The following is a 72,089-nucleotide window of genomic DNA, read 5'->3' as shown; positions in this document are numbered from 1 at the left end:
TCACTCTCTCTATGTAACTCTGACTTTCAAATAAATAAATGAATCTTTAAAAAAAAAAAAAAAGCCCCGCCCTTCTCTGTCGCACCAGGTGCTCCACGTACGTTTGCCAGACCGGAGGCGGGTGCAGTGGGTGCTCCCTCTCTTTTTAAGTCTCCTTGCAGTCTTATTTTTCCGTCATGGGCTTTTCTTTCTTTCCTTTTTTGGCAAATTAATTAGGATGCCTGTGGGAAGAGTGGCTGCTTCAGCTGGACTGGCTCTGAGCCTAACCAAACAGATTCCAGCAGGAAATGCGGGCCCCTCCCCACAATTCCAACCCCACCCTCCAAGACCCTAAAACCACCTTCAGTCCAAACAGAACCCACCTGCAGAGCTAAGGCACCTAGGGCGGCCATGGGCGCGCCCACAGCGCCATCTGCAGGGCGCGTCATGAAGTTCGCCTCCCACCAGGGGCCAGCTGCGCTCTAGAACCTCCTGGAGGTTCCAGGGCAAGGGCCAGCAGCCAGGTTCACGGGAAGCAGGACAAGGACCTGGCACGTGGCTGCGGGCAGTCAGAGGGAGAGGCCAGGGCCTGAGCAGGTGGGTCAGGAAACGAGGATGACGGGGAAGCCCGCCCTGGCACAGCTCACCATCGAACAGGTGGGCAGAAGCTACCCCAGCTCAGGGCAGCACGGTCTGGGAGAACGGGCGTTCCACCTGGACTCAGACACTGAGGACACTGCTGCTGCCAGGGGGCCCCACGGGCGTCCCGCCTGGAGGACTCCATCTCCCAGGGGGCCCCGCGGGCGTCATGCGTCAGAGGACTGCATCTCCCAGGAGCCCCGTGGGCGTCCCGCCTTATTAGAGTCCATCTCCCAGGGGGCCCCGCGGGCGTCGTGCGTCACAGGACTCCATCTCCCAGGGGCCCCGCGGGAGTCCCGCCTTATTAGAGTCCATCTCCCAGGGCCCCGCGGGCGTCGTGAGTCACAGGACTCAATCTCCCAGGAGCCCCGCGGGAGTCCCGCCTTATTAGAGTCCATCTCCCAGGAGCCCCGCGGGCATCGTGCGTCACAGCACTCCATCTCCCAGAGGGCCCGCGGGCGTCGTGCGTCAGAGGACTCCATCTCCCAGGGCCCCGCGGGTGTCATGCGTCAGAGGACTGCATCTCCCAGGAGTCCCGTGGGTGTCCCGCCTTATTAGAGTCCATCTCCCAGGGGGCCCCGCGGGCGTCGTGCGTCACAGGACTCCATCTCCCAGGGCCCCGCGGGCGTCGTGCGTCACAGGACTCCATCTCCCAGGGCCCCGCGGGCATCGTGCGTCACAGGACTCCATCTCCCAGAGGGCCCCGTGGGCGTCGTGCGTCAGAGGACTCCATCTCCCAGGGCCCCGCGGGCGTCGTGCATCAGAGGACTCCATCTCCCAGGGGGCCCGCGGGCGTCCCGCCTTATTAGAGTCCATCTCCCAGGGCCCGAGGGCGTCGTGCGTCACAGCACTCCATCTCCCAGGGGCCCCGCGGGCGTTGTGCGTCAGGGGACTCCATCTCTGAGGAGCCCCGCGGGCGTCCCACCTTATTAGAGTCCATCTCCCAGGGCCCGCGGGCGTCGTGCGTCACAGGACTCCATCTCCCAGGGCCCGCGGGCGTCGTGCGTCAGAGGACTCCATCTCCCAGGGGGCCCGCGGGCGTCCCGCCTTATTAGAGTCCATCTCCCAGGGCCCGAGGGCGTCGTGCGTCACAGCACTCCATCTCCCAGGGGCCCCGCGGGCGTTGTGCATCAGAGGACTCCATCTCCCAGAGGGCCCCGTGGGCGTCGTGCGTCAGAGGACTCCATCTCCCAGGGCCCCGCGGGCGTCGTGCATCAGAGGACTCCATCTCCCAGGGGGCCCGCGGGCGTCCCGCCTTATTAGAGTCCATCTCCCAGGGCCCGAGGGCGTCGTGCGTCACAGCACTCCATCTCCCAGGGGCCCCGCGGGCGTTGTGCGTCAGGGGACTCCATCTCTGAGGAGCCCCGCGGGCGTCCCACCTTATTAGAGTCCATCTCCCAGGGCCCGCGGGCGTCGTGCTTCACAGCACTCCATCTCCCAGGGGCCCCGCGGGTGTTGTGTCACAGGACTCCATCTCCCAGAGGGCCCGCGGGCGTCGTGCGTCACAGGACTCCATCTCCCAGAGGGCCCGCGGGCGTAGTGCGTCACAGGACTCCATCTCCCAGGAGCCCCGCGGGAGTCCCGCCTTATTAGAGTCCATCTCCCAGAGTGCCCCGCGGGCGTCGTGTGTCAAAGGACTCTGTCTCCCAGGAGCCCCGCGGGCGTCCCGCCTTATTAGAGTCCATCTCCCAGAGGGCCCCGCGGGCGCCGTGCGTCACAGGACTCCATCTCCCAGAGGGCCCGCGGGCGTCCCATCCATCCCAGCCACAGGCCTCCCACGCTGAGGCTGCAGTCGGTGGGATAAAGTGAGTTCGCGCGCCCCCTCGTGGCCGCCGCGACTCCCTACACAACGCTCAGCACATGCCAGCCCAGCTTTCCCAGGAAAAGTTCAGGGTCCCGCTCATGACTGAGGGCCTCCATGCTGGAAACTCACACTGAAAGGGGCGCCATACCCCAGGGCGTGTCCGACAGTGCGACAGGCGACTCAGAAGTTGAAACTGTCGTACTAAGAGAGAAAAACTGCCAGCCCAGAATATTATATCCTGCAAAGCTCTCATTTGTGAATGAAGGTGAAATAAAGACCTTTCACAGCAAACAGAAATTGAAAGAATTTGTCACCGCTCGTCCAGCTCTGCAAAAGATGCTTAAAGATGTGTTACATACAGAAACACAGAAACACGGTCACCAATATGAAAGAAGGTAAAGGAAGGAAACCTCACACCAAAAGATCACAGGAAACCCAAAAATGGTAGGGCAAAGTTACTACTTATCGATAGTCACATTAAACGTTAAAGGATTGAACAATCCAGTTAAAAGACACCGAGTGGCTGATTGGGTTAAGGAACAAAACCCATCTATTTGCTGCTTACAAGAAACACATCTTTCTAACAAAGATGCACACAGACTGAAAGTGAAAGGCTGGAATAAGATATACCATGCCAACAGAAATGAAAAAAGAGCGGGCGTAGCCATCTTAATATTAGATAACATAAATTTTACCACAAAAACTGTTAAGAGAGACAAAGAAGGGCACTATATAATGATTAAGGGATCCATTCAACAGGAAGATATAACGATTATCAATGTATATGCACCTAATTACAGGGCACCGGTTTATTTAAAAGACTTGTTAAGGGACTTAAAGGGAGACTTAGACCCCAATACAATAGAACTGGGGAATTTCAATACTCCACTCGCAGAGATAGACAGATCATCAGGACAGAAGACCAACAAGGAGACAGTAGATTTAAACGACACTATAGCTCAAATGGACCTAACAGATATCTACAGAACATTTCATCCTACATCTAAAGACTTTACATTCTTCTCAGCAGTACATGGAACCTTCTCTAGGATTGACCACATACTAGGCCATAAAGCAAGTCTCAGCAAATTCAAAAGAATTAGAATCATACCATGCAGCTTCTCAGACCATAAAGGAATGAAGTTGGAAATTAGTAACTCGGGAATCCCTAGAGCACGTGCAAACACATGGAGACTGAACAACATGCTCCTGAATGAACAATGGGTCATAGAAGAAATTAAAAGAGAAATCAAAAATTTTCTGGAAGTAAATGAGGATAACAGCACATCATACCCAAACCTATGGGATACAGCAAAAGCAGTGTTAAGAGGAAAGTTTATATCAATACGTGCCTACATCAAGAAATTGGAAAGGCACCAAATAGATGAGCTTTCAGTTCATCTCAAGGATCTAGAAAATCAGCAGGAAACCAGACCCAAAGCTAGTAGGAGAAGAGAAATAATTAAAATCAGAGAAGAAATCAACAGGATTGAATCCAAAAAAAAAATTACAAAAAATAAGCCAAACGAGGAGCTGGTTTTCTGAAAAAATAAACAAAATTGACACACCATTGGCCCAACTAACTAAAAAAAGAAAAGACTCAGATCAATACAATCAGAGATCAAAAAGGAAACGTAACAACAGACACCACAGAAATAAAAAGAATCATCAGAAATTACTACAAGGACTTGTATGCCAGCAAACAGGGAAATCTATCAGAAATGGATAGATTCCTGGACAAATACAACCTACTTAAATTGAACCAGGAAGACACAGGAAACCTAAACAGACCCATAACAGAGACAGAAATTGAAACAGTAATAAAGGCCCTCCCAACAAAGAAAAGCCAAGGACCAGATGGATTCACTGCTGAGTTCTACCAGACATTTAGAGAAGAATTAACTCCAATTCTCCTCAAACTATTCAGAGCAATCGAAAAAGAGGGAATCCTCCCAAATTCTTTCTATGAAGCCAGCATCACCTTAATTCCTAAGCCAGAAAAAGATGCAGCATTGAAAGAGAATTACAGACCAATATCCCTGATGAACATAGATGCAAAAATCCTCAATAAAATTCTGGCCAATAGAATGCAACATCACATTAGAAAGATCATCCACCCAGACCAAGTGGGATTTATCCCTGGTATGCAGGGATGGTTCAATGTTAGCAAAACAATCAACATGATACACCACATTAACAGACTGCAGAAGAAAAACCATATGATTCTCTCAATAGACGCAGAGAAAGCATTTGATAAAATACAACACCCTTTCATGATGAAAACCCTAAACAAACGGGGTATAGAAGGAACATTCCTCAATACAATCAAAGCAATTTATGAAAAACCCACGGCCAGTATCCTATTGAATGGGGAAAAGTTAGAAGCATTTCCACTGAGATCTGGTACCAGACAGGGATGCCCACTCTCACTACTGCGCTTCAATATAGTTCTGGAAGTTCTAGCCAGAGCTATTAGGCAAGAAAAAGAAATTAAAGGGATACAAATTGGGAAGGAAGAACTCAAACTATCCCTCTTTGCAGATGATATGATTCTTTATTTAGGGGACCCAAAGAACTCTACTAAGAGACTATTGGAACTCATAGAAGAGTTTGGCAAAATAGCAGGATATAAAATCAATGAACAAAAATCAACAGCCTTTGTATACATAGACAATGCCGTGGCTGAGGAAGAACTTCTAAGTTCAATCCCATTCTCAATAGCTACAAAAACAATCAAATACCTTGGAATAAACTTAACCAAGGACATTAAAGATCTCTACGATGAAAATTACAAAACCTTAAAGAAAGAAATAGAAGAGGATACCAAAAAATGAAAAAAATCTTCCATGCTCATGGATTGAAAGAATCAACATCATCAAAATGTCCATTCTCCCAAAAGCAATTTACAGATTCAATGCAATACCAATCAAAATACCAAAGGCATTCTTATCAGATCTGGAAAAAATGATGCTGAAATTCATATGCAGACAGAGGAGACCTCGAATAGCTAAAGCAATCTTGTACAACAAAAACAAAGCCGGAGGCATCACAATACCAGATTTCAGGATATACTACAGGGCAGTAGTTATCAAAACAGCCTGGTACTGGTACAGAAACAGATGGATAGACCAATGGAACAGAATAGAAACACCAGAAATCAACCCAAACATCTACAGCCAACTCATATTTGATCAAGGATCCAAAACCAATCCCTGGAGTAAGGACAGTCTATTCAATAAGTGGTGCTGGGAAAACTGGATTTCCACGTGCAGAATCATGAAGCAAGATCCCTACCTTTCACCTTACACAAAAATTCACTCAACATGGATTAAAGACTTAAATCTACGACCTGACACCATCAAATTATTAGAGAGCATTGGAGAAACCCTGCAAGATATAGGTACAGGTAAAGACTTCTTAGAAAACACCCCAGGAGCACAGGCAGTTAAAGCCAAAATTAACTATTGGGATTGCATCAAACTGAGAAGTTTCTGTACTGCAAAAGAAACAGTCAGGAAAGTGAATAGGAAATCGACAGAATGGGAAAAAATATTTGCAAACTATACTACAGATAAAGGGTTGATAACCAGAATCTACAAAGAAATCAAGAAACTCCACAACATCAAAACAAACAACCCACTTAAGAGATGGGCCAAAGACCTCAACAGACATCTTTCCAAAGAGGAAATCCAAATGGCCAACAGACACATGAAAAAATGTTCAAGATCACCAGCAATCAGAGAAATGCAAATCAAAACCACAATGAGGTTTCACCTCACCCCGGTGAGAATGGCTCACATTCAGTAATTTACCAACAATAGATGCTGGAGAGGATGTGGGGGAAAAGGGACACTAACCCACTGTTGGTGGGAATGCAATCTGGTTAAGCCACTATGGAAGTCAGTCTGGAGATTCCTCAGAAACCTGAATATAACCCTACCATGTAAGCCAGTCATCCCACTCCTTGGAATTTACCCAAAGGAAATTAAATTGGAAAACAAAAAAGCCATCTGCACATTAATGTTTATTGCAGCTCAATTCACAATAGCTAAGACCTGGAACCAACCCAAATGCCCATCAACAGTAGACTGGATAAAGAAACTATGGGACATGTACTCTATAGAATACTATACAGCAGTCAAAAACAATGAAACCCGGTCATTTGCAACAAGATGGAGCAATCTGGAAAACATTATGCTGAGTGAATTAAGCCAGTCCCAAAGAGACAAATATCATTTATTTTCCCTGATCGGTGACAACTAACTGAGCACCAAAGGGGAAACACGTGGAAGTGAAATGGACACTATGAGAAACAGTGACCTGATCAGCTCTTGTGCTGACTGTTGATGTACAATGTAATACTTTATCCATTTTTGTATTTTTTTTTGTTCTAGTACTAGTGGTTGAACTCTGTAATTAACACACAATTATTCTTAGGTGTTTAAATCTTAACTGAAAGGTGATCCCGGTTAAATATAAGAATGAGAAAAAGAGAGGGAGGAGATGTACAATTGGGGACATGCTCAATCAGACTTGCCCCAAATGATGGAGTTAGAAATGTGCCAGGGGATTCCAATACAATCCCATCAAGGTGGCATGTACCAATGCCATCTCACTTGTCCAGGTTATCAATTTCAGTTCACAATTGATCACACTGATAGATCTAAGAGTCAAAGGGATCACACAAACAAGACTAATGTCTGCTAATACTAACTGATAAAACCAAAAAGGGAGAGAAGGATCCAACATGGGAAGGGAGAGACACAGCAGACTCATACAATGGCAGATGTCCTAAATAGCACTCTGGCCTCAGAATCAGCCCTTAAGGCATTCGGATCTGGCTGAAGAGCCTATGAGAGTATTTTAGGTATGGAAAGCCAAGACACTCTGGAAAAAAAGAAGAAGAAGAAGAAGAAGACTTAAATGAAGGATCTCAGTGAGTTTGATCCCAGTGGAAAGAACGGGGCCATCAAGGTAGGAGGTACCTTTCTCTGAAGGGAGGAGAGAACTTCCACTTTGACTATGACCCTGCCGGAATAAGATCAAAGTCGGCGAACCCTAAACGCTTCCATAGCCTTGGCAACTCATGACTAGAGCCTAGGGAGATTACTGACGCCATAAACAAGAGTGTTAAATTGTTAAATCAACATCAAGAGTCACTGTGTACTTACGTCCCATGTGGGATCTGTCCTTAATGGGTTGTCCAATGTGAAGTAATGATATAGCTAGTACTGAAACAGTATTTTTACACTTTGTGTTTATGTGTGGGTGCAAACTGATGAAATCTTTACTTAGTATATACTGAATCGATCTCCTGTATATAAAGATAATTGAAAATGAAAAAGAAAACCTTGGTGTTAAATTGGAAATTACATAGAAAATTAATCAATTTTTTTTAAATATCATGCAGGATCTCTGTCATTAATGTGCTGTACACTGTTATTTAATGCTATAACTAGTACTCCAACAGTATTTTTTCACTTTGTGTTGCTATGTGAGGGCAAACTGCTGAAATCTTTATATATGCTAAACTGATTTTCTGTATATAAAGAGAATTGAAAATGAATCTTGATGTGAATGGAAGGGGAGAGCGAGTGGGAAAGGGGAGGGTTGCGGGTGGGAGGGAAGTTATGGGGGGGGGGAAGCCATTGTAATCCATAACCCTAACCCTAACCCGAACCCTAAACCCTAACTCGAACCCGAACCCTAACCCAACCCGAACCCGAACCCGAACCCTAACCCAAACCCGAACCCAAGATTCACACTCCCAAAATTACAAAACAGCAGTGATGGAAATGAAATAAATAGAAAATACATATAAGGACACATCATGCTAATGTACTAGAAGACTTAAATATTTAAAGACTGCAATACCACCCAAAGCAATCTATAGTCAATGTGATTGATATCACAATCACACAGACCTTGGGCTATGTATATTAGAACACCCATCCTAACATTCTCATGGAATTACAAAGAAACGTGAATGGCCAAAGCTGAACTGAAAAACAAACACAAATGTAGCAGATTCATATTTCTCAATTTAAAATCTTAACAAAAAAGCAATGATAATTTTAAAGACCCTAAACATGAGTTGAAGGTATAAACTGTATAATAAAACATACAGATAAATCTGCATAACTTTGGGTTTTACATTTCTGACACCAAAAGCACAAGCAACCAATAGAAAAACCAGACACACTGGATTTCCTCAAAACTATTGTCCATCAGAAAACATTACCAAGAAAACTGTTAGACAAGGAAAAAAACACTTTCTCCTACTACTATTGACTCAGGAGTCAACATAGAACACCTCATGATGAGATGTGGGGGTAGTTTAGAGAGTCCTGTAGTCAAGTCCAATTCCAGATTAATGGCTCAGTCATAAAAGACTGTTCCCACTTCTGAAGCAAATTGCAAATTGCTATTAATAGGTCCCAAGCTGTGCACTAACTTACCATGCCAGACCTCTGTCCTCAAAGAGTTGTATTATGAGAGTTAGCAATAAAACTTATTCTCAAAGATTTACTTAGAGTGTATTAAGTGGAGGATCTTCTTAAGTCTCATAAGTTATAGCTATGTCCAAGTGCTTGCAAAAGATGTACCATTCTTGGGTTCTTATTTAAAGTTAGTTAAGTTTCTCAAAAAAATAATGCTTTTAAAAAAAAGTGAAAGCAACTTCGAGATAACAACGACTCTGAGCAGCCCTTATCTCTACTGTTGAGGAGCAGTTTAGTTAATCGTCTGTGTATAAAGTTAATTGAAAATAGAAAAATAGTAAAAAAAAAATAAGACGGGAATAGGAGTGGGAGGAGGAAGACAGCTGGGAGGATGGGTGTGGTGGGAAGAATCACTATATTCCTCAAGTTGTATTTATGAAATCCATTAAGTTTGTATTCCTTAAATAAAAGCTTTCTTTGAGGAAAAAAATAGGGTCCCAGATTACCACACGACTTCTGTTTGACTTTGACACAAATGAGGGGTTCCCACAAATACTTTCTCTAGTTTGATCATTTGCTACAGTGGCTCACACAACCCAGGAAAACAGCACACTTGCCATTCTTGATTTATTACAGTGCATACCAGAAAGGCTACAAATGAACAACCAACAATGATGTGCATAGGGTAAGGTAGGTGGAAAGACTACAGAACTTTCATAAATTTTCAAGGTTGCTTCACTTCCAGTGCCTCCACATGTTAATACAGAAACTCTCTGAACCCTGTCCTCTGGATTCTTACTGAGTTTAATTAAGGAGTCAGCATGACTAGATCTCTAGCCATGGGTGATCAAGGCAATTTTCAGTCCCTCTCCCCTCCCAAAATGTCAGGTGGGGGACACTGTAAATTGCAAACCTCAGATCACAGGGTTAGTTCCTTTGGCAACCAGCCACCCTGGGGCTTTCCAGAAGACACCATACATGAATTGTTTTGTTGGCACACAAAACAACCACTGCATAAAATAACAGCAAAGTGCTACAAGACCAGGGAAGAGACCAAATATGTATCTGCTGTTGTATTTCACTACAACTCAAGTGATGGAAGATAAAACGCACATGTTGTGTATTTGAAAAGGGTGTATTATCCAGAGTATACCTAAGTAAATTTTACAACTCAACAACAAAAGACAAACAATTCAAAATACGGTAAAGAACTTGAACACACACTTCAACAGACATGAAAAGACGCTTAAACTCACTAGTCATTACAGACGTATTGAAAACCAGTGAGATAGTCTCTTCACTTCCATTAGAATAACTATAATAAAAAGAACAGTACCAAGTGTTGGTAAGAAGGTGGAGAAATTTAAACTCATAAACACTGCTAGTGACAATATAAATAACATAAGATAGTTTGGTATTTCCTCAAAACATTAAAAATACAATTACCAGGGCTGCTACTGTGGTGCAGCAGGTAAAACCTTGGCCTGAAGCGCCGGCATCCCATATGGGCGCTAGTTCTAGTCCTAGCTGCTCCTCTTCTGATCCAGCTCTCTACTATGGCCTGAGAAAACAGTAGAAGATGGTCCAAGTCCTTGGGCCCCTGCACCCTGTGGGAGACCAGGAAGAAGCTCCTGGATCCTGGCTTCGGATCGGTGCAGCACCGGCTGTTGTGGCCATCTGGGGAGTGAACCAGAGGATGGAAGATCTCTCTCTCTCTCTCTCTCTCTCTCTCTCTCTCTCTCTCTCTCTCTCCCTCTCCCTCTCCCTCTCCTTCTCCCTCTCTCTGTAACTCTGTCTTTCAAATAAATAAAATAAATTAAAAAAAAAATACAATTACCACATGGAACAAAAGCTCCATTTTTAGGTATATATCCCAAATAATTAAAAAGAGATGATCAAACAAAGACTTGTGTGCTTTGTAAAGATGTAAAAGGCCAATCTACACAACAGTTATGAAGAAAAAAAAGCAGAATACAAAGAGAATAAGGTTGCTGGAGCTGTGATGCAGTGCGTTAAGGCCCTGGCCTGAAGCACAGGCATCCCTTATGGGCGCCAGTTCTAGTCCTGGCTGCTCCTCTTCTGGTCCAGCTCTCTGCTATGGCCTGGGAAGGCAGTGGAGGATAGCCCAAGTCTTTGTGCTCCTGCACCCATGTCCTGTGGATATTATGTAAGTATTAGAGACCACTGTGTAGATATTTATTACTAGGGACTACCCTGTGGATATCATATGAGTGGACATGTGTGCAGAGTTAAATAGTGGTTATTTTGAATTACATTTTTCTACCTGAAGCCCCTCCTCTGCAGAGTTCTCAGGAAGCTTTTGTCTCACCAATGCACAGCATAGGTCTGGTATCCCCATGAGGCCTGCCCCAAAGAGGAAAATGTTTTGAGTTATCTATTAGCATGTCAAATAATACTTAATTTGAATCCATTTCTTTTAAATGCACTTCTACAAATATTTAAAGAGCTCTTTCTTTTAACTTTTAGAAGAATTTAAAATCCAGCCTTAGAGGATAACAAGTAGCCCACCTGCTGAGTACCAGTATAGCTTGGGACCTCCCCAGGAAGCACCACAAAGGGGCAGTCCCCTGGCTGTGCCCTCTCAGATACTTCCTCCATTTGCTTCAGCTGCGGAAAAACTCCCTGCTCAGTCCTTGAGGGGGCCAAAACCCAGTTTCCCTCTGGCACTTCTGGACACATACATCACTCCTCTGTTCAAATGAACCATTTATTTTATATAAAGCTTTTTTATAAACTTATTTAATTTACTTATTTGAAAGTCAGGCTAAAAGAGGGGAAGAGGGAGGGGGAAAGAGAGAGAGAGAGGACAGATCTTTCATCTGGAGTAGAGGCCTTTGGCTTTTAATTAAAATTATTTCTTACTGACAGGATTAAAGCTGTGGTAGAAGCCTTCCTAAGGTCAGAAGAAAGCAAAAGGATCTGTCCTGGGAATGAAATGTGGCTGTGATCTGCCTGCCTAGGACTGTGTCAACTGTACTTGCTATCTGAGGCCGTCTAGTGGTGCTGGGGGTTCAGTAGGCCCCTCAGATATGGGTAGGATGTTCTTCACAAGCAGGCTGCCAGCTGTGGCTGGAAAGCTTGTTTCCAGACCAACTCGCATCTCACCCACTAACAGCTTCTTGGGCTGCATGTGTGACCTTGTGGCTTTAACTCACACCTTCAGGGTGGTTACACTCTTTCACTCAGAGCTGACAAAGGAAGGGGCTGAGCCCCTGGGGAGAGTCAGGCTGGCTCCAGAAGACTGCGGTGACTCTTCCTGTCACCTCTGGAGAATTAGGCAGGCTGCCCTCAGCTTGCCTTGGCTGAGGAGGGGAAGTGCGCCACCCACCACTCAGCCTTCCCCGAACTCCGGGGGACAATCAGACAGGGTGGGGAGAAGCAGGATCTCACTTTATTGTAAAAGGGAGTGTATATATAGCTGAGGTACAGAGCGGATGGTACAGAGCAGATGCAGGCAAGGGGTGGGGTGATGTGATGCAAAAGGGTCTTAGCCACTCCTACTATACCACCTTAACGATCTTTAGGCAAAAGCTCCCTGGGGCTGGGGTGTTTGCCACCAGGGATTTGAAACTTAAAGACAGGTTTTCAAATTCGAGGCAGGCTCAGGAAGTTTCCTCTAGGCCTCTCCAGATTCAACCTCCCCCACAGGAGATCCCTGCTATTTTGTGTGATCCTTGTAGTTTTAAATCATACTTTAAGATTAATTTATTTATTTGAAAGTAGGAGTTATACAGAGAGAAGGAGAGACAGAAAGAGAGAGAGGGAGAGAGAGAGAGGTCTTCCATCCACTGGTTCATTCCCCAAATGGCCACAACAGCTGGAGCTGCACCCATCTGAAGACAGAAGCCAAGAGCTTCTTCCTGGTCCCCCACAGTGTGCAGGGGCCCAAGGACTTGGACCATCTTCTACTGCTTTCCCAGGCCATAGCAGAAAGCTGGATCAGAAGTGGAGCAGCTGGGTCTCGAACTGGCAACCATATGGGATGCTGGCACTGCAGGCGGCAGTTTTATCCACTATGACACAGAGCCGGCCCCCTTAAATCATAGTAGCTAGCGGAGGAGGGGGTTGAGACCCTAAGGGAGAGACAGGCCATCTCCAGGAGACCCCAAACACTATTTCCATGGGCCCCTAGCCAATCAACATACAGCCTGTGAAACTCCCACCCAATGGGCACCCCCACAGAATGACCCAAGGGAACAAAACAGTAATGCCTTAAAAACTCAGGAAGGACACTTTCTCAAAGCCAGTGTCCTACTCGGGCACTCCGCCTGGTCTCCTCTCAGACAAGTTCTGTGGCTTGTCAATCAAATAAAAGCTTCTTTTCTGTCAAATAAAAGTTTCTGCCTCTTTGCAAATTGTTTCCTGGCTTTTTATTTCTATTCTAAGCTAAGGGAAAGAACCTGCTGTACCAACCACCCTATCTGCTTATGTGTAAACATTTCAGGTTCTGCAGCTCAGTACATGTGTAGAAAAAAAAATCAGTAACTATGTATGCATACAAAGTATTGTATCAATACCTGTGGTCGCCATGTAACATTAGAATATCCAATCAAATGTGTGTATGTAGCCATATAAGGGAAACAAAGAGGCTAAAATACCCCTCTTTGTTCTGGGCTCAGGCTTTTGGATAAGAAATTCCACCTGAGCCTTATACATAAATAATAAAAGACCACAATTTCTTATCTCTGTACAGAATCTTGCTACACATCCACTGGCCCCAAATGGCCACAACAGGGAGGGCTGGGACAGTCTGAAGCCAGAAGCCAGGAGCTTCATCTCGGTCTCTGACATGGGTGCAGAGTCCCAAGCACTTGGGCCATCCTCCGCTGCTTTCCGGGTCCATTAGCAGGGAGTGAGATCGGAAGCGGAGAAGCCGGGACTCTAACCTGCGCCAAGTGTCCTAGGTGGCAGCTTTACCTTCTATGCCACAGCGCCAGCCCCCAAAGCTCTTTTAACAGATATAAATATATAATTATATAGCGTTTTGAATTTTAAAACATCTACTTTGCCAATACTTTCATGCTGAAAAAAAAAAAGTCATTGAAACACACAGGGAAGGGCGACTGCAGGCAGCCACTGCCAACTCTCACCTCGCCCGATGCAGGGTGTCCATGAGTCTCTCTCTCTGCCAGGATTTCACCCATAAACAGACGCAAATCCACACACCTGTGCGCAGTGGCGGAGCCCGGCCCAAGTTTCCACGGGGTACCCTGGGGTGGGCAGACCCTGGGAACTGTTCCCTGAGGAGGGAGGGTCCTCACACCTCAGCTTGCTGTGGGGGGCGCGGCCCATGGGGACCCTGGGGTGGGCAGACCCTGGGAACTGTTCCCTGAGGAAGGAGGGTCCTCACACCTCAGCACGCTGTGGGGGCGTGGCCCACGCCTCCATGGGGACCCTGGGGTGGGCAGACCCCGGGAACTGTTCCCTGAGGAGGGAGGGTCCTCACACCTCAGGGCGCTGTGGGGGGCGCAGCCCATGGGGACTCTGGGGTGGGCAGACCCCGGGAATTGTTCCCTGAAGAGGGAGGGTCCTCACACCCCAGCGCGCTGTGGGGGGCGCAGCCCACGGGGACCCTGGGATGGGCAGACCCCGGGAACTGTTCCCTGAGGAGGGAGGGTACTCACCCCAGCGCGCTGTGGGGGGCGCGGCCCACGCCTCCATGGGGACCCTGGGGTGGGCAGACCCCGGGAACTGTTCCCTGAGGAGGGAGGGTCCTCACACCTCAGCGCGCTGTGGGGGCGCAGCCCATGGGGACCCTGGGATGGGCAGACCCCGGGAACTGTTCCCTGAGGAGGGAGGGTACTCACCCCAGCGCGCTGTGGGGGGCGCGGCCCACGCCTCCATGGGGACCCTGGGGTGGGCAGACCCCGGGAACTGTTCTCTGAGGAGGGAGGGTCCTCGGGCTGCCTGGCGATCAGCGGCGTCACGGAGGCCTGCTCTTCGTTGGCTCCTCAGGTGGCCCCTGCAGATGACCAGGGACACACAGTAACCCCTCGGCGCAGGCCTCTCTCCCGGTCCTGAGAATACAGGTGCGGTTCTTGCTGTGAGACAGCGACTCCGGGGCAGGACGGAGACAGTGGGCTGGACTTCCGGGGCGGCAGCTGGGTCAGCGCGGGAGCTCAACGCGCTCTGTTCCCCATGGTCAGGCTCCCCCTAGCGGCCTCCAGGGGTAGCGCAGGCGCTCGGAGCTCTCTGCGCCCCACGGTCCGGCGCCCCCTGGCGGTTGCGAGCGCAGCACAGAAGCTGAGCAATCTCCGTGCGCAGTGGCCGACCGCCTCCTGGAGGCAATCCTGGTAACCCTGAATTCTGTGTTCGGATTATTCTAGGCCTCGATTTTAGAAATTCAGATAGAAATACATTCCACTATCCTATGCCTCAATCAGAATAGAGGGAAATAACAAGAAGTAGACAAATGTCAACAGATCTATATATTAGTAATACTCTATTACATAAAATAAAAATTTAAAACTGGAATATGAACATTTTCAAAGACTATATCACTTAGAATTGTTCTGGGTACAGTTGAAATCCTAGAGAATATAAAAAAAGTCAAAATATGCATTCAGAAAATGAATAAGAATCAGTACAAAAACCTCACACATCTAAATCCTAGCATGTACCATGGAGCCACAGTGATGAAGAAGCTGTGACACTGGTGAAGGAACACAAAGACGGGTAAATAGAACTCAACAGAGAGAATAAAACAGACCAGAGTAGGCCCAGTAAACTTACTTTGTCAAAAGGTGAAAGGCAACTCAATGGAGAACGGGTTTGCACAAAAATTCATTCAAAACAGTCCATATGATTATATTTAAAAGGTGACACAGTAAAAATGCTAAAAGGAAATGCACAGACCATGTGTTTCATGGTAACTTTTTACATTTAATCACAAAAGTCAATTCATGAAAGAAAATAATAATTTGGGGCCAGCAATGTGGCGCAGTAGGTTAATCCTCCGCTTGCGGTGCCAGCATCTGACATAGGCGCCAATTCTAGTCCTGGCTGCTCCACTTCCAATCCAGCTCTCTGCTGTGGCCTAGGAAAGCAGTAGAAGATGGCCCAAGTCCCCTGCACCCACGTGGGAGACCTGGAGGAAGCTCCCGGCTTCTGGCTTTGGATAGGCACAGCTCCGGCCATTGTGGATATCTAGGGAGTGAACCAGCAGATGGAAGACCTCTCTCTCTTTCTGCTGCTGGTCCTTCTCTCTCTGGGTAACTCTGACTTTCAAACAAAATAAATAAATCTTAAAAAAAAAGATTCCAGTCCAGACTCAAACTTAGGAAATCCTAAATAGGGAGTGGATGTGCCAAGAGATGACTTAATAGCTCTAAAGACAGTTCACTGACCCTCTACCCCTCCTGGACTTTGGGGGCTAATGTAATCCCATTCAACTCTTGCTTCATAAAAAACAAAAGTGGGGAATGTTAGTAAAATGGCGCAGTCTTATCCATGGCGCAATCTACACCCCGGATGCCATCTTAGGCTCCAGCTCCCACCGGCGTGGCTGGAAGCCAGGTGACCCCATGGCCTAATCACCAGTGTCAGCCCAACCCTCATCCTAGTGGGATTCACTGCTCCTACTTCCCTGCCTGTCCCCCAGCAAAGTTTTAAGAGGAACTGTTCCTGAACACATGGCTCGCTTTCTCTCTGTCTCCTGCTCTCTCTCTCTCTCTCGATTTCTCTATCTGACTCTTGATCTCTCTTACGCTCTCCTCCTCCCTCTTTTCTTTCTTTGCCCCTTCCCTCCAGTCTGTTAGGTTTTCCCCAATAAAACTTTTCCCTTTAAAAAAAAAAGAGAGAGGACTTGAGTACTGCCACAAAGACACACCCACAAGCCATGAGTCCACTTTTTATCCCTTATAACATTTAAAAGGAAAATACATAAAAATAATTATAAATAGGTATTTTGTTATATACAACATATGAAGATGCTAGCTGTGACAAGACAAAGGATTGGAGTGAGGCATATAGAAATAAAATTTTTGTAAGCTATTGCAACTCACCTAATAACTACATATTTAGGATGCTATATGTAATCTCAATATTAGTACATTTGAGATAATTTTGTGTACATATTTATAGTATTAATTATATCAAATAAAAGGTATATCAAATAAAAGTCCAAGTTCTCACCCAATCTTATGTTTTCTTGAAATAGTAGTTTTCCTCCATATATAATGCTCCTTAATCTCCTGTACCAATTTTAGTAGGATGAGTATTCCCCAATACATACATAAAGTATCCAAAATATGTACAGATAAGAGGATGGAATCATGGCCGGCGCCACAGCTCACTAGGCTAATCCTCCGCCTGCGGCGCTGGCACACCGGGTTCTAGTCCCAGTCGGGGTGCCGGATTCTGTCCCAGTTGCCCCTCTTCCAGGCCAGCTCTCTGCTATGGCCTGGGAGTGCAGTGGAGGATGGCCCAAGTGCTTGGGCCCTGCACCCCATGGGAGACCAGGAGAAGCACCTGGCCCCTGGCTTCGGATCAGCACAATGCGCCAGCCGTGGCGGCCATTGGAGGGTGAACCAACGGCAAAAAAAGGAAGACCTTTCTCTCTGTCTCTCTCTCTCACTGTCCACTCTGCCTGTCCAAAAAAAAAAAAAAAAAAAGAGGATGGAATCAAAACTGTTGACTACACAATTTCAACTAGATAGATAAAATGCAACAATGGTAAAAATGAGAGACAAATTAGTATAAAATAAAAGAGACAACAAAGATTAAATTTCAGAACCAATATCATAGTTTGACTCCCCAGTGAGAATGCATGTATTGTCAGAATGTATTTCTTAAAACTGCTCTCTACAGAAAATCTCTTTGGATTAAAATACATAAATTGCTTCAAAATGATGGACAGAAAAGGACATATATATTGATAACAGAGCAAAATCCAGCTGGTTAGGCCATACAACTATCATATAATGTATGCCAGACACAACGATTATCACTGGACAGAAATAAGGACATTATATATTGAAGAAAATTATCATATTAAGAAGACATAATATGGGGTGGCCATGAATACATCAGCTGTGATGCCCTCATGCCACATCAGAGTACTAAGGATCCAGTCACAGACAGGGCCGTTTGTTCCCACCACTACTGATGCAGATCACAGAAGGCAGCACGTCATGGCACACAGGTGTGAGTGCTAGTTACCAATGTGAGAGATCCACATGGAGTTCCAGGCTCCTGGCTTTGGTCCTGCCTGAACCTGGCCACTGGCATTTGAGTTGTGAATAAGATTCCTCTGCTTCCAATCTAGCTCCCTGCTAATTCAACTAGGAAATATGATGTTACAGTTCAAATAGCTGAGGCCCCTACATTTCCAGCTCCCTTCATCACACTACAAAAGTCTTCTTGTCAACTACTATCTAGTTCAATTCAATAAATTATTACTATGTATTGTTGTCTTTTTTTTAAAAAAAAGATTTTTTTTTGAAAGTCAGAGTTACACAGAGAGAGAAGGGGAGGTAGAGAGAGACAGAGAGAGAGAGAGAGAGAGAGAGAGAGAGAGAGAGAGGCCTTCCATCCACTGGCTCACTCTCCAATTAGCGGCAATGGCCAGAACTACACCGATCCGAAGCCAGGAGCCAAGAGCTTCTTCCAGATCTCCCACATGGGTGCAGGGGTCCAAGGGCTTGAGCCATCTTCTACTGCTTTCCCAGGCCATAGCAGAGAGCTGGATCAGAAGTGAGCAGCCAGGACTCGAACCTGCATCCATATGGGATGCTGGCACTGCAGGCAGCAGCTTTATCCACTACGCCACAGCAACGGCCCCTGTTATCTATTTTTATCATCTCCTTTATCCTCCTGCTAACCCTGTGAAGTAGATGTAATGATATTCATTTTAAGACTAGGAAACTGAGACCTGGGTACTAGAAACAAAAAAGTGGTGGCTCTGGAATTTAAAATATCTGAGCCAATATTTCCTTGACAACAAATTAGAGATAAAGATAATTAACTTCCTTGAGTTACAAATATCATCTACAAAAATAGCACTTTGTAAAAATGTAAAGTGTCCTACAAATGTTAGCTATAATTATTGACTAATGACTAGAAAGCTCCTATCCGCCTCAAGAGGATACACATTAGAATCTGGCTCTGGGTCCAGCTCAGAAGATTCTGTTGTTATCAGAACTCCACCAACGTGGCAGCCCAGGGCCACTAAGTTCCATTACAATAATGTAATTAAATCCATAAAGCATATAATTTTCTTACACACAAATGTAGTGACTCCCTTTCACCTGCAACAGCAAATAAAAAAATTTGGGGGGGGGGGGCTGGCACTGTGGCGTAGCAGGTAAAGCTGCCGTCTACAGTGCTGGCATCCCATATGGGCTCCGGTTTGAATACCGGCAGCTCCATCTCCAATCCAGCTCTGTTATGGCCTGGGAGAGCAATACAAGATGGCCCAAATAACTGCGCACCTGCACCTGAGTGGGAGACCTGGAAGAAGCTCCTGGATCCTGGCTTTGGAATGCCCCAGCTCTGGCCACTGCAGCCATTTGAGGAGTGAACCACTGGATGGAAGACCTCTCTTTCTCTTTCTCTCTGCCTCTGCCTCTCTATAACTCTGCCTTTCACATAAATAAATAAATCCTTAAAAAAAAAAACTTTGGCCCATTTTTTTATCAATTTCCTGGCTTCATTTCTACCCTACCCTAGAATGACACTCCCACATATGAGTGTTCTTCATTCCACAACATGCCACAGCATGTCCACTTCTGCCTTTTTTATTTAAGATGTATTTATTTGAAAAGATACAGAGAGAGACACACACAGACAGAGAGAGACAGAGAGAGATCTTCCATTAACCGGTTCACTCCCCAAATACTTGCAACAGCTTGGGTTGGGCTAAGCTGAAGCCAAGGAACCAGAAACCAGGAATTCCATCCAAGTCTCCTACACGGGTGACAAGAGACCTAAGCACCTGGACCATCTTCTGCTGCTTTCCCAAGTGTATTTGCAGGGAACTGGATCAGAAGTATAGCAGCTAGGATTCAAACAGATGCTTTCATATGGAATACCCACATCACAAGAAGGAGTTTAACCCACTGTACCACAATGCCAGCCCCCATTTCTGCCTTATGATGCTGTGTGGGATACCCTCCCTACATTTCATTTTCAAAACTGATCTTGAAAGTCTTGCAACAGAAAATTTTAAAAAGATGGAATCATCTGCCTGCTACTCACTGCATATTTAACTACCCCACTTGCAACATTGCATAGTTTGGATTTGTACAAATAGTTACTGTTAAAGGTAAGGTTCCATGCTGGTGACAGGTGTACCAGATTAGAAGTCAGACAATAGCTCAACTCCTTATTTTGCCTCTTGGCTCACTTAATGCCTCCGAACTAATGCAAGAATAATATGTATACATCACCAGAGTTTCTTGGTTGATAAAGAAATGGCAATCAAAGTATAGAATAGATGTTTATTAGGCCGGCACCGTGGCTCAATAGGCTAATCCTCCGCCTGCGGCGCCGGCACACCAGGTTCTAGTCCCGGTCGGGGCGCCGGATTCTGTCCCGGTTGCCCCTCTTCCAGGCCAGTTCTCTGCTGTGGCCCGGGAGTGCAGTGGAGGATGGCCCAAGTCCTTGGGCCCTGCACCCGCATGGGAGACCAGGAGAAGCACCTGGCTCCCAGCCACGGTGGCCATTGGAGGGTGAACCAACAGCAAGAGGAAGACCTTTCTCTCTGTCTCTCTCTCACACTATTCACTCTGCCTGTCAAAAAAAAAAATATATATATATATATATATATTAATGACATACCGTCTTGCATTAGTCAAGGCCTATTTTGTGGTATATGCTGGCCCATAGTAGAAGAGACAAGTTGCCACAGCTTTCTTCCCTGATCTTAGGCCCATAGATTAAACTATTTCATGGCCACAGAGCATACTGGATGGAAGAAGTCTGATTCTTCTGTGAGTGCAAGGAGCAAAGATTTCATCTACCAGTCCCCATCAACCCACTACACACTATCTTGTATGAAACACAAGCCTTTACGGAGGTAAGCCATGGAGACACTGGTACTGTTAGCCTAGCCTGGTCAATGTGCACCTTCTATCCAGCACCAACAGCAGCCTAAGTGAAAGGGATCCCTATTCTAGTTGCAGGATCTGCAACACAAATTCAAACTCTACCAATCTCTCACCTAGTCCATGATCTGCTCCTGGTATATGCGCTTCCCAAATGCCTGCAAATGCCTGTCTAGTGCACCCTCCTCTTTCTCACCAGAGATTTCCCTGACCTTCCCACCACACACAGTGACTTCTCTCTGCGCTCAGTGCAGACCCTGTTCTTCTGTTTTACCAGCTATTCGGACATCTGCCATTCTATGAGTCTGCTGTGTATCCTGCTTTCCATGTTGGATCTTTCTCTCCCTTTTTGATTCTATCAGTTAGTATTAGCAGACACTTGTCTTGTTTGTGTGTTTACCAGCTGTTCGACTTTACTGCCAGTGTTGGCACATGCTTCCTCAGACTCCGTCTTCTCTTTGATGCCCAGCATTTAGTTACTGGGTCTGGCACCTAACAGAAATAAGTATTAAAGGAATAATTGTCATTATATGACCGTAATGGAGTCGTTTATTTCTTAAGCCTATGATTAAAAACTTTTTTTTTTTAATTTTTTGACATGCAGAGTGACAGAGAGAAAGGTCTTCCTCTTGCTGTTGGTTCACCCTCCAATGGCCGCCGCGGCCGAGAGCCAGGTGCTTCTCCTGGTCTCCCATGCGGGTGCAGGGCCCAAACACTTGGGACATCCTCCACTGCACTCCGGGCCACAGCAGAGAACTGGCCTGGAAGAGGGGCAGCCGGGACAGAATCCGGCGCCCCGACCGGGACTAGAACCCGGTGTGCCAGCGCCGCAGGCGGAGCATTAGCCTAGTGAGCCGCGGCGCCAGCCTTTTTTTTTTTTTTATGATTAAACACTTTTTACAGAGTTGCTGTAATAATCAGTGTGAACATGATGCGAAGGTTATAAACAGATTCGAACAGTAAAGGCTTTATTCTATGCTTTGTAGGTCCTTCTCAATTTATTCAGTCAAATCCATCTTAATGCTTCAATAGAAACACAATGCAGGCCACATTTGCAATCTTAATACTATTAGTAACCACAGCTGAAAAAAAAACTGAATGTGAGTGGAATTAATTTTAATAATATGCTGATATTTATTTTCAATACTATGTTTAATCCAGTCTATCAACAATGTCACCCATGACCTGTTCTACATTCTTGAATTTAAGTCTCCTAAATCCGGCATGCAGGTCGCACTGAAACGCATCCCCACTCCCAGCCCCACGGCCTGTGCAAAGCGATGGCGAAGCATCGGCAGCCCGCACGTCCTTCGTCCCCACCCCAGGAAGCAAAGACGCGTCCGGCGCCACCGTTCCCGCAGCGATGCTCCAGCCGCGGCTGTCAAACCCAGGTAGTGGACGACCCTGTGTGCAAAGAGCCTGGCCGGAGGGGCCGGAGGCCGCCAGTCAGGGAGGGGCCGGAGCCCCGCAGCCCGGGTCTGCCCAGCCCGCCCGCCGCCGCCGCAGCCCCGGAAGCGGGCGGGGATTTCCTGTGCCCGCCCCGCCCGCCCGGCACTGGCTCCGCCGGCCACCGGCTGCGCCGGCCACCGGCTCAGGGCTCCGACACGGGCGGAGGACGCAGCGGGCCAGCGGCGCCCGGCAGGGAGGCAGCGGGCCATCTGCCTGGGGTGAGTGGGGCCGGGCAGAAGGGACGGACGCGGGCATCCCGGGCGGCGGCGGGTGGGATCGGCCCCCGGGGGCGGGGAGTGGGTGGCAGCGGCCTTCCCGGGGGTCGGGCCCCCCTGACATGCCGCGCTTGCCGCTGCCCGGTCTCTGTCCACGCTTGGCTGCCGGGGCCACAGGCTCCTTCGGCTGTCACTCGCGCACCACTCTCCACGCCACCCTTTCTCGTCCCTTGCTCCTGCCCTTGCGCCGGGGAAACCTGCTCCGGTTCTTGTCGGATTCTCTGCAATCTGACCCTCTCTCGTGGCACCGCCAAGGAGGAGGGAAGACGCAACCTTATTCTCAAGCAGGTTGGCGCTGCCCACACCCACCCGCCTTGGTCTCGAATGTCCCTGTACCCTTGGACTTCTCGTTTCGATAACATGGCCCTTTTCCTGTCCAACAGCATCACTGCAAAAACTTCCATTTGCGGGTGCCTTGTCACGCAGATGGATGAGGAAAGGGGGAAAACGAACGCCCCAGATCTCAGACTCCAGTAGGCATGGGGCCACCCTGGAACCAGGAAGCCCAGCTAGGGCTGCCAGCTTCACCACCAAGTGTTGGCTCTGCAGGAGTATCTTGGGAAGTGCAGGCTGAGAACAGGTGTATGCCGCACTTCCACAGGGTTTCTATTAGTGGTCCGGAGGCCTCACAGTCAGCCCAGTGGGCTCTGTGAAAAGATACTGCCTATCAAGGGACTCTGCTGGTTAACTGCGGGAAGAGGGTGAAGAAATGGGTAAGAGACAGATGTGCAGATATTTAACTAGAAGTAAAGCCCTGGGGCCCCGGGCAGGATTTGCAAAGGAGTTAGAGAACAAGACAGGGTGGAGAGGGGTACCTGGTGCCTTTGTGTTAAAAGTGAAGAGAGTACAGGGGCTGAAATTCGCAGAGGAGAGAGAAAATCACAGTTTCCCTTTACTGCTTTATGTAGAACTTTTCATTCACGTGAGACACCTGTGAAGAGCTGGAATCACTCCAGGAAGCGCCTATGAGACCCTAAGCCATCTTTAGGCATTGGAGAAGAAAGGTGAATTTGATCTTCCTGTGCTCTGAATTCAGGTTTCCACCACCTCTTATATCAGACAGGCAAAAAAATGAGCAATCTGTCATCTGTCTTTACCTATCCTGGCCTCCTGTGTTCTTGCAAACGTGGAATGAATGTGAGTGAGCCAAGATAATGACCAAGGTGCTGACTTGTTCTTGGAAGGCTTTCACTAACTCTGACTGCTTGGGTATTGAATAACAATCACAAAAATATGTTGCCAAGCAAAAAGTAGTAATGTACAGTCTCATAATAGACTTTTTCTAACATACAGAAGCGAGGCCCCTATCATAACACAAGCAGGTGTCCAAAGAAAAAGCCTATAGCCTGATCTTGTGCACTGAAGGATTATTGAGAAATTTTTAATTTAACGTAAATCTCTTCTCTTGTGATCAAAACCCTTTTGTTCCATGTGTTCCACATGAAGATATAAAACATTTCTCTATTCCTTGGTAATATCACACATCATCCCTCCCTAAACAGAAGCTGTGTTCACCATTTTTAACATTTTCATTGGCTGTCTTTCCCATCCCTTTCTTGGTTTTCATTTCTTCTGATGAACACACACTGGCTTCTTCACACACGTATCTAGAACTTTATACATTTTTCTAATGAGATATGACTGGTCCCTGCCGCACACACAGGTTCTTCATCTGTGTGTCCAAATCAAAGGGCTTTTGGCTTGCCCCAGCATCACGTGTGCAGCATAGCTTCCCCGTCTTCTACCTACAGTTCTTCCCCACCCCCACCCCCACCCCCGGATAAAACATCAGCGCCTCACTGACCAACAGTTTCTCTTACCTCTTAGGGTGGCTTTGGAGTCTTACACCTGTTTTCCAAGGTACTGGTGTTTCATCATATTTATTGCCAGGTTTCATCTTATACTTGAGAGTGACAGATCATATGTCTCTTTCTTGAAGCTTGTCCTAAGTGAGACACCATTTAGTTCAGCCTCTGAAGAACTGTACTCATGACATAAATACAGCCCCTGGCTGCGGTTGTCATCTCCTTCTGCACTCATGAGTAAGGACATGACTACGTCCATCTTTTTGGGTGCAGTTCTGTGTGCATCCCTTCCTGCATGTTTCCAGTTGCTCATTTTCCTGTACTTTCAGTGGTTGAGATCAAAGCTTTTAAATTTCCAGGATTGCTAATTTTTTAAAATGAAGATCTTCCAGTCATCAGGGATATTCTGTTTCTAGTAGAAGATCCCCCCAAATAACAGTTAATGACTTTGCTATATAGCACCTACCAATTCATTTATTTCTCCAAGAATCTGTGCTCACATTCAGTTGCTGGAATACATCAAACTTTTAATGTTCATCTTCCATAAGCGCCTCCTCTCCAGTTTCATCTTTTATACCTGGGACTGTTCACCATAATTCCCTTAGGAATATCACTCCTTTCCATTTTTATGGGCATGGCTAATATGAATTTGTTGCAGGTCACAACCTCGGTTTGCAGCAAAAATGCTTTCAGAACAGACAGCAGCACTGGGGACACGATGGGAGTCAATGAATGCACAGCTGGATGGAGCACAGTCCCATGTGGAAAGGAGAAGCCAGGAAGAGGGGCCATGGAGAACAGCACTGGGGCCTCTGGAACACCCGTGCTGTGATCTTGAAGAGGAGCCACAGTCCCTTCAAGAGAAGGGTGAGAACCACAGGGTTGAGGGGAGGATAATGCATAGAGAAGTCCCTAACCCTAACCCTGACCCTAACCCTGACCCTGACCCTGACCCTAACCCTGACCCTGACCCTGACCCTAACCCTAACCCTAACCCTGACCCTACCCCTACCCCTACCCCTACCCCTGACCCTAACCCTACCCCTAGCCCTAGCCCTAGCCCTAGCCCGAACCCTAGCCCTAGCCCTAGCCCTAGCCCTAACCCTAGCCCGAACCCTAGCCCTAGCCCTAGCCCTAGCCCTAACCTGAACCCGAACCCGAACCCTAGCCCTAGCCCTAACCCGAACCCGAACCCTAACCTGAACCCTAACCCCGAACCCGAACCCGAACCCTAACCCGAACCCTAACCCGAACCCTAACCCGAACCCGAACCCTTACCCGAACCCGAACCCGAATCCGAACCCGAACCCTATAAGAAATCTTTATAAAGATCTTTCAATTGTTATGAATAAATGCTCAGTAATTCATGAATTACTTGTAATTGTGTTACAGTAATGACACATTAACTCTGACAAACAATTAACATCATCAATCAGTTGTCAATATTCTGAGAGTCACATTGTTATTGACATCCTTTGGAGGCTTTGAAGAAGCCAAGGTGTCATATGTGTTGTTATAATTTAGCAAGTAAAAAATTCTAGAGGATGGAGTTCTGGTGTAGCAGGTAAAGCTGCCACCTGTGGTGCTGGCATCCCATGTGGGTGCCAGTTCGAGTCCTGGCTGCTCCACTTCCAATCCAACTCCCTGCTATGGCCTGGGAAAGCAGTGGAAGGTGGCCCAGGTCCTTGGACCCCTGCACCCACGTGAGAGACCTGGAGGAAGCTTCTGGCTCCTGGCTTTGGATCAGCACAGCTCTGGCCATTGCAGACAGTTGGGGAGTGAACCAGCAGATGGAAGACCTCTCTATCTCTCTGCCTCCCCTTCTCTCTCTGTGTGTAACTCTGACTTTCAAATAAATAAATACATCTCTAGAAAAAAATTCTGTACTAGTCACCCCAAGTTCATTGAATTAGTAAAATTCATTCAAGTATTTAAAACACCTTTGACAATAATTTTGAAAACCTTAGATGATATGTAAAATTTCAAGGAATTGAAAATTCATTGATAATGAAGTATGCACTTAATTTAGTAGGTAATGAAAAGATAAATGAGAGAATATGCCAAAATTTTAGTTGCATCACTAGATTATGCCTTTTTGGATTGTTTCTTTCCTATGTGTTCTATAATCCTAATGGCTAATTTAGAGCAACAAGTTAAAATTTGCAAGGTCTTTAAGAAAACATCTCTCATGTAGACTAGTCTGTATTGATGTAAGGCATGATTTCTAGAAATCATGTATTAGAAATCATGTATTCTAATGTTTACTTTTTAGGAACAATGAATGGTGGCCATCATATATATGTGTAACTGCAGATTTTATTATCATTTTTCTACTTCTCATCACAGTTAATTGTTCCCTAATTTCATTATATCAGATACTATATTGATTTTACCTGTGCAAAATGCTTAGCCATCCCATACTGGTTTGTGTATGTGTATACAAGTGTAAGTGTCTGTGTGTGTATGTGTGTTCATGCAGGTGCCCATATAAGACAGCGATTGTATTGAAAATGCTCTGAGGAGCCCTGCTCCTAACTTCAAATACTCAGTCCTCCTTAGAACTGCCCACCTCTGAGGCAGAGCACTGGATCCCTTTTCATTGTTCTAGGCTGAATCGTTTGTCCTCAAAATTCATATCCTTTATTTTATTTTATTTTTTTATTTTTTGACAGGCAGAGTGAACAGTGAGAGAGAGACAGAGAGAAAGGTTTTCCTTTTGCCGTTGGTTCACCCTCCAATGTCCAGCATGGCTGGCACGCTGCGGCCAGTGTATCACGCTGATCTGAAGCCAGGAGCCAGATGCTTCTCCTGGTCTCCCATGCAGGTGCAGGGCCCAAGCACTTGGGCCATCCTTCACTGCACTCCCAGGCCACAGCAGAGAGCTGGCCTAGAAGAGGGGCAACCAGGACAGAATCCAGCGCCCCGACTGGGACTGGAACCTGGTGTGCTGGTGCCACAGGCAGAGGATTAGCTTATTGAGATGCAGCACCGGCCACAATTCATATCTTTTTTTTTTTTTGACAGGCAGAGTGGATAGTGAGAGAGAGAGACAGAGAAAAAGGTCTTCCTTTTTGCCGTTGGTTCACCCTCCAATGGCCGCTGCAGCTGGCGCATCATGCTGATCTGAAGCCAGGAGCCAGGTGCTTCTCCTGGTCTCCCACGCGGGTGCAGGGCCCAAGCACTTGGGCCATCCTCCACTGCCTTCCCAGGCCATAGCAGAGAGCTGGCCTGGAAGAGGGGCAACCGGGATAGAATCTGGCGCCCCAACCGGGACTAGAACCCGGTGTGCCAGCGCCGCAAGGCAGAGGATTAGCCTGTTAAGCCACGGCGCCGGCCATACAATTCATATCTTGAAACACTAATCCCAGGGGCCGGCGTCATGGCACAGTAGGTTAATCCTCTGCCTGTGGCACTGACATCCCATATGGGCACCAGTTCTAGTCCTGGCTGCTCCTCTTCTGATCCAGCTCTCTGCTATGGCCTGGGATAGCAGTGGAGGATGGCTCAAGTCCTTGGGCCCCTGCACCTGCATGGGAAACAAGGAAGAAGTACCTGGCTCTTGGCTTCAGATCAGTGCAGCTCTGGTTATTAAAAAAAAGAAAGAAACACTAATCCCAAATTAAACTATTTACCAATAAAACAATTAAATAGGTAATTAAATTGTAATGGTATCACGGAGTGAATCCCTAATCCAAATGACTGGGATCTTTATAAGGCACTAGGGATGCACAAAGACAGAGGAAGTGCCATGCAAGCACAAAGCAAAATGGTGGCTGATTGGAAATCAGGTAAAGAGGACCCAGAGGAAATCAAGTCTATATTTTGGACTTGGAATTCCAATGTAAAGAACTATGAGAAATTATCCCAACCAGGGCAATATATTATGGAGACTAAGGCAAAGTGGTACATTCTCACTTATGCATGTGTTCAGTGCAGAGCACTGAAGATCTACACAGCAGGGTATTAGAAAGAAATATAATTTGAAACCCGTAGCTTTAGGTGCCTAAATCAAAACCAAGGAAAAAAAAGGAAAGAAAAGAAAAAAATCAAAAGATTAAAAAAAAATCACAGCTAATGTTGTGGTACACTAGGTGAACAACACTTCTGATGTTGGCATCTCATACCAGAATACCAGTTAAGTCCCACCTCCAATGTTTATAATTCAGTCCCTGCTTATGTGACTAAAAAGCAGTAAGAGTGGCCCAAGTTCTTGGTCCAATGCCAACCATGTAGCAGACTTTGATGGAGTTCCAGACTCCTGGATATGGCATGGTTCAGCCCTGGCCATGTGGCCACTTTAGGAGTGAATCTGCCATAAAGATTTATATATATATATATATATATATATATATATATATATATATATATATATATCTGTCTGTTCCATGTAGTCACTGTGACTTCCAAATTAAGAAAATTTCTTAAAAACCAAAAACTGTTCAGGCAAAAATAAACTAGAAATAGGAAGAATACACAAAAAAGAATAAATTAGCTGTGTACATGAATACATATATATATATATATATATATATATACATATATTATTTTATTTTTTGACAGGCAGAGTTAGTGAGAGAGAGACAGAGAAAAAGTTCCTCCCCAAATGGCCACCACGGCCAGCACGCTGTGGCCAGTGTGCCATGCCAATCTGAAGCCAGGAGCCAGGTGCTTCCTCCTGGTCTTCCATGCAGGCGCAAGGCCCAAGGACTTGGGCCATCCTCCACTGCCTTCCCGGGCCACGGCAGAGAGCTGGCCTGGAAGAGGAGCAACCTGAAGCAGTTAGAAATCTAAAATTTATTTTAGATAAACATATAAAAATGACACTAATTGAATTGTGGGTTCCTACAACATAAGATCTAAATTACCTTTCACAGCTTCTAAAAAGCCACATATCTACAGATTTATGGGTGTAATGAATGGGGTGGTTGAAATCAGAATCTTAACTAGGCATTACAATAAATTTAGAGGGGCCAGCACTGTGGTAAAGTGGGTTACTGCCCTGGCCTGAAGTGCTAGCATCCATATGGGTGCCAGTTTGAGACCTGGCTGCTCAACTTCTGATCTAGCTCTCTGCTATGGCCTGGGAAAGCTGTAGAAGATGGCCCAGTCCTTGGGCCCCTGCACCCATGTAGGAGACCTGAAAGAAGCTCCTGGAACCTGGTTTTGGATCGGTGCAGCTCCAGCCACTGCAGCCAATTGGAGAGTGAACCATCAGATAGAAGACCTCTCCCCCTCTCTCTCTCCCTCTGCCTCTCCTCTCTCTGTGTAACTCTGACTTTCAAATAAACAAATAATTCTTTAAAAAATAAATTTAGAGAGCCACTTGTAATCTTAAGAAAATTAATAAATAGAAAACAAGGACACTGCTTGGTCAATTCACTTTAAAACTGCTTCAATTTTCCACAGTTCTATGTGACCAAATATCCCATTGGTGGCTGAGATTCCAATTGCATAAGTAATAAATCTAAAGCAATTTTTGGAGGTGACAAACTGGCTAGATAAAATGGGACCCTGTAAAGCCCAAATTAAGTTAAATAAAATGGGCCAATATAAAAAAATCAAGTCATTCAAGAAGTGAAATGTATTACATGGGGACAGTGTTAGGGCGTAGAGGATTAAACTACCATCTGCAGCACCACCATCCCATATATGTGCCAGTTCAAGACCTGGCTCCTCTTCCAATTGAGCTCCTTGCTAATGTGTCTGAGAAAGCAGTGAAAGATGGCCCAAGTACTTGAGCCCCTGTACGCATGTGAGAGACCCTTGTGAGGCTCCTTTTCTCTAGTTTTGGTCCAGACCAGCCATGGCCACTACAGCCATTTGGGGAGGAAATCAGAGGATAAAAAGTCTCTGTTCTTCTCTCTATGAAACTCTGCCTTTCAAATAAAGAAATCTTTTTTAAAAAAGAAATGCATTAGGGGCCGGCACTGTGGCATAGCATGTAAAGCTGCCACCTGTGGTGCCGGCATCCCATATTGTGCCAGTTTGAGTCCCAGCTGTTCCATTTTCCATCCAGATCTCTGCTATGGCCTGGGAGGGAAACAGAAGATGACCCAAGTCATTGAGCTCCTGCACCCATGTGGGAGACCTGAAGGAACCTCCTGGATCCTGGCTTTGGATGGGCACAGCTCCAGCTGTTGCAGCTGTCTAGGGAGTAAACCAGTGAGTGGAAGACCTCTCTCTCTCTCTGCCTATCTGTAATTCTTTCAAATTAATAAATAAATATTTTTTTTTTAAAAAAGAAACAATTGGGCCGGCACTGCAGCTCACTAGACTAATCCTCCGCCTGAACGCTGGCACCCCAGGTTCTAGTCCCAGTCAGGGTGCTGGATTCTGTCCTGGTTGCTCCTCTTCCAGTCCAGCTCTCTGTTGTGGCCCAGGAGTGCAGTGGAGGATGGCCCAGGTCCTTGGGCCCTGCACCTGCATGGGAGACCAGGAAAAAAGCACCTGGATCTGGGCTTCAGATCAGCATGGTGTGCCAGCTGCAGAGGCAATAGGGGAGTGAACCAATGGAAAAGGAAGACCTTTCTCAGACTACAGGCAGTTATAACCAAAACAGCCTGATACTGGTAAAAAAAAAAAAAAAAGAGAAAGAGAGAGAGAAGCACATAAACTGGTGGAAAAGAATAGAAATTCCAGAAATAAAGTCATGCATCTACAACCAACTTAGCTTTGATAAAGGAGCTAAAATCAATTCCTGGAGCAAAGACAACCTCTTCAACAAATGGTGCTGGGAAAACTGAATCTATAGGCAGAAATATAAAACTGCATGCCTACATTACACCTTACACAAAATCCACTCAAAATAGATCAAAGGCCTTAATCTACAACCCACTAGCATCAAATTACTAGAGAACATTGAGGAAATCTGCAAGACATGAGCATAGGCCAAGACTTCTTGGAAAATAACCCAGAAGCACAGGCAGTCAAAGCCAAAATTGACAAACAGGACTACTTCAGACTGAGAAGCTTCTTCAGTGTGCAAAACAAACACTGAGCAAAGTGAAAAGGAAACCTACAGAATGGGAGAAAATATTTTCAAACTATGCAACTGATAAAGGATTAATATCCAGAATCCATGAAGAGCTCAAGACCCTCAACAATAACAAACTAAACAATCCAGTTAGGAAATGTGCAAACCTAAACAGAATTTTTTCTTTTTCTTTTTTTTTTTTGTTTTGTTTTTGACAGGCAGAGTGGACAGTGAGAGAGAGATAGAGAGAAAGGTCTTCCTTTTGCCATTGGTTCACCCTCCAATGGCCGCCGCGGTAGGCATGCTGCTGCTGGCGCACCGTGCTGATCCGATGGCAGGAGCCAGGTGCTTCTCCTGGTCTCCCATGGGGTGCAGGGCCCAAGGACTTGGGCCATCCTCCACTGCACTCCCTGGCCACAGCAGAGAGCTGGCCTGGAAGAGGGGCAACCGGGACAGGATCGGTGCCCCGACCGGGACTAGAACCCGGTGTGCCGGCACCACAAGGCAGAGGATTAGCCTAGTGAGCCGCGGCGCCGGCCTAAACAGAATTTTTTCAAGGGAGAAAATTCAGATGATCAGCAGACATATAAAAACTGCTCAAGATCACTAGCCATCAAGAAATGAAAATCAAAACTACCATGATGTTTTATCTCACCTCAGGTAGAATGGCTCTCTACAAAAATCAACAAACAACAAATATTGGCAAGAATGTGAGGGAAAGGTACCTTATTCCACTGTTGGTGGGAATTTAAACTGGTGCAGTCACCGTTGAAGACAATATGGAGATACTCCAGAAATCTGAATATAGAACTATAATATAACCCTGCCCTTCCACTCCTGGTTATTTACCCAAAAGAAATCAGCATATGAAAGTGATCTGAAACCCCAGGTTTTATTGTAACCCAATTCACAATAGCTAAGACATGGAATCAATCCAGATGTCCGCCATCTGATGACTGGATAAAAAAATTCTGGTATATACATATTATGAACTATCACACAGTAATAAAAAATGAAAGCCTGTTGTTTGCAACAAAATGGATGCAATTGTAAATGATTATATTTAGTGAAATAAGCCAGTCCCCAAACCAGAAGTGCCATATATTCTTCCTGATCTGTGTTCATTAATAGAGAACCTAAAAGGTAATCTATAGAAGTGAAATTGACCCTTTAAAATGTGATGATTTTGGGGGCTGGAACTGTGCTGTAGTGGGTAAAGCTGCTGCTTGCAGTGCCTGTATCCCATATGGGCCCCGGTTTGAGTCCCAGCTGCTCCACTTCCTATTCAGCTCTCTGCTATGGCCTGAGAAAGCAGTAGATGATCACCCAAGTCCTAGGGCCCCTGCACCCATGTGAGGAACATGGAAGAAACTCCTGGCTCCTGGCTTCTGGCTCAGGATCAGCACAGTTCCAGCCATTGTAGCCAACTGAGGAGTAAACAAGCAGATGGAAGACCCCTCTCTCTCTGCCTTTCCTTCTCTGTGTAACTCTCTCAAGTAAAATAAATATTTTAAAAAATGTAAAATGTGATGGTTTTTAATAGTCCTTGTCTTGATGAATAATTTTTCATACAATTTGTTGAATACTTTATTTAGTCTAGGGTTAATTTCATAAGCATTAATTAGACTAAAGACAGACCTTTATAAAAAATGAGAAGAGAATAAAGCGGAGGAAGAAGTGTGAGAGCATAAGTAGGAAGAAGGATAGGGTGGAAAGTATCACTATATTCCTGAATCTTTATAGATGAAGCACATGAAATTTCTATACCTTAAATTAAATTTAAAAAAAGAAACACTGAAAAAATTCTATGTGTGGTTCTCCTTTATATTTTCATCATAAATATTCTACACACATAGATACTTAAAGTATGGTATAAATCCATACTAGTATTCAAGCCACTTAAATATCCAAAAGTTCTAGTCAAAATCTGATATAAAAATTTCAAGGTTTAAATTTCAGTAAACCTTTTTTTTTAGAAAAAGATGTGTTTATTTATTTGAAAAGCAGAGTTACAAAGAGGCAGAGGCAGATATATATATATATATATATATATATATATATATATATAGAGAGAGAGAGAGAGAGAGAGAGAGAGGTCTTCCATCCATTGGTTTATTCCCCAAATGGCTGCAATGGCCAGAGCTGGGCCTATCCAAAGACAGGATTCAGGAGCTTTTTCCAGGTCTCCCACATGGGTGCAGGGGCCTAAGAACTTGGGCCATCTTCTACTGCTTTCCCAGGCCATAGCACAAAGTTGAATAAGTGGAACAGCTGGGATTCAAACTGGTGCCCATATGGGATGCCAACACTGCAGCTGGCAGCTTTATTCACCTACATAACAGCACCAGCCCCAGTAAACCTTTTTCAATGCTGTATTTATTCAATATTTAGCTTCCAGATTTATGGTTGTACATTGCCATTCCTGACAAGCCACAGTTGACCCCACACAAACTGTCTTCTCCCTTGGAAACTTACGGCTAAGCCACAATATACATGCCCTTATCATCACAGGGACAGACACATAAGAAACCATGAACAGACCCTTTATCCAAAGAACAAAAATAAGCTAAACTATATAATCTTTTTTTTTTAATCTTTGACAGGCAGAGTGGACAGTGAAAGAGAGAGAGAGAGAGAGAGAAAGGTCTTCCTTTGCCATTGGTTCACCCTCCAATGGCTGCCGCAGCCAGCATGCTGCAGCCAGTGCACCGCGCTGATCCAAAGGCAGGAGCCAGGTGCTTCTCCTGGTCTCCCATGCGGGTGCAGGGCCCAAGCACTTGGGCCATCCTCCACTGCACTCCTGGGCCATAGCAGAGAGCTGGCCTGGAAGAGGGGCAACCGGGACAGAATCCAGTGCCCTGACTGGGACTAGAACCCGATGTGCTGGTGCCACTAGGTGGAGGATTAGCCTGTTGAGCCACAGTGCCGGCCTTTGACGGCAGACACTCAGAGGCAGGAAATAATCTTCTACTACTTGTCTAATTCATAAAGTTTCCCAATAGCTGGACCAGGACATATTAAAACCAGGTGAAAATTGAGTCTAGGTTTCCATTTGAATGGCAAGATCCAAATATTTGAACCATCACCTGTAGCCTTCCAGTATGTGCATTAGCAGGATGCTAGAATCAGAAGTGGAACTGGACACAAATCTCCATATTCATACTAGAGTGTGGACATCCCAAGTGCTTTATTAAGCATTGCACCAAAGACCTTTCAATAAATCAATCAACTTTAAACATAAATGCATAATATAAAGCTTGTTCACAATTTTCCATTCATTCACTCTTGTGACCAACTGTGTTTCTACTGAGTGGACCTCTATGATCTGTTCTTCATTGACCAGCACATTTTAGTATAACAAACGTACAAAGCTCTTTTCTTAATTTGTATTGAATATTCCAGTCTCTCTTACTGCTTACTCAAGTTAAGGTTATGAAAAGATCAGAGAAAATATCCAGTGATACACAATGGCCGCAGATTCCAAATCTCAGGAGATCAGTTGACAGCAATATCTTGGCACCACATAGTTCAATATATAGACCAACTGGCTCACATTAGCCACCTACTCAGCAGCACTTTCTTCTGTGAACTTGCTCCCCCTCCTCATGTTTTTTATGTCTTCACTCTTTCTTTGGCCTCAAGTCCTAAATAAATCACTCATGTGCTACAGTCTCAGTCCTGTTATGGAGGAAAAGAAAAATAAGATGGAAAGAAATCCAACCAGATCAAAACATCCCCTATTCAGATCAAGTCCTATATAATTACAGAAAGCCCATACAGAAAACCAGCAACTCTTTTGGAATAGAGGAAAACAATACTAAGCCAGAAAATGCACAATTTCCCAGAATGAGAGATCATGGCAGCATCAGTCAGCAAAGTAACCAGTGCCTCACTCAATGGAAGCCATAATCTATGGAGAAATCAAACACCAAAATTAAAATTCTGAGATATTACAGGATTTCTGAAAATAACTGTCCTCTTCCTGCCACTCAGGATTATTTGTAAATAGAATGTATGCCAATGAGCTTTAGATTATAGAAATATATTGAGGCATTAGTGATTGAAAACATTGGAAAAACACACACACACACACAAAGCATTCCACCTAGACTTAAGAAATGGCTTCTAAAGGTGCACATCATGTATTTTCCAACACTGATGTTGTTAAGGAAAGAATTGCCATATATTAATACTTAGATCTGTATCAGGAAGCTACCTGATCAATCTGTTGTTGATCCTACTAGCACTCTGCCCAGCTTTCCAGATCAGATCATTATTTTGACTTCTACCACCAGAGATTGTGCTCATCTATTTAATACACTTCAGTTACCTCCAGAATTTGAGCACCATTCATGAAATTTCTCTCCTCTGTGAATTCTGATAGATTATTAGCTGTGGCTTATGGCCAAAGGCCTTTCAGAGTCATTATATGCATAAAGCTTCTCTCATGTGAATTATTTCATGTAATATGAGGTTCGACTTCTGGCCAGAGGCTATTCCAGTTTCTGGGTTCATGAGGTTTCTCCCTGTGTGAATTCTCCAATGTGTCATGAGTTATGGTCTATAGCAAAAGGATTTTCCATGGTCATTGCATTCATAAGATTCCTTCCTGTGTGAATTCTATGATGGATTATGAGATGTGACTTATGGCCAAAGACTTTCCCACACTATAACATTCATAAAGTTTCTCCCTTGTGTGAATTCTCTGGTGTTTCATGAGTTGTGATTTATAGCAAAAGGATTTTCTAGTCATTACATGAATGATTTTCTCCTGTGTGTGAATTCTCCGATGCATTATGAGGTTTGACTTCTGGCTGAAGGCTTTTCTACAGTCATTACATTCATGAGACTTCTCCCCTATGTAAATTCTCTGATGCATTTTGAGTTGTGATTTATGGCCGAAGGCCTTTTCACAGTCATCACATAAATAGTTTCTCCCTTGTGTGAATTTTCTGATGCCTTATGAGCTGTGGCTTGAGGCCAAAGGCTTTTCCACAGTCATTACATTCATAAGGTTTCTCCCCTGTGTGAATTCTCTGATGTTTGCTGAGGACTGACTTAAAGCCAAAGGCTTTTCCACAGTCATTACATTCATAAGGTTTCTCCCCTGTGTGAATTCTCTGATGTTTGCTGAGGACTGACTTAAAGCCAAAGGCTTTTCCACAGTCATTACATTCATAAGGTTTCTCCCCTGTGTGAATTCTCCAATGTTTGCTGAGGGCTGACTTACAGCCAAAGGCTTTCCCACAGTCATTACATTCATAAGGTTTCTCGCCTGTGTGAATTCTCTGGTGTGTAATGAGATGTGATTTAGAACAAAAGGATTTTCTACAGTCATTACATTCATAAGGTTTCTCGCCTGTGTGAATTTTCTGATGTGCAATGAGATATGATTTAGAACAAAAGGATTTTCCACAGTCATTACATCCATAAGGTTTCTCTCCTGTGTGAATTCTCTGATGTTTGCTGAGGGCTGACTTACAGCCAAAGGCTTTTCCACAGTCATCACATTCATAAGGTTTCTCCCCTGTGTGAATTCTCTGATGTTTGCTGAGGGCTGACTTAAAGCCAAAGGCTTTTCCACAGTCATTACATTCATAAAGTTTCTCTCCTGTGTGAATTCTCTGGTGTGCAATAAGATATGATTTAGAGCAAAAGGATTTTCTACAGTTATTACATTCATAAGGTTTCTCCCCTGTGTGAATTCTCTGATGAATTATGAGGCTTGACTTAAAGCCAAAGGCTTTTCCACAGTCATTACATTCATAAAGTTTCTCTCCTGTGTGAATTCTCTGGTGTACAATAAGATATGATTTAGAGCAAAAGGATTTTCTACAGTTATTACATTCATAAGGTTTCTCCCCTGTGTGAATTCTCTGATGAATTATGAGGCTTGACTTCCGGCCAAAGGCTTTCCCACAGGCATTACATTCATAAGGTTTCTCCCCTGTGTGAGTTATCTGATGCATTCTGAGTTCTGACTTATTGCGAAAGGCATTTCCACAGTCATTACATTCATAAGGTTTCTCCCCTGTGTGAATTCTCTGATGTTTGCTGAGGACTGACTTAAAGCCAAAGGCTTTTCCACAGTCATGACATTCATAAGGTTTCTCCCCTGTGTGAATTCTCTGATGTTTGCTGAGGGCTGACTTACAGCCAAAGGCTTTTCCACAGTCATTACATTCATAAGGTTTCTCCCCTGTGTGAATTCTCCAATGTTTGCTGAGGGCTGACTTACAGCCAAAGGCTTTCCCACAGTCATTACATTCATAAGGTTTCTCGCCTGTGTGAATTTTCTGATGTGCAATGAGATATGATTTAGAGCAAAAGGATTTTCCACAGTCATTACATCCATAAGGTTTCTCCCCTGTGTGAATTCTCTGATGTCTGCTGAGGGCTGACTTACAGCCAAAGGCTTTTCCACAGTCATCACATTCATAAGGTTTCTCCCCTGTGTGAATTCTCTGATGTTTGCTGAGGACTGACTTAAAGCCAAAGGCTTTTCCACAGTCATTACATTCATAAAGTTTCTCTCCTGTGTGAATTCTCTGGTGTGCAATAAGATATGATTTAGAGCAAAAGGATTTTCTACAGTTATTACATTCATAAGGTTTCTCCCCTGTGTGAATTCTCTGATGAATTATGAGGCTTGACTTCCGGCCAAAGGCTTTCCCACAGGCATTACATTCATAAGGTTTCTCCCCTGTGTGAGTTATCTGATGCATTCTGAGTTCTGACTTATTGCGAAAGGCATTTCCACAGTCATTACATTCATAAGGTTTCTCTCCTGTGTGAATTTTCTGATGCCTTATAAGGTGTGGCTTACGGCCAAAGGCTTTTCCACAGTCATGACATTCATAAGGTTTCTCCCCTGTGTGAATTCTCTGATGTGTTATGAAGTATGATTTCTGGAAAATGGCTTTTGCATATTCTTTACATTCATGTGGCCTCCTCTGTTTGTGAATTTTCTTTTGTGTAATGAGATCTGACGTCTGATAAGTGGGCTCTCCATATTCATTACACACATTGCGGTTTTCCTGTATGTGAGTACTGTAATGGATGTTGTGACAGCACTTACAATCGAATGATTTTTCACAAGGTTTACATGCATAGGGTTTTTTCCCTGAATGTGGTCTCTGATTTATTGCAAGATGTGATTGGTAAGTGTTGGGATCCACATACCTAATATTTTCATATACTTTTTCTCTTGCATGGGTTTCTTGATGCATACTAAGATTAGAATTTTTATAGAAAGTCTTTTTTATTTGAGTTGTCTTTTCAACAGTGACAGTTGATGTATTACAAGTTTCTTCCATATGAATCCTTTCAGATTTACAGAATATATTCTCCCTTGTGAAGACTTTCCCTGGTCCAATATTTTCAAGTGTGTTCTTCACAGTCTGACTCTTGTGATGCTGACTAATAGGCTCACAGAACTGGAGTGACTTCCCAGGTACCTTAGTGGCATCACATTTTTCAGCAGCTTGTAGTTGATCAGGCCCACTGAGGGGATACACGTTGTGACATCCATTGCATTCCTCAGGTTTCATTCTTAAAAAGTTTCCCTTTTTGCTAATCAGATTTGGAACATGGCTTGAACTTAAATGAAGTTTTTTTCTTAATTCAATTCTCTTGAGAGTTGATGTTTTATTTTTCATAACATGTTGACTCAGAATTTTGTCCTGATTTTCCTGGTTTGTCCAAATCAGGTCATCTCTTTTCATGGCAACTGAAATGAGAAAAAAATAACCACATCACAGAATCACATGTAACTGTTTCTCCTGGCATACTCATGTAAAGAAATGAAGTTACTTGTTAAACAAGTGGCATAAGATTTTATCAAAATAAGTACAAGTTACTTAGTTATGACCATTATTTTTTTTTCTCCTTAACATATTAATATATTCAATTGTACCAATAGACTTACCAATGTTTACTCATGATCCTGTTTACTACCTGAATTTTTTTTTTTTTTTTGGACAGGCAGAGTTAGACAGTGAGAAAGAAAGAGAGAGAAAGGTCTTCCTTCCATTGGTTCACCCCCCCAAATGGCTGCTACAGCTGGCACACTGCAGCTGGTGTACCACGCCAATCTGAAGCCATGAGCCAGGTGCTTCTCCTGGTCTCCCATGCAGGTGCAGGGTCCAAGCACTTGGGTCATCCTCCACTGCCTTCCTGGGTCACAGCAGAGAGCTGGACTGGAAGAGGAGCAACTGTGACAGAAACAGTGCCCCAACTGGGACACTAGAACCTGGGGTGCTGGTGCCACAGGTGGAGGATTAGCCTAGTGAGCCACGGCACCAGCCTTACTACCTGAATTTTTAACAAGTATGGCAGAATGGCTTTTGTGGTTGGATGTGTTAATACACTGCTTAGGATGCCTGTGTAACAAAATGACAGCTTGAGCTGTGGCTACTCTGCTTCCAACATAGCTCTCTACTTATGTAAACTGGGAGGCAGCAAATGATGGGTCATATGCTTAGGACCTTGTAATACATCAGAGAAAACTAAATGGAATTCCATACTTTTGGTTTCAGACCAGTAAGACCTAAGTTTTGCTGGCATTTGGAGAATGAGCTAATAGATCTTCTTCCCCTCTCACTGTCATTGCCTTTCACAAAGATGAAACAACTATAGAAGATTTTTAAAAAATGAACAAATATTTAGTAGAAATATTCACCAATTGGCTAGCAGCCAATTATTCCCTGGTCTTTTTTTTCTAGCATATTTTTATAACAAGTGTGTGTTTTGTGCTTCTCCGATGTTTCAACCATAAATATGGGAAGGTTTTATTTGTTCATTTACTTGCAGATGGAGAAGAATGAAATGTGGTGCCAATGCTGTGGTGCAGCAAGTTAAATCCCTGGCCTGCAGCACTGGCATCTCATATGAGCACCGGTTTGAGCCCTGGCTGCTCCACTTCTGATCCAGCTCTTTGCTGTGGCCTGAGAAAGCAGTAGAAGGTGGCCCAGATCCTTGGCCCCTGCACCCATGTGAGAGAACTGGGAGAGATTCCTGGCTCCTGGCTTCAGATTGGCTCATCTCTGGCCATTTCACCTAATTAGGGAGTGAACCAGTGGATGGAAGACCTCTCTCTCCCTCTCTCTCTCTCTGGCTCTATCTCTCTTTGTAACTCTGTCTTTCAAATAAATGAAATAAATCTTTAAAATAAATGAAAAGTGTCTATACTCTAGGCAGGACCACATTTGAGGAATAAGATTTGAATCTATGATTTTCTCATATTCAATCTTCCCAGGGAAACAGCATTCATGGGATTTTTTCAAATGAAAAATTCCACTTTTATTTGCATTCAGTGACAGCTTCCCCATATTCCTAAGGAAACCTGACATCTTCAGCTTCTCAGAACTACAACAGGTACAAAGTCCTAATATACTGCCTTGGGTATACACTCCCTACCAGTTTAATTTTTTATTTTTATTTTTTAAAGATTTATTTTATTTATTTGAAAGATATTGTTATGAAGAGAGGCAGAGAGAGAGAGAGATCTTGCATCCACTGGTTCGCTCCCCAGTTGGCTCCAACAGCTGGAGCTGTGCTGATAAGAAGCAAGGAGCCAGGAGCTATGGGTCTCCCATGTGGGTGCAGGGACCCAAGGATGTGAGCCATCTTCTACTGCTATCTTGGGCCATAACAAAGAGCTGGATCAGAAGAGGAGCAGCCAGGACTAGAACTGGCACCCATATGGGATGCCAGCACTTCAGGCCAGGGCTTTAACCTGCTGTGCCACGGTGCTGGCCCCTCTACCAGTTTAAAGAGCCTGTTTCTGCAATCCAGGATATGTTGACCTTCTTTGAAAAGTGTTTTATATGTCATTCTGAAATCACCAGCCCCAGTTATCTCTTCTCAATTCTTCTATATTCTGTGACAATTTGTGATTCTGGAGGCTTTTGATTAGTTGTCCCCTATTTTCACAGAAAACTCCATTTCCTGTGCCTTTCTTTTCTTTTTGTTTGTTTTTAAGTGATACTGAAAAATAAGAGAGAATTCATACTTCAAACTCCACTCTTTAACAAATCTGAGCCACTCAACATAAATCCATGAGGTTATTCGACCTTGGGTCTCAGAATCTCATCACTTTAATAGTGAGTCTAGGATCACTTATTCTCATGTTCCTGTACAAGTTCCTGCTTAATGTCATGATTTCTGATGTCACAGCAGGGAGGTGTACTTCCAGCCATCTCTTACTTTTTACTTATTTACTTACCTGAGAGTCAGAGAGACAGAGAATGAGACACAGAGAATGAAACAGAGGGTTGCCAGCCACAGGATCATTCTTCAAATGTTTCCAGCAACCTATAATTTTCCTATTTATTTGACAGGCACAAAGAATGTGAAAAAAGAGAGAGAGAAAGAGACAAAGAAATGGAGAGTCCACATTTATTGGTTTAGTCCTAAGAAGCTTAAAATAGCAAGTTTTATTTCTGGCCAAAACCATGAGTGGGAAATCAATCTGAGCAATGAGTAAGAAACAAGTTTTTATAAGTTGTCAAATTAACAAGGAACAAAAGATATAAAAGTGTAGAAAATGACAAGTTAGAATTTGTATCTAACCTAGATATTCATGTTCACCAAGAATAAAAGAATTAGAGATAGAAATAGAATAGATACTCTAGATATTCCAGAATGCATGTGTCTGATACACAAAACCAGCTGTCCTCAGGAGTAAGACTTGGGAAAAATTCATGGAAACAGCACCAGTCAAAATCTGCTGCACTCTCTCTGCCTTGGCCTCCCTGCCCAGTATGTGCAGACTGACCTGGAAGGCTTTGATTCAGGCATTCTTCCACCATCCATGGCTCTGCTCCTCGCTCCAACTTGAAGATCAAGTCAGGTTTGGTAGTGCAATGCCCTATTAATGGAAACAATGTAAGACTGTGAAATCACTATCTTGGGTTATTTAAGGAACATAGCTTGGTTCATGAGCTATGCAACAAATGTTCCAATTTGAAACCTTTCTTAGATGGTAGACATTCATATTACTCATGGACTCAAATTCTATACCTGCCCATCACTAAACTTTATAAAGTGTTCATTTGTTTGTCAAATAGCAAGAAACTATTACCTTTGAGTGATGGCTGTCACTCACCCAAGGAGAAGAGGCTGCTGTAGGTCTCCAGCATCACATCTCTGTACAGCATTTTCTGAGCATTGTTCATGTTCTGCCATTCCTCCCACGTAAAGTACACAGCCAGGTCTTCAAATGCTAACATCACCTGTAATTGAAGACTTCTGGTCAACATCTCAACTCTGTCACAAAACAGACTTTCAGTTGTGTATCTTGTATACGGGTATGAAGGAAGAAGGAATAATATGATTTCATTTTAGACTTGTTGAGCATTTGGACAGCAACAGAGAGGCATTCGACAGGCAGTCAACCTATGGTCTAAAGGCAGTGAAAAATGCCCAAGCTGAAGGGAAATAGGAGTTTCAGATCACAAAGGGCCATGTCTGTCAAAGGGAATTGCACAGCAGGCTGAAAGGGGGAAAATGTTGACTCTTGAATGAGCTGTTAAGGAGAATATAGAAGTGTTCAAGGAAAAAGTCTAGAAATCATCTATGATGGGAATGAACAGAGAAGAATTTCCAGGAAACCACCATGCACAGTCACTTGAAATATGGCAGAGAAAAAATAATTTAAGAGAGGGCAAGCAAGCATTTAGCTTAGTGTTTTTGATGCCAACCAAGATACTCCACCTCAGAGTGCCCAGGTTGGATTTCCAGTGCCAGCTCTAGTTTCCAGCTCCCAGCTAATGCAGATCTGGTGAAGCAATGGTGATGCTATCAATGAGGGAGGACTAGACTCCATTCCTGACTCCTGGCTTCAGTCTTGCCCTACTTCTGGTTGGTATGGTTATTTAAGGAGTAACTAAGTGCATGAGAGCTATTTATCTCTCTCAGGCTCCATCAACTTCTTTCTCTATCAAGCTCATAAATAATTTTAAATAAGAGAGAAGATTCAAGTAAGACATAGAACAGAAAATAGCTTTTGGCTTTGTCTCTGATTATTCTACTGAGAAACATTTGAAGAAATGAAAATACATTAGAGCACTGATGGAGACTGTGGACTCAAAAGGCTTCCATAGCCTTGGCAGTTCATGTCAAGAGCCTCAGGTGATCACTGACATCATAAATAAGAGTGTTCATTTTTAAATTAACAGCAGGAGTCACTGTGTACTTACTTTCCATGCAAGACCTCTGTCAATGAATTGTACTATGAGAATTAACTGTAAAACTTATTCCCAAATAGTTTTTTATTTTGTATGTGTGTGTGTGTCTGTGTGTGTACATACAAATCATTGAAATATTTACTTAGAATTGGTCTTCTGTGTATAATCTTAATGTAGAATGGGAATGGGAATAGGAGAGGGATGAGGAAGTGAGGAGGGAGTGAGGGTGGGAGGGCAGGTATGGTGGGAATAATCACTAAATTTCTAAAGTTTTACTTATGAAATTTGTACTCATTAAATAAAAGGTTTCCATTAAAAAAATAAAGATATTACATGGTTTCCAATTCTGTGGCTTCAAATAAAATTGAAGCTTAAATATAAAAAATACATTATACCAAATTAAAATGAAAACAATGTAATTATTTGCCCAAAATCAGAGCTTGGGAAAATCTGCAGTACAATCTGCATTTGTGACTTACTGAAAGAAATCCATAGAGATTTGTTTAAGAACCTACAGTAAGCAGCAACATTGTGGTGTGGCAGGTTAAGCCCCCACATGCAATGCTGACAATCCATGTGAACAGATAATTTGAGTCCTGGCTAATTGAGTTCCAATCCAGCTCTCTGCTAATGTGCTGAAAGAACAATGAAAGATGTTCTGAATATCTGGGTCCCTTCCATCAATGTGGGAGACTCAGATGAAGTTCCAGGCTCTTGGATTTGGCCTGGCCCAGTCTTGGCTACTGTGGCCATTTGGAGATAAACCCATAGATGGAAGGTGTATCTCTTTCTCCTTGTCTCTCCCAATCTCTGTAACTCTGCCTTTCAAATAAATAAACAAATCATAAAAAACAACCTGCAGTAGATTCTTTTCTGTATACATTCCTTAGCCTATCCCTGAATCCAGTTCAGCTCCTCAAAATTATTAAGGACTGCATTATCCTAACAATTCAAAAACAAATTTAACTAATTTGTGTTTTAGCATTAAGTAACTCTTACCCTTGCAGAATGTTAAGTGTTTATTTCCAGGGTGGCACTAAACACTGCCCACTACATCATCTATGTGACAATAAAGACTGTTTTGGACAGCATGACCCCCAAAAATTAGCATAATGTACTCTAAGTTTCAACTCAAAACGTTATCTTAGATGACTATGTTTCATAGTCATTCCAAATTCATCAGTAATCTTATTTGTGTGTATTCCTTGAGAATAAACTCTATGCTTATTTTTCCATTTTAATTAATAAACTATTACACATCTCCTAAAATGAAAAATGACAACAAGCTGAGGAATAATTAAGAAAACCAATTACAGGGGAAAGCACTGTGGTGCCTAGAGTGCTGGCATTCCGTATGGGCACCAGTTCATGTCCCAGCTGCTCCACTTCTGATTCAATTACCTAAAATTGTGTCTGGCAAAGCAGTGGAAGATGGTCCAAGTCCTTGGGCCCCTACACTCACATGGGAAACCTGGAAGATGCTCCTGGCTTCTGGCTTCATATCAGCTTAGCACTGGCCATTGCAGACACTTGGGGAGTGAACCAGCAGATGGAAGACCTCTCCCCCCTCCATCTTTGTAAATTTTGCTTTCAAATAAAAAAATTAATTAATCTTTTACAAAAAGAAAACCACTTACAGGTGATATATTAATTTTCTTTGCTCTTGGAAATATATGGAGGTGCCCAGAATGATACCTGGAACAGAAGGTGAATGGAAGGAGTTAAAAGAAAACTCCTCTGGTTTGCGTCTACATTAAACTGTGGGAAAAAAAGAAAATGATAGAATAAATAAAGAGCAAAGAATATATTAACTGAGAAAACATCAGCTTCATTGTGGAGATGTAAAATTCTATAGAAAGTATGCAACTTACAGCTTCACATTTTTGGCCAAAATTGCATTGGAACAAGTATACATACTGTCTATTTAATGCAGTACACTGTACCATTAATGATTCCAAATAATGCCATTCCTTATATCCATCCCTTCACAAGACCCTGGAACTCACAATTTAATTCACTTTACCCCATGATATATCAGTAAATAGAAACAGATATTTTATAAAGCATTTGCTTTCTCAGATTTTCCTTTTTTGACAGTTATCTTCTGGAAAACCCTGGGACCTACAGGTTGAAGAGATAGAATCTAGCCAAGATTCACCACAAACTACCAGACATCTAAAAGAAGCCAGCTCTAAGATTCCAGCCTCAATCCATCCCTCAGATGACTGAACCCTTATTTCTGGTCCCAGAATGAAAATATAAACTGCCCAGCTGAGCTCATCCCAAAATACTGAAACAGAAATAAAAATCAAATGGCTATTTGTAAAGCTTTATGTTTTCAGATTTGTCCTACACCCAATGCTGATACATACTGTGTGAGTTGGGGATAAATCTGAATTACATGAAAATTTATACAATTAACACCACTTCACAATCTCATGTAGAAGTTGGGCAAATGCTACAATGTGGGAGACCCACATAAAGCTTCTGGATCCTGACCTCAGCCTGTCCCTGCCTTACTCTTTTTAACTTAAAATCTTCATTGAAGCAATTAATAGTCCTGAATAACACATTTTTAATCCTTTAAAATTACACTTGATCTTTCCTACAAAAACAATTTGTTGGCCATCAATGGATTATACTTCCCAGTGAGGAAAATTATTTTAATACATTTAGTGGGTTAGTATGGCTGGAAAACAGGGTGAGTATTCTCTAATATCTTTATGAATATTTTAAATAATACTATCTGATATTTCTTTACCCAAAAGTTCCTGAAATTCATCTATTCATCAGCCCAACTGATTATCTGTATATATCTAACAAAACATTTTTTTAGATATGCACTTAATTTCTGGTTTCTCCCACAAATTAGGCAATGAGACAAAATAAGGGTGTTAAAGATCTACTTTTCCTTGTTTTCCTGTCTAAATGAGAATAGGCATGAAATTATTATCAAATTCTTCTCGATCTGACTGGTAGTGTCATGGGCATTGACTCTTGGCCCACAGCTATTGGTCATTTGTACAAATTATGCTGTTCAAATTTCTGTACCATCTCTGATCTGGTAATTGCCTCTCAATGACTTTATTCTACAAATTGGGAGACCTCAGTCTTGAGCTTCCATCTTAAGTAACTTCACCTCAGTCAGACCCAAAAGCAAATTATTACTTAGTTCTCGGCATCATACAACTTAAACAGAAGATGAAGTTGCAGACACTAATGAACTAGAATGGTACCATGAAGTAGTGGATTCCCTTGTCCTTTTCAAGAGTTATTGCTCCCTGTAGTGGTAGCCACATACCTCTGACAATAGGAGTTGCTCAGTTTGTAACTGCAGATGAAGATTCTGAGGTGAGTCCTGAGAAGAGAGAAAGTGGAAAGGCCACACTCAGTTGTTGTTGATTGGACTTTAACAAATAATTTTCTCTCCATGGGTCTTTTTAAAATTTTTTTTATTTTTTATTTTTGACAGGCAGAGTTAGAGAGAGAGAGAGAGAGAGAGAGAGAGAGAGAGAGAGAAAGGCCTTCCTTTTGTTGGTTCACCTTCCAAATGGTCACTATGGCTGGTGCACTGTGCCAATCTAAAGCCAGGAGCCAGGTGCTTCCTTCTGGTCTCCTATGTGGGTGCAGGGCCCAAGCACTTGGGCCATCCTCCACTGCCTTCCCGGGCCATAGCAGAGAGCTGGACTGGAAGAGGAGCAACTGGGACAGAATCCAGCACCCCAACTGGGACTAGAACCTGGGGTGCCAGCACCACAGGCAGAGGATTAGCCTAGTGAGCCACGGTGCTGGCATCCATGTGTCTTAAATGTACCTTCTGAGTAATGACTGGCAATGGTAATATCAAGCACTTAGTCAATAAGAGAGCTCTAATACTTGATTAGCACTAAAGTAAGAATGAAAAATATAGTCATTGTGATATGAAGAGAATGATAACCACAGAGTGAAGTTGACTATTTTAGGATTCCAAAAGGACTAAAATTTGAGGTCAATTTTCAACTATTAGGAGGTTCCAAATGGCGGAATAGAGAGGGAGCTCCTGCTCCAGCCCAAGAAAAGATAGTTTAAAAAAAGTGGATATATTGTAGTCTCAGGGAAGACTTAGGAAAAAAAATGACATAGGAAACTCTATGGAAATTAGAGGGACACAATGGACCTATGTGGAGGTTGTGAGTGCCCACAGTTTGGGACTCCAACAGCCAAGAGCTTATGCACCAGTGCAGGAAAGTGAGGTGAGATCAGACCACAGAAGCCCAAGCCACTGGCAAAAAAATGACAGAAAGAGCCTAGAGGGAATGAAGCCCCATGGCAAAATGTGCATCAGCCAAACTAGAGGAGAAAAACAAAAGGACAGGATGGACACATTTCTCTCTCTCTGCTCACTTTACAAAAGTGTACTGTGACAAGCCAACAGAGTGGGTGCCATTGTGGACATATGTACCAGCTGTACCAGCTCACATCTGTGCCCGGTAGTCAACTGAGTGGAGACTCCTGGCTCTGGTGGGAAGAAATAACAGGGGGCTAGGAGCTTGTAACTGTGTGAAGCTTCTGAACTGGGACTGTGAAAAAAAAACTGAGGGTGTGTGGGAGAATTCATGGTGTGGCTGGGACTTTAAGCAGTCTCAGTGGGAGATGCCATAAGCTCAGGAGTTCCTGGATTCCTGCTGAGAGACATTGTTGGGGAATCTGAACTTATACTGAGGACTGCACCAATCCTTTGTGTGGTCCTTGGGACAGAGCATATGGATATTATACCCATTGAGGCTAGCGCTCAGGCACTGGTCTCCATTGAGGAGGAGAGTTCAGTTGTGCAGAATATATTTACCTTCTGGTTTAAAAAGAGAGAGAGAAGATTTAACACTCCAAAACTGGGTGTGTCACCTTAGGCATGCCCTTAACTATGGAGAACTGAACAGAACTCTCTGGCCACTCCCAGTACAGCATCTAGAGAGTCGCAGAAATCAGAAAACCCACTTAACTACAGAGTCATAGTACAATAAAAGCTGTATCAGTGGAAAAAAAAAAAGAAGAAACCAATGGATATCTCCACAAATGCTGAAAAATATATGCAATAATCCAAGAAACAAGAACAAGGAAGACAACATGATGCTTTCAAAAGAACATAACACATTAATATTAGATTATGAAGAGAATGAGATAGAAGAAATCTAAGAAATGGAACTCAAAAAATTGAATATAAGATTACATATAAGTAATCAAAAGCAAACACAAGAACTACTGAAATCCATGCAGGACATGAAAAAATATCTCACCCATGAAATTGAGATCCTAAGGGGGAATCAACATGAAATGATGAATTCAATAGAACATGAAATGGAGATCATAAAGAAAAATCAAAATGAAATGAAAAAATCAATAGAAGAAATAAATGCAGTGGAGAGCCTTAAAAACATAATCAGTGAGGCAAAAGAGAGAATATTGAACTTAGGAGAGAAAGCACAAGAAAGTATAGTCAAACCAAAGACAAGAAAAAGAAATTAGCTTTTCACCAAGATGGCGCCGAAGGCGAAGAAGGAAGCTCCTGCCCCTCCTAAAGTCGAAGCCAAAGCAAAGGCCTTAAAGGCCAAGAAGGCAGTGCTGAAAGGCGTCCACAGCCACAAGAAGAAGAAGATCCACACGTCCCCCACCTTCCGGCGGCCCAAGACACTGCGCCTCCGACGGCAGCCCAAATACCCTCGGAAGAGTGCCCCCAGGAGAAACAAGCTTGACCACTATGCCATCATCAAGTTCCCCCTGACCACGGAGTCTGCCATGAAGAAGATAGAAGACAACAACACCCTGGTGTTCATTGTGGATGTCAAGGCCAACAAGCACCAGATCAAACAAGCTGTGAAGAAACTCTATGATATTGATGTGGCCAAAGTCAACACCCTGATCAGACCTGATGGAGAGAAGAAGGCCTATGTGCGGCTGGCTCCTATGATGCTCTGGACGTTGCCAACAAAATTGGGATCATCTGAACTGAGTCCAGCTGGCTAATTCTAAATATATGTTTTTCCACCATAAAAAAAAAAAAAAAAGAAATTAGAAATCTAAAAAATACTATTGGGAATCTACAGAATACTACAAAAAACAAAACAAAACAAAACAACATTTGGGTTCTTGGAGTTCCTGAAAACTTGAAGAGATAGAAAGGATTAGAAGGCCTTTTTAGTAAAATACTAGCAGAAAAGTTCCCAGGTTTGGAGAAAGAAAGGGACGTTAAAGTACAGGAAGCACACGGAATTCCCAATAGACAAGACCAGAAAAGATCCTCACCATGACACATTGTAATCAAACTCACCACAGTGAAATTTAAAGAGAAGATTCTAAAACGTGCAAGAGGGAAACACCAGATTACTTTCAAAGGATCTCCAATTAGATTCACAGCAGACTCCTTATCAGAAACCCTACAGGCTAGGAGAGAGTGATGAGATTTAGACCAAGTCCTAAGAGAAAAAAAAAACTGTCAGCACAAAATATTATATCCTGCAAAGCTCTCAGTTGTGAATGAAGTTGAAATAAAGACCTTTCACAGCAAACAGAAATTGATAGAATTTGTCACCAACCACCCAGTCCTGCAAAAAAATGCTTAAGAAACACAGAAACATGGTCATCAATGTGAAAGAAAATAAAGGAAGAAAATCACTCAGTAAAAAATCAAAGGCTATCAAAGTATAAATTAGGAATATTTTTGGAAAAATAGTAGGGAAAAGTCATCACTTATCAATGTAAATGGCCTCAACTCCCCAGTTAAAAGGCACAGACTGCCTGAATGGATTAAAAAAATCTATTTGCTGCTTACAAGAAACACATATTTTCAACAAAGATGCAAGCAGAGTGAAAGTGAAAGATTGGAAAAAGATATTCATGCCAACAGAAACCAAAAAAGAGCTGATGTAGCATCTTAATATCAGACAAAATAGACTTTAACACAAAAACTGTTACAAGAGACAAAGAAGGGCACTATGATTAAAGGATCAATTCCCAAGGAAGATGTAACTCATATAAATGTATATGCACCTAATTACAGGACACTGGGCTATTTAAAAGATATGCTAAGGGATTTAAAGGGAGACTTAGACTCTAGTACAATAGTTTTGGGGGACTTCAATACTCCACTTTCAGGAATGAACAGGTCAACCAGACAGAAAATCAACAAGGAAATAGAAGATTTAATTGACACTATAGACCAAATAGACCTAACACATATCTACAGAACTTTTCATTCTACAGTTGCAGAATACCCATTCTTCTCAGCAGTGCATGGGACTTTTTCTAGGATTAACCACATACTAGGCCATAAAGCATCTCAGCAAATTCAAAAAAATCAAAATCATACCTCTTTGAATGAAGCTGGAAATCAGCAACTCAGGAATCTCTAGAGCATATGCAAACACATGGAGACTGAACAACATGCTCCTGAATTAACAGTGTGTCACAGAAGAAATCAAAAGAGAAATCAGAAAATTTCTGGAAACAAATGAAGATGACAAAACATGGAATACAGCAAAAGCAGTGTTAAGAGGAAAGTTTATAGCAATAGGTCCCTACAACAAGAAATTGGAAAGGCACCAAATAAATTAGCTATCATTGCATCTCAAGGATCTAGAAAAACAACAGCAAACCAAACCAAAAACCAGTAAGAGAAAAGAAATAACTGAAATTAGAGATTAAGTCAACAAAATTGTATCCAAGCAGACAATACAAAAGATCAGCAAAATGAAGAGCTAGTTTTTTGAAAAAATAAACAAAATTGACACACCATTGGCCCAACTAACCAAAAAAAGGAGAGAGAAGACTGAAATCAATAAAATTAGAGTTGAAAAAGGAAATGTAACAACAGAAAAAGAGTCATCAGAAATTACTACAAAGAGGATGGCACCACAGCTCACTAGGCTAATCCTCCACCTGCATTGCTGGCACTCCAGGTTCTAGTCCTGGTTGAGGCACTGGTTCTGTCCCAGTCATTCCTCTTCCAGTCCAGCTCTCTGCTGTGGCCCAAGAGGGTAGTGGAGGATGGCCCAAATGCTTGGGCCCTGCACCCACATGGGAGACCAGGAGGAAGCGCCTGGCTCCTGGCTTTGGATCGGTGCAGTGCGCCAGCAATAGCAGCCAATTGGGGAGTGAACCAATGGAAGGAAGACCTTTCTCTCTGTCTCTCTCTCTCACTGTCTAACTCTGCCTGTCCAAAAAAGAAAGAAAGAAAGAAAGAAAGAAAGAAAGAAAGAAAGAAAGAAAGAAAGAAGAAAGAAAGAAAGAGAAAGGGAAAGGGAAAGGGAAAGGAAAGGAAAGGAAAGGAAGAAAGAGAGAGAAATTACTACAAAGAGTTGTATGCCAACAAACTGGGAAATCTAGCAGAAACTGATATACTCCTGGACACATAGAAAACTAAACAGACTCATAACTAAGACAGAAATTCAGAGTAACAAGGACCCTCCCAAGAAAGAAAAGCCCAGGACTGGATGGACTAACTGCTGAATTCTACCAGGCATTTAAAGAAGAATTAACTCCAATTCTTCTCATGCTATTCAAAACAATTGAAAGAGAGAGAATTCTCCCAAATTCTTTCTATAAAGTCAGCATCCCCTTAATTCCTAAGTCTGAAAAAGATGCAACAGAGAAAGAGAATTACAGACCAATTTCCCTGACAAACATAGATCCAAAAATTCTCAACAAATTTTTAGTCAATAGAAGCCAACAACACCTCAGAAAAATCATCCACCCAGAACAAGTGGGATTTATCCCTGGTATGCAGAGATGATTCAACATTCATAAATGAATGTGATATACCACATTAACAAATTGCTGAATAAAAACCATATTATTATCTCAATAAATGCAGAGAAAGCATTGGATAAAATACAACACCCTTTCATGATAAAAGTTCTAAGCAAATTGGGTGGTGAAGGAACATTCCTCAACACAATAAAAGCAATTTATGACAAACCCACAGCCATCATCCTATTTAATGGGGAAAAGTTGGAAGCATTCCCACTCAGATCTAGTACCAGAGAGGGATGCCCACTCTCACCACTGCTATTCAATATAGTACTGGAAGTTTTAGAAAGAAAAAGTAATCAAAGGGATATAAATTGGGAAGGGAGAAGTTAAAATATCCCTATTTGCAGATGAAATGATTCTTTCTTTAAGGGATCCAAAGAACTCCACTAAGAGACTATGGAAACTCAGAGAAAACTTTGGTAAAGTAGCAGAAGATAAAATGAATACACAAAAATCAACAGCCTTTGTATACATAGACAATGCCACAGCTGAGAAAGAACTTCTAAGATCAATCCCATTCACAATAGCTACAGAAAAAGAAATCAAATACCTTGGAATAAACTTAACCAAGGATGTCAAAGATCTCTATGATGAGAATTACAAAACTTTAAAGAAAGAAATAGAAGAAGACACAAAAAATAGAAAATTATTCCATCTTTATACATTGGAAGAATCAATATCATCAAAACGTCCATTCTTCTAAAAGCAATTTAGAGGTTCAATGAGATACCAATCAAAATACCAAAGATATTCTTCTCATACCTGGAAACCATGATGCTGAAATTCATATGGAGGCACAGAAGACCTCAAATAGCTAAAGCAATCTTATACAATGAAACAAAGCCAGAGACATCATAATACTGGATTTCAACACATACTACAGGGCAGTTATAATAAAAATGGCCTGATATTGGTGCAAAAACCAGATTGATAGACCAATGGAACAGAATAGAAACACCATAATGCAATCCAAACTTCTACAACTAACTTATATTTGATCAAGCAGCTAAAACCAATTTCTGGAGCAAGGACAGCATATTCAACAAATAGTGCTAGAAAAACTGGATTTTCACATGCAGAAGTATGAAGCAAGACCCCTGCCTTACAGCTTACACAAAAATCCACTCAACTTTGATTAAAGATCTAAACCTATGACCCGATACCATCACATTATTAGAGGACATTGGAGAAACCCTGCAAGATATGGGCACAGGCAAAGACTTCTTGGAAAAGACCCCAGAGGCACAGGCAGCCAAAGCCAAAATTAACAACTAGGATTACATCAAATTGAGAAGTTTATGTACAGCAAAAGAAATAGTCAGAAAAAGTGAAGAGGCAACTGACAGAGTGGGAGAAATTATTTGCAAATACTACAACTGATAAAGGTTTAATAAATAACCGGAATCTACAAAAGATTAAGAAACTCCATAACAACAAAACAAACAACCCATTTAGAGAAAGGCCAAGGACTTAAACAGACATTTTTCAAAAGAGGAAATCCAAATGGCCAACAGACACATGAAAAAATGTTCGGGATCACTAGCTGTCAGTAATGCAAATCAAAACCACAATAAGGTTTCACCTCACCCCAGTTAGAAGGGCTTTCATAGAGAAATCAACAAACAACAGATGCTGGCAAGGATGTGGGGAAAAAGGCACACTAACCTGCTGTTGGTGAAATTGCAAACTGATAAAGCCACTATGGAAGACAGTTTGGAGATACCTCAGAAATCTGAATATAGCCCTACCACATGACCCAGCCATCCCATTCCTTGGAATTTACCCAAGCAAAATTAAATTGTCAAATAAAAGAGCTATCTACACCTCAATGTTTATTGCAGCTCAATTCACAATAGCTAAGACATGGAATCAACCTAAATGCCCATCAATGTTAGATTAGATTAAGAAATTTTGGGATATGTACCATATGGAATACTATACAGAAATAAAAAAATCCAGTCATTTGCAACAAAGAGAAGGAATCTCTGGGGCAGCACTGTGGCTCACTTGGCTGTTCCTCCACCTGCGGTGCCGGCATCCAATATGGGTGCTGGGTTTTACTCCCGGCTGCTCCTTTTCCAGTCCAGCTCTCTGCTGTGGCCCAGGACGGCAGTGGAGGATGGCCCAAGTGCTTGGATGTCTGCACCGCATGGGAGACCAGGAGGGGGCACCTGGCTCCTGGCTTCGGATCGGCATAGTTCTGGCTTTGGCGACCATTTGGGGAGTGAACCCATGGAGGGAAGACCTTTGTCTCTGTTTCTCTCTCTCACTGTTTGTAACTCTACCTCTCAAATAAATAAATAAAATCTTAAAAAAAAAAGTGAAGGAATCTCGAAAACTTCACGTGTAGTGAACTAAGCCAGTACCAAAGGGAAATACCATATTTTCTCCATGATCTGTGACAATTATCTGAGCACCTAAAAGGAAACCTGTAGAAGTGAAACTGACACTATGAGAAGCAATGACTTGATCAGCCCTTGTCCTGTCGAGGAACAGCTTACTATTTTATTCTTTTTATTATTATTTTTTAATTATTGTATTTACTTGAAAGACACAGCCACAGAGAGAGGTAGAGACCGAGAAAGATGTATTCCATCCACTGGTTCACTCCCCAGATGGCCAAAATGGCCAGAGCTGCACCAATCTGAAGCCAGGAGCTTCTTCTGGGTCTCCCACATGGGTGCAGTGGCCCAAGGACTTGGGCCATCTTCCACTGCCTTCCCAGGCCATAGCAGAGAGCTGTATTGGAAGTGGAGCAGCAGGGACTAGAACTGGCACCCATAGGGGATGCCAATGCTTCAGGCCAGGGCATTAACCCACTGTACTACAATGTTGGACATTCTTTTTAGTATTTTCTTCTTCTACTTAATACCATTGGTTGAACTCTTTACTTAACACAGAATTATTCTTATGGGTTTAAATCCAACTGAAAATTTATCCCTGTTAAAAATAAGAGTGATAAGAGAATAAAAGATGGAGGAGATGTATAGCTCGGCATATGTTCCCTTGAACTTACCCCTAAGGGTAATGCTGAAAACTTGCCATGGGACTCCAAATCCCATTAAGTTAGCAGGTGCCAATGCCATCCTACTAGTTAAAGTGATCATTTTTAGTTTATAACTGATCATAAAGATAGGATTAAGTGTCAAAAGGATCAAATAAATAAGACCAAGTGTCTGCTAATAATAATAGAATTAAAAAGGAGAATGATCCAACATGGAAAGCAAGCCACACAGCAGAATCATAGAATGACTAATGTCCTAAACAGCACTCTAACCTCAGAATCAGCCCTTAAGGCATTTGGATCTTGCTCTTGCTCCCCATGTAGGAACTCGGTCATTAATGTCTTGTACTATGTGAATTAATGGTAATACTATTCAAATAATACTTTGTGTGTCTGTGGGTGCAAACTGTTGAAATCTTTACTTAGTATATATTAAGTTAATCTTCTGTATATAAAGATAATTAAAAATGAATCTTAATGAAGAATGGGATGGGAGAGGGAGTCAGGGTTGGGATGGTTTGGGGGTGGGAGGGCTGATATGGGGGAAGAACCGCTATAATCCAAAAGTTTTACTTATGAAATTCATATTTTTTTAAAAAGTGAAGGTTTCTACTAAAGAAAAACAAAGTAAAAAAATTGCAGTTATTCACAAAATTTCATAGATGTTCCCTGTAGTGTGGCTCAAATAACATTCTTACTTTGGGATCCCACAAAACTTAAGCAGGGTACTCAACACAAATTTTGAAAAGTTACAAAATATTTATCAGAAGAAAAATAACTAATTTACTTGGCACATCTCACTTTAACTATCATACTGCCTAAATTTCCAATAGTCACATATACTCAAAAAATTTCACTGAAATCAGAGATGATCTAATACAGTAACAAAATAAATTTTTCAGCTACAAATTGGCTAGAGAAAATAGAATCCAAGGACACAAGCTAAAATAAGATACTGCCCCCCAAAACCCCAAAACTCAATGTCTACATTCATTAAAATTTATGGCATTAGACTTAATTAACAAAAATGTGATAGTTCTAACTGTCCCCATCTGTCAGCTATAAATAATTGCAGCTTATATGGATCCTCCTCCAACAAAAGGTACTGAAATCAATCAAAATAAATTCTATAGGCACTGTCTTTAGTATTCTCAGTGACTTCCTAACTCTATGGGCTCACATGCCTCCTAAATTCTCAGGATCATCTGTACTGTTCATTTGTTCTCAAGGGCTGTCATGCAAAAAATTACCTCTTTTGAAACCTTGCTATATGCCAGTAAAATTAAATTAGAAGGCTATTCATTGTGCTATAGTGGAAATATAGTCTCCCATACACTTTGAGCCTGTGATTCTCCAAACCATGTTGTCTACTAGGACTTTGGTCACGGATATAGAACAGTAAAATCAGAGCATGGCTACTGAGGCCTCCTTAATATAGGAAACACCATTAAGTTGGCAGGTAATGCCATCTTACTAGTTAAAATGATCATTTTAAGTGCATAAAGAAAGGAATAAATTTCAAAGGGATCACACAGATAAGACCAAATGTTTGCTAATGATAATTGATAGAATTAAAAAGACTCATAGAATGACAAACATCCTAAACAGCACTCTGGCCTTAGAATGAGCCCTTAAGACATTCAGATCTGACAAAAGGTTCATGAGAGCATTTCAGGCATGGAAAGCCATGACACTATGGCAAAATGGCCTACATGAAAGATCTCTGTGATATCTCAGTGGAAAGAAGGGGCCATCAAAGAAGGACATACCTTTCTCTGAAGGGAGGAGAGAACATCCACTTTGCTTACAGCTCTGCCTAAATAATGATGGAGTTTGTGGACCCAAAAGGCTTCCATATCCTTGGAAGCTCATGACAAGAGCCTTGGGTGATCACTGACATCATAAATAAGAGTGTCAATTTTTTTTTTCCAAAGATTTAGTTATTTATTTGAAAGTCAGAGTTACACACAGAGAGGAGAGGCAGAGAAAGAGGTCTTCATCTGGTGGTTCACTCCCCAATTGGCCAAAGCTGTGCTGATCCAAAGCCAGGAGCTTCTTCCAGGTCTCTCACATGGGTGCAGGGGCCCAAGAGTTTGGGCCATCTTTTGCTGCTTTCCCAGGCCTTAGCAGGGAGCTGGATTGGAAGAGAAGCAGCCAAGACTAGAACCAACACCCATATGGGATGCTGTTGCTTCAGGCCAGGGCATTAACCCACTGTTCCACAGCATCGGCCCCAAGTGTCAATTGTTAAACCAACAGGAGTCACTGTGCACTTGCTCCTCATGTAGGACCTCTGTCCTTAATTTGTTGTACTATGAGAATTAATGATAAATCTTGTCTTCAAACAGTACTTTATACTTTGAATGTCTGTGTAGACGCATACTGTTGAAATCTTTACTCAGTATAGCATTGATCTCTGTATATAAAGATAATTAAAAATGAATCTTAATGAAGAATGAGATGAGAGAGGGAGTAGGAATTGGGATAGGAGTGGGGTGTGGGGGATGGATATGGGAGGAAGAACTGATATATTCCAAAAGCTGTACCTATGAAATCATGAAATTTGTATTTATAAAAGATTATATATATATATATAGTGGACCAAAACTTGGCATACTCCATGTGGCAGAGGGGATGGCCTCCAATGTCTACTGTCTATGTCCAGATGTTAGGATACTACCAGTCACCCTTTTAATAAACAGTAAAAGCCATTTAAGTTCAGCTGGACATCATTGTGCTGACTGTTGATCTCATTACTGTTGATCTGCATGCCTTCATTGGTTGCATTCCAGAGACCCAAAGTTGCCACTGGAATTATCATTGGCAACATAAATTTTGCTAACAAAAGCTTAAGCCAAGAGTTAAAGCTTAAAATCTAGTTTAACACAATATCTCAGGACCCACCTCCCTCACCCTTGAACAGTTGGAAGCTGTCATAATTGGCCCACACATAAATGAGACATTGTGCTAGATGGGTTCTAAATCCTTGAACTGCAAGAAGAGTATCATAGACAGTAATGCTCCAAAGTGATCCAGCTTCCTGCTACTACATCTGGGAAAGCAGCACAGGATGAGCCAGATGCTATAGCCCATGCACCCATGTAAGAGACATGAAAGAAGCTCCTGGCTGTGACATCAGCCTGGCTTAGCCACAGTCATTGCAGCCATGTGGGAAGTGAGCAAACCTGAAGATCAATTTCTCTCCCACACACAATATAACACTGCCTTTCAAATATATAAATAATTCTTTTAAAAAATAGATCACATAAAAAGATTCTCCAATGCTCAGTCATGATGACTGTTACTACCTTAAGGGCTTTTTCATTTCTTTTTTAAAAATTCTATTTATTTGAAAGGCAGAGGGGGGCTGGTGTTGTGTTGCAGTAGACAAGGCTGCCACCTGTTACATTGCCAACCTCTATGGGTGCCAGTTCAAATCCCAGCTATTCCACTTTTGACCAGCTCCCTGTTAATGGTCTGAGAAAAGCAGTAGAAGATAGCCCAAGTACTTGGACTCCTGACACCCACATGGGAGACCCAGAAGAAGCTCCTGACTTCAACCTGGCAACACTCTGGCCATTAAAGTAATAACCAAGTGCCTATTCTTGTTGGTTAATGAGTTTATAATTGTAAACATGGCTATTTAAAGCCTATGCATCCAGAGTTTTGTATTCTCCAAACCTTAAGAATCAGAGTTTCTGCTCATAATGTTAAAACATTATTGGTTCTTTGTTTAAATGTGTCCTTTCAGATTCCAAAGGACCTCTTTTTCCCTGACCTCTATTGTGTTCAATACTCTGGGACAGTTCCATAAACAGATAAAGCCAATAATGTTCTACAGATTCCAACTTTAAAAAGTATGGTTAATTCATATTGCTAAGAGCAGAAAGTAATTCTAATTGGTTGATGGTAGTAAAAAAAATCAGCTAACTATCTTAGGAAACTGTTTCAGAAGCTGCTTTATTGTTCTATTATGCGTGTTTATGTTACATGTGTACACGTACTAAATGTCTACATGGAAAATGTACTAAGAGTTCTGTTTTAATTAGCTTATAGGTAAAATCACTCAATTCCAGGGCTGGTGCTGTGGTGCATTGGGTTAACGCCCTGGCCTGAAGCACCGGCATCCCATATGGGTGCCAGTTCGAGACCTGGCTGCTCCACTTCTGATCCAGCTCTCTGCTATGGCCTGGGAAAGCAGTAGAAGATGGCCCAAGTCCCTGGGCCCCTGTACCCACATGGAAGACCCAGAGGAATTTCTGGGCTCCTGGCTTCGGATCAGCACAGCTCTGGCTGTTGCAGCCATTTTGGAGAGTGAACCATCAGATGGAAGACCTCTCCCTCTCTCTCACTCTGAATTTCAAATAAACAAATCACTCCCTCAACTTCTCCCTCTCTCTCTCTATCTACCTTTAAAAGCACACCTTTAGTAGCAATGCACATATTAGCTATTAAAGACTGCAGAAGAGTATAAAATGAAAGCATGACTCCCTTCATTCTATAGTAGTCATATTTCCCAGAACAAACTACTCTTAACTATTTCTTAAATTATCTTCTGAGATTTCATATGCATATATACAAGAGTATTTTAAAGTATCATGAAAAATGCAATCAAATGATTAAATCTAGTTTGCTGTAATTAATTTATTTTTAAATTTTTATTTTTACTTGAAAAGCAGAGTTACAGAGAGGCAGAGACAGAGAGAGTGAGAGCGAGGTCTTCCATCTGTTGGTTCACTCCCCAGATGGCCACAATGGCTGGAGCTGAGCTGATCCAAAGCCAGGAGCTTCTTCCAGATCTCCCACATGGGTACAGGGGTCCAAGGACTTGGGCCATCTTCCACTGCTTTCCCAGGCCATAGCAGAGAGCTGGATCAGAAGTGGAGCAGCTGGGACTTAAACAAGTGCCCAGTGGGCACAGCAGGTGACAGCTTTACCTGCTGCACCACAGTGCTGGCCCTTGTAATTAATTTCAAATTCCATGCATACAAGAATGTTTCAAAAACATTTGTGTAGTGTGTATTATGAAAAGAGGTGCACCAAAATAATGTCATCTTTAATTCCATTTCTCATGAACTTTTTGAAGTGCCTTCATAAAGATATATATGCAGAGGACTGGCATTGTGGCATAAATGGGTTAAGCCACCACCTTTAATGCTGGCATCACTTATGGGCACTAGTTTGTGTCCCAACTGTTCCACTTCTGATCCAAATCCCTGTTTATGTGCCTGGGAAAGCAGTGAAAGATGGCCAAAGTCCTTGACTCCTGCACCCATGTGGAAGACCTGGTTGAAGCTCTTGGCTCTTGGCTCTGGGCTCTTGGATCTGGCATGGCCCAGCGTCAGCCATTGCAGCCATATGGGGAGTGAATCAGCTGATTCACCGGGAGAAATGGAAAATATCTCCTTCTGAATGAAATAAAAATGAATAATTAAATTTTATAAAAAGAGATACAGGGGCCATCACTGTGGCTGGGGATGGCGCTGTGGCTCAGTGAGTTAATGCCCTGGCCTGAAGAACTGGCATCCCATCTGTTTGCCATTTCTAGTCCTGGCTGCTCCTCTTCCAATCCAGCTCTCTGCTATGGCCTGGGATAGCAGCAGAAGATGGCTCAAGTCCTTGGGCCCCTGTACCCACATGGGCCCAAGGAAGCTCCTGGCTCCTGGCTTTGGACCAGCACAGTTCTGGCCATTGCAGCCAAGTGGAGAGTGAACCATCAGATGGAAGACCTCTCTCTCTCTCTCTCTCTCTGCCTAGCCTCTCTCCATGTAATTCTTTCAAGTAAATAAATAATTTTTTTTTAAAAAAATAGAGATACATACGCATGTGTCCTTTTGTTTTACAAAGGGGCATTTTTTCTGTACCTTATTTTACATATAAGTACTCTGTCCCTACATAATTTTTCAGACCTATTACATATTTAGTATTTGACTGAACAGATATACCATAATGCATTTTACCAATTCTCTGTCAATATACATTTAGGTTGCTTCTGTTTTATTCCCATCTTCAACAATACTACAAAGAACTGACTTGGTCTTTATGCATTTGACCAAATATATGTAAGATAAATTTGCAGTTGAATCCTAGCAAAGGACATTTACATTGAAAGAACTTTGATCTGCCAAAGTATCCTCCACAGAGAGTACTGTGTTATTCTCCTGCCAATGTGAGTGCAAGGGCCTGTTTCCCCACACCTTCCAAAAGGGTGTGTGATCAGAGTCAAAGTCCCTTCTGATGCTTCCAATTTCCCATTTCTTCTCTCTCTGTCTTCAACTTTTCTTTCCCTCTTTTAGGTCTCTAATCACACTTGGGTGTATTGCCAAACTAATCTGTGTATATGTTCTGCAATTATTTCCTCTCTACTTACCTTCTACACTGCCTTCTCTCACCCTCCAACCCCAGGTTTCCTGCTCACAAACTTCCCTGATTGTTTCCCTGCAGCTCAGCACAACTGAACAGGTCTTTCCTGTTCAGCTCTTCCCCTGGTCTCCCAACCTGCCATCCTCTTAAACCAACAGAGAATGTTAATCAAGAAACATGGGAATAATTTCATAGGAAATAATACAGCCTGTGGTGCTGGTATCTAATACAAATTTCTTATATAGGAGTATGGTTTTGCATTTAATTACACCCATTCCCTACTGCTTATAAACATTATCATATGAAAACACAGAAATGAGAGTTAACTATATCAGAAATTAACTCTGAATTTTAAAAAGCTATATATACATGGTTAATTTTGGCAATCTACACAAATGACCTGCGTCCTATTACTTTTTGCTTTTGAGTACTTCCCAGCCTCTCTACTGACCTCCACCTCCTCCCTCATCCTTCACTCCTACTCCCTTTCTACATCACTGCCCCCTTTGCCTCTGAAGCTCTCTCCCTTAGGAAGCAGTCTTGTAGACTGACATTCAATCATGTGAGAAATGTTTCTTATTTCAAAATGGTTCTGTAGGACAGATCTGAATGGCATCTGATGGCAATCAACTGACCTTCTAATAACCCTTAAATATGTTTCCAGCATATGTGGAGCCAGTATTGAGGCATATTATGTAAAGCCACTGCCTGTGACACTGACATCCCACATGGGCTGTGGTTCATGTCCCAGCTACCCTACTTCTAATCCAGCTCCCTGGTAATGTACCTGAGAAAGTACCAGAGAATAGCCCAAGTGCTTGTGTCCCTGCTCCTTCATGGGAGACTTGGATGAATCTCCTGGCTCCCGCTTTGACCCAGTGCAGCCCTGGCTGTTGTAGCCACTGAGGATGTGAACCAGTGGATAGAAGACTGATATCTGTGTGTGTGTGTGTGTGTGTGTATCTTTTCCTCTAACTCTGCCTTTCAAATAAATACATTTCTTTTAAAAAGTTTTAAAAAGGGGTCCACGCTGTGGTGCAGCTAGTTGAAAACATCCCTTGCAGTGCTGACATTCCATATAAGAACCAGTTCATGTCCTGGTGGCTCCATTTCCCATCCAGCTCCCTGCCAATGGCCTGGGATCAAATACTTGGGCCCCTACACCCATGTAGGAGATCTGGCTCCTGGCTCCTGGCTTCAGTCTAGCACAGCACAGGCTGTTGTGGCTATTTGGGGGGTGAACCAGAAGACAAAAATCTCTTAGAATAGAAAAAAGATTCAAATTAAAGAGAACAAATTTTAAAAATTCCCTCTCTGTCATTCTGCCTTTCTGTTTAAAAAAAAAAAAGTTTTAAAAAATTTAAAAAAAAGAAAACTGACCACAAATATTCTGACTCAATTTGACATAAGATAGAGCCAAGAAAGCTAGTGCTGACTTTGTCTACTGCCTCCTCAATCCCTTTCTGCAGAAAAAACAATTCCTCTTGCTTTCCAAGCACCCAAAGCCAAAATGACCAGAGCTGCCCAGTTTAACTGTTCAGGCTGCTCCAGCATTGAAGGAAAGAAGGAGGAAGGGACACAAATGCATGGTGCTTTAGATCATAGTTTCAGACCAGAGTCTCATGGTTGGGGGGTGGGTGCTTTCTCAAGATGGAGTCTCAGGGGCTCCAAAATGGAGTTCCTACTGTCAAGGTGCTACTTCATTACCAGCTTATGTATCTCATGAAAACATTTCTCTTACACATTTTATAAAACTTGCCAGAAACCTATAGCCATGAGGGGAATGATGAGCCAAGGACAGCCAGTTAGCCTGATGAGTCTAAGCATCCTGTTCTCAGCTTTCTCCAAGTCATATTGACAACATGGTTGCTCAGAAAATGGTCTTACAGTTGTTTCATGGGTGTGAAACAGCTCTTCCCACCAGAAACACAAAAATGCTTGTCCGTTCACAAGCACTGTGATAGGGAGGGCACTAGAGAAAAGGTCACAAACAGCACACTGGGGTTGAGAGGAGAAATGCTGTCACCCTAACACCCTCTATCCAGAAATCACTTTCTGTGTTTACTTCCTAGATGGCCTCATTATGCTACCTGAGTTTCATAAGCTGGTAATCTGGTGACAATGACATTCTATCAGGACACTGGAATCTCTCAGTTATTCCTGTGAAAACTGCATCACACTGAAACTCACTCAGCAATAGTTTGCAAGGTCACATCTTCTACTCCACATCTCTGTGGGGGGAAGGGTGAACTTTTTTTCTTTCCCCTCTTCTTTTTGACCCCTCCTCCCATTGACAACTTGTACAGATGCTTCCACAGACCATGGTCTTTATGAAAATGTAGAACTAATATCGTCTTATGTCAAAAAAATGTCATGGGTTAAACACAGAACCCAAAATAAGACCAGTAACTGGACTTCTTAGTTAATTCAGTGTGGGGTCCAGGGCTGTGGCAGCGTGAGTAAAGCTGCCCCCTTTAGTGCCGGCATCCAATATGGGCCTTGCCAGGTGGATTGTTTTCAAAGGGAGGGGGGAATTTTTTCTAAGTCCCAGCTACCCCACTTCCAATCTAGCTCTCTGCTATGGCCTGGGAAAGCAGTAGATGATGGCCCAGGTCCTGGGGTCCTGCACCCAGTGGGAAACCCAGAAGCTCCTGGCTCCTGGCTTCAGGTCAGCCCAGCTCTGCCATTGCAGGCATTTGGGGAATGAACCAGCACATGAAAGACCTCTCCCTCTCTCTCTGCCTCTGCCCCTCTGTATCTCTGACTTTCAGATAAATAAATAAATCTTTTTTTTTAAAAAAGTATGGACTGTAAAATAATCAGCCTGGTGGAGCACTGGGTGACTGAAGAACTGGGCAGAGAAAGTACTATTTTTCTGTATTTGTGTTTATAGTTCTCCACTTCATGCAAATCCAGACTCAAATAGCTCCAGCTGTTGGCCGCACAGTTCGCTCTCACTTTGTAAAGGGGTCAGCGGCAGGCAATGACAGTTGACATCCTTCCTAACCGCAGAAGGAAGAAGGGCTGACGACAGAAATTGAAAAGCAGCAATTAAATCGTCAGCTAAGATTCTGTGGCCTCAAACTCCAGATTGAAAAGTCTGCTAACTAATCACGGAAGAAGGATCAACCCGCAGTTACTGCTCCCCCTTCACGCTGTTCCCTCTGGCGAAAACTCAGCAGCAGGGCCACCGCTGCCAGGTGTGTCCGAGGGGAATCCAACGCCCGAGGAGGTGCAGAACGGGGGCCATGGAGCAGCTCCTAGTCTGCCCTCCTTCCCACCCCCGCTGCCTCCCGCACTCCTCTGAAGGCCACTGAGCCCCGCACCGCAGAAGCAGCAGCCAGAAGGCATTCTGTGACCCACCCGAAGTGGGAGCCGGGCTTAGTTAAATAGAGCGAACTGGCAGCCTCACCGCCTTCTTCCCCGCCCTCTCACCTGCCCTGCCAGTGCAGTTGTCCTGACCGGTGCTCTCTGTCTTGTAACCACCACATAAAGCACATTGAGGAAAATCTGAGCCAGGTAACACGCGGGCCGGCCGGGCACTGGGAGGCTGGGCAGTGGCGGCCGGAGACACGAGAGCCAAGGTCCCAGCCCTGACCATGCCCTGGGAAGCCACCAGGATCACTGAGAAGCAAGTGAGCCACATGGCGGAGCCGCCAGCCGCCCTCTCGCCCTCCCCTCTCCCACACACTCATCTGTGCCCCCTTCTGTTCTCCATACTTGCCGTGGGAAGTCCCGGGAGCCCGTCCCCCTGCTTCAGGACACTCAGGGAGCAAAGCGGAGAGTGTGGGGCAGAAGAAGTCCCCGGCATGTGGGACCCACAGGCGGCAATGAAGCGGCACAGAAGAGCGGGCGGCGGCTCAGGGTGTCTCCGCGGACTTCCTGGGGTGGCGGCTCAGGGTGTCTCCGCGGACTTCCTGGGGTGGCGGCTCAGGGTGTCTCCGCGGACTTCCTGGGGTGGCGGCTCAGGGTGTCTCCGCGGACTTCCTGGGATCGTGTGCAGAGCAAGAGCCGCACGGAATGCGGGAGCAGGAGCAGCGTGGCCTCTCAGGCTGACTCCGATCCGTGAATGAACTTCCTCTGTTTTCAACTCTGAGCCAGAGGGCAGGCACCGACATGCGCAAATGCAGGCACAGGTACTCCCACGTCCACACGCACAGGCAATCGGAACGCAGAATACGTCAGGGCACCTGGTGGCTCTGGGAAATGGAGTCCAGGCTGCGCATTTCTAGAGACGGGCGGGCAATGGAGAAATACTGGCCAGCAGAGGGCATTCGCTCTGTTCACATCCCTCCTTCTTTTCCTTTCCACCCCAAAATCTCAAGGATCAGTTGGTGTTCTTTACTGAATAAAATCTTAAAGTGTGGCACTCTCTTCTGTAACTGATCCCAAATCCTGGCTCCTTCATAACCTCTGTCTTCTTCCGGAAACATCTTATGGGTTGCATTGTTCCTGGAAACTTCTTTCAAATAACAAATGATTATGAAAGCAATATACCTTTTAGCAGAGGTGTAGAGGGTAGAGTTTAACATGCAGATTTGATAATACAATTTTTATTTGTGTTTTACTGATGTTTATAGTTCTTCTCAAATCATTTTACACCATCTTTTAATTCCTCAAGCATAGAAACAAAGAAGGGAACTGGATACTGAACTAACATTGCTAAGTATCTTCTAGGAGCAAGATCTAGGGACTAAATGCCTTACCTCATAGCATTTATACCTTGGATTAATTCTGGAGACAGTATAATCAGGAGTTCACTAAGGGGAAACTGAGGTGCAAAGAGTTTAGAATTTGCCCATGGCAATATCATTAAAACGTCTAGGTTAAAGCTAACTAAAATATAATATTGGTCTAAGAAATTCTTTTGTCTTGAGGCTCAGTTTCTAAAACCCCAGATTTGTCATCTGGGGAAAAAAAACAAGAGATAGGGAGGTTGGTGCCATGGTGAAGCAAGTAAAGCTGCCTCTTGCAGTGCTGGCATCCCATGTGAGTGCTGGTTTGAGTCCCAGCTGCTCCACTTCAGACCCAGCTCTCTGCTATGGTCTGAGAAAGCAGTAGAAGATGGCCCAAGTCCTTGGTTCCCTGCACCCATGTGGAAGACCCAGAAGAAATTCCTGGCTCCTGACTTCAGATGGGCACAGCTCCAGCCATTACAGCCAATTGTGGAGTGAGCCAGCAGATGAAAGATCTCTCTCTCTCTCTCTCTCTCTCTCTCTCTCTCTCTCTCTGCCTCTCCTTCTCTCTGTGTAACTCTGACTTTCAAATAAATAAATAAATCTTTTTAAAAAAAAGTGAGAGAGAGGAAGAGTACCTAAAACAATAATCTACACTGTAGAGAACATAGGATTATAACTTGTCTAAAAAGGAAGGCAATTCAAAGTTGCTATTATTCCATGGTCATTTTCATTTTTTCTTATGTTTAATATCAAGATAGCATATATATATATATATTATGTGATCTTAGATATACATATGATTTTTAAAATTTTTAAGTAGAAATGCAAATGGATAACTGGATGACATGGAGTTCTATGTTTATGATTGCTTCTGTCAATTATAGTTCATGGGATTAAAGTTGTTGCTGGATTAGGAATGCTTAAATATTTGTCCATTGACTTCACACTAGTGTTTACTGTCAGGTAATATTCTTAGGGTAGATTGCTCTTTCTTGCCAAATTGAAATTTTCATGGGGACAAAAAACACATTTGCCTTGAAATTAACTCAGCATCTGGACAGAGTAAGTCTCTTAGTTCAATGAATAAATGAGGATATAGAAACAAACAAATAAGAGTTGTGATCCCCAAGAACTGCCTAGTAGAGGAGACAAGGGAATAGAAATCTATTTGAAGACTGTCACAATTAGGGTTGAAGTGTATAAACAGGAACCATCCAGGCCAACAGGTCAAATGTTCACCCTTGCTATGGAAGGCATTCCATTCATTTATTTAATAAGTGTTTATTGAGCAATCTTCTGTGTTGTGTGTGGAAAGAACTACCAGCCACTTGATTTCCCTAGGAATTGAAGTAAGAGACACTGAACAACCAGATACAGGCAGGGAGACTGGGCTGAATCACAAAAGGTTTTGGACACAATGGTAAGGAAAATAAAAGACAGAGGGTATATTAGTCTATTAAAGATAATTTAGTAGGATCCACGCAGAGGTACTGTGGCAGTGAGAATGAAGAAAAGGCAAATATTACATTGAGATCTAATATAGAATCAACTGGAGTTCAATGGTTTAATACGGTGGGTGAAGGCAGATGGAAACTCATGTATAAATCTTAATTTGGATTTTATTTTTAAAGGACAAGATGTTCTTACTACATTAATGTTCATCAGTAACAAAAAGCTACCTCCAATCAACTTACAAAGTTTCCATAAATCTAGAACACAATCTCATGGGTAAATGATATGCATAAGCCCTATGTAAATCATCAAGCCTATCATGTTAACTGCTACCATATACAATGATCCTCACTATGATGCAGTTACTTAGAAATTAAAAGACATGGGGTCAGCGCTGTGGTGTAGTGGGTAAAGCCTCTGCCTGCAGTGCCAGCATCCCATATGGGAACCAGTTTAAGTCCCAGCTTCTCCACTTCTGATCCAGCTCTCTGCTGTGACCTGGGAAAGCAATAGAAGATGGCCCAAGTCCTTGAGCCCCTGCACCTACATTGGAGATCCAGAAGATGCTCCTGACTCCTGGCTTCAGATAAGCTTAGTTCTAGCCATTGCAGTCATCTGGGGAGTGAACCAGCACATCAAAGATTTTCTCTCTCTTTCCCTCTCTCTCTCTCTCTCTCTCTGCCTCTGCCTCTCTGAAGTTCTGCCTTCCAAATAAGTAAATAAAATCTAAAAAATGCTGATGAGAAACTATTAAAAAAATAAACTAGAAGACATAATCAGTGGCTATAAGAACAACCTAAATAAAAATAAAATTCAAAATCTCACAAAATTACATAATTCATAACTGAATTTGGAACACCTCACTAAGTCACAGTTCATGTGTCCAGCAATCTCAGGTACTTAAAGTACAATGAAGCAGGACATAAGTAAAAATGCTCCCAGAATAGTCAAAATATGCATTATAAAGTCCAAGTGAGGTGTCCTGCCACTGGCTCAGCATCATGGCTCTTAAACTGGCTCGTAAACTGGCTCCTCTAGCAGGCGGAGTGGGCACAAAGAGAAGAAGAAAGCAGTAGGTGTGAACTGTGACTAAGTCAAAAGGGCTCCAAGAACAGTGATGCAGAGCTCTGTGGCCCCTAGCTGAATGTAATATGCAGGCAGGCATTTTTATTTCTGGGAGATTACCATGCTCTGAGTTGTCATGGGGCCATCAGAACTGAGCAGAATCAACACATTCAAGGCCAACATCCATAATTCATCTAGTGATAATGGAGCACAGGAGCTTGGCTTTATGGGTACAACTAAGCCTCACTCCCTTGCTATATCTTTCTGTGTGGAGCCACTGGAACTGGAGAGCACATGGGGTCAGAGGGGGTAGAGGAGCATAGTGTGTGGGGGTCTAAATGTGGTTGTAGTGTGCAGAGGGAGGTGTGGAGGAGGAGGGGAAAACCAAGAGCACCTAACACTATGGGCATTAGGAGCAGAGGAGGAAGGGAGACAGGGATGATTTGTCTGCATTATGCCTGGTACTCTCCTGGGTAAAACTGATACAACATGAATGATGTGAATATAGTCCTTACCCTAAAGACAATTCAGTCCTGGGGGACAGGTGACAAGGACATAGGCAATTATAAAACAGTGTGATAAAAGGTGTAGGTGCACAATAGAATCACCTACATCATTTGTGGATTTCACATCCATGTCAGGTAAGCACAGTTGGGTTAAGGTCAAATCTCAGGTAGGAGACCCCAGAAATGACACAGTTGTCTGAAAAGAAAATAGGCAGGTGATAGGCAGAGGCTTGGTAACTGAAGCTGGGGCCAGAGCATGGAGACTGTCAAGCTGTCATTAACCTGTACCAGGCTGAGATGTCCTAGCTTCTATCCTGGTGCTCATGTCTGTAGAGAAGCATAACAAGAAGGAGAAACTCACCTCTGGCTGTGGTTGACCAGAGGGACTGTGGAGGTCCTCCATCTGAGGCCAGAATTGTTTTACCCTGAGGTTTCCTCATTCATGGGAAGGCCCTATTCTATTCTATTCTATTCTATTTTCTTTCCCTTTCCTTTTCCCTTTCCTTTTCCTTTTCCTTTTCCTTTTTCTTTGACAGGCAGAGTTAGACCATGAGAGAGAGAGACAGAGAGAAAGGTCTTCCTTTGCCATTGGTCCACCCCCCAAATGGCCGCTACAGCTGGTGCACTGTGCTGATCCGAAGCCAGGAGCCAGGTGCTTCCTCCTGGCCTCCCATGCAGGTGCAGGGCCCAAGCAGTTGGGCCATCCTCCACTGCCTTCCCGGGCCACAGCAGAGAGCCAGACTGGAAGAGAAGCAACCGGGACAGAACCAGCGCCCCAACCGGGACTAGAACCCAGAGTACTGGTGCCGCAGGTGGATATGTTCTTTTTTGCATTAAACTCTCCTGCCACTAGATCTCCCACATACCCACAGAGGGCAGATGATATTGACTTATTGAATGAACAGAATCTTGAGGTGTCAACTAAATAGAAGACTCATCTTATGAGTCAATACTCACCTTATGGGTATACTGCAATAGAAAATTGAGGCAGGGAATTTTGGTCACACTCAATCTAAGAGTCCTTAAAAATCAAAATAAATAGGAGCTGGTGCTGTGGTGCAGCAGGTTAAAGCTCTGGGCTGAAGCACTGGCATTCCATATGGGCACTGGTTCAAGTCCTGGCTGCTCCTCTTCTGATCCAGCTTTCTGCTATGGCCTGGGAAAGCAGTAGAAGATGGGCCAAGTTTTTGGGCTCTTGCACCCATGGGGGAGACCTGGAAGAAGCTCTTGGCTCCTGGCTTCAGATCAGTGCAGCTCCTGCTGGTACAACTCCAGCCATTGAGGCCATCTGGGGAGTGAACCATTGGATGGAAGACCTCTCTCTCTGTAACTCTGTCTTTCAAATAAATTAAATATTTTTTTAAAAAAGCAAAATAAATAATCCCTTTCACAGCTCAGAAGTGCGCAGCTGCCAATCTCCTGAGTATAAGCTCCCAGAAAATGACAAATCCCCTAAGACTAGAGGTGGGCAAGCACCATCTTGACACTTTCAAAACCATGTGAGGAGAAAAAGCCCCACCCCACTAGAACCCATTTGTCCAGGGTACAGCAGAAGCCTCAGAGGCTGGCCTCACTGCACATTTGCCAACAGGCTAGGCAGGGCACAGAAGGCATGAAGATATTTGTGGCCTCATGGTGCTGGCTCTAGCTGTTAACACACAAAGAATGGGTGATAGCAGGAGCTTGAGCTAGCCCTGCCTCTGCCTGGCCAGCACTTCAGTACGCATGGACCAAATCTGCATCTGGAGTGCCTGCTGAGGCCAGGGGATACACAGGGACCTACAGTCAGAGGAAGTCTGAAGCACTAACTTCAACATTGGAGAGTTGCCATAGCAACAACACTTTCAGGGGTTGATGTGACAGGGACAGCCCTGGGAAAGTGAGCTGGTCTCCTGACCCCATGTCTTTCCCTTTATGCTCCTCTGACCTACAACATGAATGAGGCTTTGACAGAGGGAGAGTGGGGCATGGGATTTGCAAGGCAGACAGGTGAGCAAGTGAAGCAATCTGACTTCTTACCTGGGACTACTAGAGAAGAGGAGAGATTTGCAGGCTAGAAACAGAGCAGAGACAGCAAAATAATACATCCTGTTGCCCCTTCCCCAAGACGCACAATTGACCTCTTCTTAAATCAGAATTGATGGTAGTAGTGATGTTGGAAGTTGCGAATGAAGGGCCCAATGTGGCTAAATTTCTGTTTGTCTTTCCTGCAAAAGGTATAGCAAATGATATTTACTTAAAACATGCACATAGCTTGAGGCCTGACTGAGAGTTCTTGCAAAATATAAGTACACCTGTGAACTTGAAAGATGCTAACTGTGTGACCCCTCACTGGGGATTTGGAGTTCTGTAATTAGAGCTGGGTTTTGTCACTGGTGGTGCACACTGTTGTCTCTACTAGAGTCCATGGCCACTCTTGTGGCATTTACCCTGGCTGGACATTTCCTCAGATTCCCAGCTGAAAGGCACCAAACATGAATGCCTTTAGCTAAAGAGTGAAATCTATCTGAACTGCAGCAGATTGTGATTGGATACATTTTTATTGTAGAATTACTACCGGAAATCACCTTCATCAAAGCATGCTTTGTTCTGACTTTATCATACATGGTGATGGAGTAA

General features: G+C 43.4%; 1 protein-coding gene and 1 long non-coding RNA gene across 4 annotated transcripts; one reads left to right on the top strand and one right to left on the bottom strand.

Annotated features, from left to right (window-relative positions):
• The first annotated feature begins 22,504 nt into the window (after window positions 1–22,504).
• Window positions 22,505–45,928, top strand: LOC133760474 (uncharacterized). 3 transcript variants are annotated; one of them, XR_009865988.1, is made up of 4 exons: window positions 22,505–22,594; window positions 23,560–23,655; window positions 25,115–25,323; window positions 30,473–30,612. It is a non-coding gene; the product is annotated as an uncharacterized LOC133760474 (long non-coding RNA). The 3 variants fall into 3 exon arrangements; XR_009865989.1 differs by lacking the exons at window positions 23,560–23,655; window positions 30,473–30,612 and adding an exon at window positions 45,715–45,928; XR_009865987.1 differs by lacking the exon at window positions 23,560–23,655.
• On the bottom strand, window positions 34,578–65,569 carry LOC133760473 (zinc finger protein 658B-like). Its single transcript, XM_062193025.1, is given in 7 exon segments — window positions 34,578–36,360; window positions 36,362–39,158; window positions 42,207–42,299; window positions 42,537–42,663; window positions 45,255–45,312; window positions 46,919–46,975; window positions 65,489–65,569. Coding segments are annotated over 4 exon segments (3,315 nt in total). The 5' UTR covers window positions 42,661–42,663; window positions 45,255–45,312; window positions 46,919–46,975; window positions 65,489–65,569; the 3' UTR covers window positions 34,578–36,059.
• Between the last annotated feature and the right edge of the window lie 6,520 nt (window positions 65,570–72,089).

Source organism: Lepus europaeus, chromosome 5, assembly GCF_033115175.1.
Source record: "Lepus europaeus isolate LE1 chromosome 5, mLepTim1.pri, whole genome shotgun sequence".
Lineage (NCBI taxonomy): Eukaryota > Metazoa > Chordata > Mammalia > Lagomorpha > Leporidae > Lepus > Lepus europaeus.
This window is presented reverse-complemented; position numbering and strand designations above follow the sequence as displayed.